Here is a 67,820-nt window from a genome sequence, read left to right on the forward strand (position 1 = left end):
GAATTCGGTCGGCATGTTTTCGTTAAGAGGAGGATTTTTTTTTTGAACTTTAGCCTAGGTTTCCCTTCAATTCGAGTGGATTTAGGATTTGTGATTGAAAATCGGGATGGATCGAATGGGTCGGGAATCTAGCGGAATGCAATATGAAGTTCTTGGCAATAGCGTGGAAATCCTCTGTTTTTCCTTTTCAAGTGGTAACGGAAAGTCAGCATAGCATCAACCGCACGTCCACAGGCGACCGACCCCAGCCACCACGCCGGCACCCACCACCGCCGGCGACCCCACACCTCGATTCTCCTCCAGGCCCCGCAAGGCAAAAAGAGGGCGGGCACGGGCCCCCCCCGGCGCCAACGCCAAGATCCGGTGAACCTTCCGCCTGCGGTCCAGGCGAGAAAAGAGAGGGAGGGGGCACCGCACGAGGCGGCGGCGGCGGCGTCATCGGTCGTCGTCGTCGGTGACGATGTGGCGCCTCGGGATGCCAAGAATTTCCCTCGCCTAGCCCTCTTTTTTCCAGCAGGCCGCAGAGCCAGCCAGCCATCTCTTCCTCGCTCCCCTTGTTTGGCTTTTCCTCTCCCAACTTGTCCCTTTCTTTCTCCCCTCCCTTTTCTCCCGTTGCTTCTCCCTCTCGCGGTCTCGCTCGCCTCCGCAATAAAACCAGCCGCCTGCCGAGCCGGGCACGCACGCTGCCCGCCCCCGCCCGCTCCTTCGCCCAGCTCTTCGGAGGCCCAAAGGCCGTGCGCTTTTGAGCGCGGCGTCTTCCTCAGCGCCCTTTAGGAATTCGCGACCCCTTTTCTCCTCGCCACCCCCTTGCCATTGGAGGCGGGAGCTAGCCTTTCTTGCGCAGGTACAGGTGAGGTGAGCGTGCTATCCTCCCGCCAGCTTTGTTTGTTCTTGAATTGCCTGACCCGATCTTTCGTAAGCTACTGATTTTTGTCGCCGGGGATGATTGGATCTCCTCTTCTTGCCGCGTGGAGCGATCCCTCGCAATCAGAGACATGCTCTGTTTCGTTGCCTTGCTGTTCCTCGGAATTCTTGCTTCTGCTGCTTGTTGATCCTCGAGATTACACTTGCTTTTGGTGCTTCCGCTCTGTGAAATCCAAGGATCTTGATTGGTTTCCGTGCGTTGGTTTCGTTTTTGCAGGCCCAACCAAGGTCGGGATGGCGAACCTGACCAGCGGCTTTGCAAGCCTCCGATGCGCAGGGGCGATGCATGCCGACAAAGGTCACATGCAAGCTTCTGGACTACCATTTCTCTCTTTCAGAAGATGCGCCCAGCTCGATATCTCTAGGTGAAGTTGCTACTGTCAAACGTCCTTCACGCTGACTCTTTCTGTTGAATTGTTTATAGTTTTTAGAGGATCTCAAGTGTTTAGTGTAGTTTAATAGCATTCCTTGATTTGTCGAGTATCATTCTTAATTAAGTAGTTAAGCTCCCGAGCATTTGATTTTCATTGCTTCAGGTTGTTCTCCACAATTTGTTTTTTACTACTTTTAGAAGAAGCAGTATAAAAATTCCAAATTGACAGAAGTAGGATTCAGTTAAAAAAAAACTGTCCAAACATGTTAAGTGTTTCAATTAACTGAGTTTCTTATTGCAGTTTGCAAGCTTTGATCACTTGACACTTCCTATGGTGTCATTGTTGCATTGTTTAATCTGATACGGCGCGCTAATTCTGTTTGCAGACTAGGTAGCATGCCTCGTTTCATGGGTGCAAGATCTGCTACTGTCTCTCAACAGCATGTGAGGCACAGGGTCAGCGCCATCAGAGCCTCTACACTCTCGTGCTTTCAAGACGACACCACAAAATTCTTTGATTTCGTGGTTATTGGCAGTGGTGTTGCTGGCTTAAGGTATGCTTTGGAAGTTTCAAAGCACGGCTCTGTTGCTATTATCACCAAAGCCGAGCCTCATGAGAGCAACACAAACTATGCACAAGGTGGTGTTAGTGCCGTTCTGTGTCCCTCGGATTCTGTAGAAAGTCACATGAAAGACACAATTGTTGCAGGCGCTTATCTGTGCGATGAAGAGACTGTGAGGGTAAGTTTTAGCATCCATCATCTTTACAATTGCTTTTTTATTGCCTCACCATTGTCTCAGAATGCATGTTCCAGTCAATCATTGCTTGTGAACATTTTCCCCCTGCATTTGTACAGTTGTTAGTCGTTATTTGTTTGCTAATACCCTTAATGCTATCTTTCAGATAGTTTGCACAGAAGGCCCAGAGCGCGTCAAGGAACTAATTGCCATGGGTGCCTCATTTGACCATGGTGAAGATGGTAGGCTGCACCTTGCAAGGGAAGGTGGACATTCTCACAACAGAATTGTCCATTCTGCTGATATGACTGGAAGAGAGATTGAAAGAGCACTGCTGCAAGCAGTTGACAACGATGATAACATATCTTTGTTTGGTCACCACTTCGCCATTGATCTATTGACATGTCAGGTTGGATATGTTATTCTTATGCTGATCATTAGTCTCTAGTTATTTGTTGGATAATACTTTCAGTAGACTCTTTAGTTCTGTTTTCTGACATGAAGTAGTTATTTGCGTTCTTGCATGTGGTTTCCTTCTGTTAGTTTTGAAAGCTGTCTGCTATATAGTTGCGTGCATGCTGTTTTCCTCCATAAACATATAAATTGATACATAGCAAATAGCCTTGGACTACACGAAAACCATTGTGTGAACTGTTGATTGGCCAGATTAATTATTTCTTTTTTGTCTTCAGATCATACAAAGAACACAATAGTGGAACTTTTCCAAAATAGAAAAAGTAATGGAACTTGCTTATTATTAGTGCAGAGTATAGAAAAAGGTTTGAGAGCATAGCTGTTGAAGTGCCCACTTTTCAGGAAACAGCGTAGAAAGCGACAATACGAAGATATTGGTTATTAATGGCCTGTTATTGTCGGCTTCCAAATGTTTGTCGACAGCGACCTATTAAATGCAACCTTAAAATGCCATACTTGGCGGCGCTTAACTAGCAAGTTGCCTCCCATTTGACCATTTCCCCACTTATGTTCTCAAATTTGCACTCAAATTTGACACATTATCCTTGTTTTTACCCATTTCGCAACTTTCAGTGTCTTGCTCATTTAAATCTAGTTTGAGTCACTGGACCTTTTTACTTGTATTATTTCTGGAAGCACAACCATTAAAAATTTTACACTTCAGAAGTGGAAACATGTGTTGCGCTATATATGGCATGCCTAATTATCTCCTTCAATTGCAAAAGGTTTGCACTTAAAGTGTAAAACACCCATGACTAATATGAATGGTTCTCTTCTTTCTCAGAAAAATGGTGAAATCCATTGCTATGGAGTGGATTCGATAGACATCGAAACTCAGAAGGTATATTGTCTGGATTTTTTAAATTAAATAGTGTCTACCTCATTTCCTCTAGTGATACTTGTCATTTCAGTTTCAGCCTTTTGGCACGACTCTTGTCAAAAAACGTTCAAGTAAAATAACTTGTTCCTGTGTCATCCAGGTAGTCCGTTTCATCTCGAAAGTAACGTTGCTTGCATCTGGAGGAGCTGGCCATATATATCCCACAACAACCAATCCACCGGTACTTTTCAGCAGACACCACACTCCTTTATATCTTTTTCAATATAGTGATTTTTAAGATGCATCTGTCGTTAACTCGTTATCTTTTTTATATATATTATGCTAAGATGACATGCTTTTTGAATGTTGCACAGTATTAGTAGGTGACCTGATGGATATTATACTACATCATCCATTTGCTTTGATGGAAAATCAAGTTAATATATTACTCACAATATTCCTAAGACTCCTCGAAATTCAATGTTTCAGGTAGCTACTGGGGACGGAATTGCTATGTGTCACCGTGCTCAGGCTGTAATTTCCAATATGGAGTGAGTTTCTCCTCTTGGCCTTAGTTTCAAAAGAAAAGTGTAACCTCTTTTTTTTTGATAGTATTGTACTCATCGCTAGTTAAAAATTAGACACCCCAATTCTATTTGTAGCAGTAGGTACGAATCGGTTTCCCTTCAATTATCCTAATTTTGTCTTGTACTTTGCATTGTCAGGTTTGTTCAGTTCCATCCAACTGCACTTTCAGATGAGGGCCTCCCAATAAAGCCAACCACAAAAAGAGAGAATGCATTCCTCATAACAGAAGCCGTCAGGGGGGATGGAGGAATCCTCTACAACCAGTCCATGGAGAGATTCATGCCGCTGTACGATGATCGCGCGGAGTTAGCACCAAGGGATGTGGTTGCCAGGAGCATAGATGATCAGCTGAAGAAGTGCGGCGAGAACTACGTTCTCCTGGACATCAGCCACAAGCCGAGAGACGAGGTTCTTACCCACTTCCCCAACATCGCCGCCGAGTGCCTGCGCTACGGCCTGGACATCACCCGGCAGCCCATCCCCGTCGTGCCCGCGGCGCACTACATGTGCGGCGGCGTCCGGGCGGGGCTGCAGGGGGAAACGAACGTGAAGGGCCTGTACGTCGCCGGCGAGGTCGCCTGCACGGGGCTGCACGGCGCCAACCGGCTCGCGAGCAACTCGCTGCTGGAGGCCCTGGTCTTCGCCAGGCGGGCGGTGCAGCCGTCCATCGACCACATGGTGGACGCCGACGCCGGCGCGTCCCTCGCCGCGCGGTGGGCGCGCCCGACGCTGCCGTCGCCGTCGGCGCTCGGGGGCGGCGCGCTGTCGGACATCGTGGGGCGGACGCGGCAGACGAGGACGGAGCTGCAGGCCGTGATGTGGGAGTGCGTCGGCATCGTGCGGTCGACGGGGCGGCTGAAGCAGGCCGAGTGGAAGATCGGCGACCTGGAGGCGGAGTGGGAGGGGTTCCTGTTCCGGCGGGGGTGGACGCCGACCATGGTGGGGATCGAGGCCTGCGAGATGCGCAACCTCTTCTGCTGCGCCAAGCTCGTCGTCAAGAGCGCGCTGGCCAGGCGCGAGAGCCGCGGCCTGCACTTCACCGAGGACTTCCCGTACCTGGAGGAGAGCAGGAGGAAGCCCACGGTGATCTTCCCGGCCGCCGTCCAGGAGCTGACATGGAGCTCCAAGCCGCTGCAGAGGCAGCTGCAGTGCAAATAGATGGCATTGCCATGCTGCAGATGCAGTTCATGCATGGAGCTGGGACTTGGGGATTCGTTAGTTTATCAGAACTGGGCTGAAGCAGCCCACTTTGATTCGACAGCAAACTCATATTCATCCAGTGAAACTGGAATTCATCGGGTACACAGTTAGGCTGAAGTAGCCTGTGTACTTGTGCCAATCTTAGCATTCTTGCCGGTTCCAGCTGTTGTAACTTGTAAAAGATATTGTTGGAGCTGCACTCTGGGCTGAACCTTTGATGGGTAGCGTAGGTATATGGGTGATTGTACACCAATTGGTTTACCGTTGAGGCTTCGATGTCCATCTCATGCAGTAAAATTACTTTGATTCAGAGTTACAGGAATTACCTTGATTCAGAGTCCCTGGAACTTCTGGATTTTTTTTTTGAGCAAAGGAACTTCTGGAATTTGTTCAACACATAAGTGAGCTGCCCTTCAATAGGTACATGTATTATTGCTAGAAGTTTAGAGATGCCATCATATATACATTGACAATACAATGAAGTCTGCGGTGAAAACTTTGCTAAGAAATGGAGGGGTAACAAGAAGTTGACAAGAGCAGCTACACGTCTCGGCGAAACAGATTATATGCGGAGATGAGGGAGCAGATGGCAAAAACTATGAAAGCCATGAAAGATATAGCGATGGAGCCGTTCGCCATGCTCGGGAAGGGGTCGCTTCCCCAGTTGTCAATCAGGTCACCTACTCGGGCAGTCGCTGAAGATGATGACGATATCAAAAGGTATGCCAGCACCTGGAATAACAAAGAAGAAATCAGCATTGGCTTCAACTTGCAGAGATTCAATTCAACAGCTCAAAAGCAAGAGCACACAGAGAAAGCAAGCTTATCTTTGAAAGTATATATTTGCGTACTATCCCAGAATTCTCTACCCATATAGTTGAGAAAAGAAAAGGCGAAACGACACCACCAATGCACAGTTTGGTCAATGGTGATTTAAGTACAGTGTCTACCTTGGAACTAAGGTGATTGTGGGATAATTGATTAAGTTGACTGTCTAAATCATGTGCCCGACCATCCACAGAAGTCTATTATGGCACTACCTATTAACAACAACAACAACAACAACATAGCCTTTTTTTTCCCAAGCAAGTTGGGGTAGGCTAGAGATGAAACCCGAAAGAAATAAGTTCAAGGTTCAGGCACATTGATAGCTAGTCTCCAAGCGCTCCTATCCAAAGCTATCTCTTTAGAGATATTCCAATCCTTAAGGTCTCTCTTAACCGACTCATCCCACGTCAGTTTAGGTCTACCTCTACCCCTCTTTACATTATCGACCCGCCCAAGAACCCCATTACGCACCGGCGCCTCAGGAGGCCTTCGTTGGACATGTCCAAACCATCTCAGCCGATGCTGGGTAAGTTTCTCCTCAATTGGTGCCACCCCGACCCTATCCCGAATAACTTCGTTCCGGACTCTATCCCTCCTTGTGTGCCCGCAAAACCACCGCAACATCCGCATCTCTGCTACACTCAGTTGCTGGACATGTCGCCTTTTTGTAGGCCAACATTCAGCACCGTATAACATCGCCGGACGAATTGTGGCACTACCTATTAAGTGCTCAGAAATTTAGGTGTTAAGGAGATTGTTTGAAATATGTGTAGGAAGTATAACTGACAATTGTACAATGACATCACAATGAAGATGCTACACACGAATTTTGTGGTCCCGTAACTCTTCATCAGTTCAGATAACAAATCAGGAAGAAGCCAACGATCCTCCAATTCTAGTGTTTGCACTTCAGCACATAACCATTTATGCTGAAAAGTGAAATAATTTCACTTTACTTGAAGAAAGTAAATAACTATTCCATTGTAGCTCATCAATTGTTGACTCACTGGGAATAAAAGAAACATTTCAACACATACTTGAAGAGGAAATATGTCAAGGCAACAATGATCCACTGAACATCATGCAGCACCCAGTAAGATATTTTATAATTCCACACTGGTGTTGGAGGTAGACTCTCTTCACATAAGTAACAATTAACAGCCATAAGATCCATTGCAATCACAAAACTGGATGATATAAAGTTTCCTACTTTAGAAAAGGATAACACAATTTGAATGCAATGCAGCTGGATGCATCGCAAGATGATGACTTTTTTCCAGAATTCAGGGTAAAACACCAAACAGAAGGCATCTCAAGACAATGACGACTTGACCATCCCATTTACGGTTACGGCCTTATGGCACCAAATGCAGCATAAAAGACTACATCACTGAACACAAGGAAGACATCTTCACGAAGGTTAGAAAGCTTATACTTTGCTTCAACACGATGACTTGATATATATTCCACTTCTTTTGTAACATCACATCAGACGAGGACAAAAGCAGTTGCACAACCCTAAAGAAACCAAGGAAAAGGAGCAGTAAAAGCGTCACGAGGCACAAACCTGATCCATGGTGAAGTCGAAGAGATCACGCTTGCGATGGGGAATCAAATGCTTGTTCTTCCTCATGAGCCCGACCAGCGCAGCAAACTGGAACACCGAGTACACGAAGCCGATCACGTTCACCGCCTCCGAGTACCTGCGCCAAGCAGCAGAATATTGACGCCAAGACAAAATCGCCAATCCTAGCTAGAACCCTAATGGCCATGTATAAACAAGGGGGAATTTTTCCCCCTGCATACCGGAACTGGCTGTAGTTGCTGTAGGAGTCGCGAGCCCAGCCCTTGCCGGTGTCAGCGGCGAGAACCGCGAGCGCGGCCAGGCACAGCCCCGCGGCCGCGCCCCTCGCCACCAGCGCAGTGCGCTGCATCGCCGCGACCGGCCGCTTGCGCGACAGGTTGTTGGGCACCACCCGGTCGGCCGACCTAAACTGAGGCGGGGCGGTGGCGGTGGTGGCCGGGGTTGGGGTTGGGGCTGGGGCTGGGGCCGGGGCCGGGGGCTGGGGTGGAGCCGCAGCGCGGACGGGAGCAGGAGCAGGAACCGGCGGCTGCGGCGGCACTTCCGCGGGGCGCTGGCGCCGCGGCGGCGGCGGATCGGGGCGAGGGCGACGGGGAGGAGGCGCGCTGCGGCGGCCGCTCCATGGGTGCCAGCCCGCGGCGCGGCCGGGGTCCGGGTCGGCGGTGCGGGACTCGGCGCGCGGCGGCACGTACCTGGCGGCCGCCGCGTGGTGCCGCGAGGCGACGACGATGGCGGTGGAGAGATCCGCCGCCGGAGGGGAGCGCGGCGGCGTGGCGGCGGCCGGGGGATCCTCCGGGTCCGGCCACTCGTCCCCCGCCGTCTCCCGCGCCGGCGTCAGCGCCGGAGGATCCGCGGCCCCGTCGTCTTCCCCCGGCGCGCGCGGCGGGGAGCGGCGCGGCGAGGGCGACGGGGACGGGGAGGCCTGCGCCTCGAGCGCCATGGGGGAGGAGTGGAGGGGAGGAGGGAGTTGGGACTTGGGAGTGGGGGTTTTCTTTCTCCAGGGAAGGGGCGGCCCTTTGCTCTGGTAAATCGACGCTGCTCGGTTGGATTGCTGTTGCCGGGGAAGCGAAGCTTTTGATTTTGGTAGAGGCTGCCGCGTGCCGTGATTTTCTGAACCTGTAATAAAACTGTAAAGCACAAGCCCAAACTTTCTGCAGAAACACTTATCTAACCTTTTGGTTTTCACTTCACTAATCTCACAGCAGTGTTTCAAAGGGTTCCTACAGAAATTCGACTGTTCATGCAGTGGACTCCCTTTGACAACTGCTAAGCGAGTATTTTTCCTGCTGCTCTGAAACAGCCACTGAATTGATGAACTAGCCGGCCTTGCTTTCTCAGTTTCTCTCTCTGTGTGTGCTCGGGATTTCATATTGCTTTCTCCGCGTAGGACTGACTCTGCCTGGTCACTTTTTGTGTGTGCCGCGTCGTGGTCGTGCCACCGGTGCAGTGCGGTCCATCATCCATCGTGTTGGTTGGTGTATGTGGATTCCTTTCCCCAGCCGGTGGTGCTTCCCTTCTCAACCGCCTTTGCGTCTCATTCCTTCTCCTGTCTGTCAGAATGCTGGTGTGTTGTGGTGTGAGAGGGAGGGAGGCTTTTGGGTTGGCAAAATTGGCTATGGGACACCATTCAAAGATGGTTTTTGCCATAAGCCACTAAAAAATGATGTCTTTGTTCTAAGACACTATATAAGTGTGGTCATTTGCTGCTGGACATTATAGCTCATATAATAGTATTTTCTACTCAAATAAGTCACCAAACAAATGTAAAGGACAATATACCCCTGCCTGTATACCCGTCGTCTACTCCGTCGCGTCCAGGCGGACCAGCTGCTCCCTCCCACTGCTCGCAGACTCCCTCCTATGCATCCTTGCACAGCAAAGTCGAGCTCCCGCTGGTGCTATTCAGCTGCATGAGTGAGGGTGGCTTGCGACTGTTGGTGGCGTGGAAGCAGGGAAGAAAAGAGTGGCGACTTGCTCAGATTTGGGGGAAGATGCAACCAGTGAGGTGGATTTGGTACTTGACGAGGTGGAATTGCAGGCCACGCGGCTGAGGTTTGGAAGAAAATGAGCAAAATATTGTTTCCTTGGATTTGCTCATGTCACACAAATGTTTGTTTGGATTTGCTCGGTGAAAGGACATGCGGTTGCTGCCATTGATTTCTTGTTGGTTCGGTGGAGAAGAAAAGCAGAGAAGGGAGCAGGGTTCCGACGCAAGAGAGGGTGCGAGCGTGCGGCCGCCTTGAGCGGGCTCCGCCGCCGAGCGTGGGAGCAACGGCCGCATATTGGCGCCGCCGCCGCAGGGAGCGAGCGCCGCCTGAAGCAGCCGGTGTCCGATGGGAGGGGGCGCCGCCAAATCGATAGAACAAAGTAGCGAGGGGGCCGATTCATTTTGGGCTGGTGTCCGATTGCGATTCGTTCGTCAGTAGTAAACTACGGAGTACAGTTGAGCAGGGGTAAAACAGTCAATTCATGTAGCTTTATATTAGATTTAGATATAATAATAGGTATAGTGTCCAACAGCAAATGACCACACTTGTATATTGTTTTGGAGCAAATACATCATTTTTTAGTGGTTTGTGGCAAAAACCATCTTTGAAGGGTGTCCCCTAGCAAATTTTTTGCCTTTTGCGTTTGGGGTCTGATCTGATCTGGCGCCTCTACTTTAGTTTCTCTCAAGCTTAACGTTGTACTCCTAGTTCCACCGCAAAATTCTAAAGCTGAGGCCACTTTGGAACCGGCAACAGTGCTTCCCTCTAATTTCTTTTAGGCAGCTCCATCGTGTTCTCCATTTAATTTTATGAGATATTATCAAGTTCTCCAAGTGAAAACTCGATCCCTTCTCGGATAGACGTTAACGTTGGCGTCGTTCTAGAGGTGTGATCTTGGAGGCTTTGTCTTGCTTTGCCTTCTGCTTCTTCTTCGACTGGCCTTTGCTGTAGTCGACGTCTTTAGTGGGCAGCTTTGGTGTATTTCTATTTGTTAGAGCAGGTTTCTATTTGACTCTAGTCGCTTGATGGGTGGTGCTTTGTGGGTTTCTTGCTTGTTCTTGATGTGTGCGGTCGTGTACCATCTGTAACTCCACACTTTGAGGATTCTTTAGAAGCTGCGTCATTGTAATTTTCTTCCTCTTAATGACATACATGCTCAGGCACGATCTCTGAAAAAAAGTTCTCCAAGTACAAATCTCTCTGCTGCAATTGCTCAGAGAATCATGTTAGTTGCAGAACTGAGTCATATAAACAAAATGGATAGAGAATCATGTTGCAGTCTCAGGTGTTCAAGAGTTATTACTCCATGTATTTTTTGTCAAAAATAATTACTAATGTTAATATCATTGTTCATGCTCATGTAGAGGGGTAAAATGGGTTTTTCACGTGGCTGCTAACACCGTTAACACTCAAAACTAATGGAAGGGCTAGATTAGGGAGAAAATGAAGTTAAGGGGTCATATAGGAAAGTTTTGAAAAAAAAAATTGACCAAGCAAGGAAGAACTAACTTTAAAAGGGCCATATAGATAATTTTCTCCATAATTTTCGTGTCACACAATTTATGCAAATATTTTTGTGCTTTCATGTATAACTTATGAATAGATTGTTTGTACATAAATTATATTTTTATAGTTATTTTTGAATGGTTCATCTTTACATATATTTCGTATATAATCTATGTTGACATAGTTTGGCTTTATATTTTTGTTCATATAAATTTTTTATTTGGAATCATAAAAGAGAATGGGGACCACGATGTGCATGCGGGACGTGAGTGGATAGCGTGGCTTTGGTAGTCGGACACTAATTTTGAATCCATCTAATTTTGAATACATCTAAAGGTCACATTTTTGCACCCTGCGAACTAATAATGATGGGATTTGTCTGATCGATCGTCATGAGCTGTCATGGCATGCGCACGAATTAGAAATCCCCGTCGTGCTCGTGCCACCGGGGCAGCACGGTCCGTGGTGTGTGTGGATTCCTTTCTCCGATCGGTGGTTCTTCCATTGTTCTCATCCAGCTTTACGTTGTTCCTTCTTCTTTGAGACTGCCTGTGTGGTGTGAGGAAGGCTTTCTCCAATCAGACACCTCTGCTTTCTCGCAGCTTACGTTGTACTCCCTCCTTCCCCGTTTATAAGGCACACACGCATATCAAGATTCAAACATTTATATCTTTGACCAATAATTTAACTATTAATTTTAAATTTTTATAATGTAAATTTTATATGATTGGATTCGTCATCAAATATAGTTTACAATGATTATAAATTTATAATCATAAGTGATATAATATATGACAAATAAATGGTCAAAGTATCGTTTGGAAGACCGTGCCATGTTCCACCGTGCCTTATAAACGAGGAAGGAGGGAGTAGACTTGTAGTACTACTGACACAGAACGATAGGATAGGATTCCAGCGCTAAATTCTAAAGTTGAGGCCGCTTTGAAACTTGTACTCCTTTCATCCCCATTTAACTTCATCAAGTTTTTAGGAACCTCTCCGCCACCAATGCTTAGCCATTGGACGAAGATAACGCGCGACGAGTCGCGCGCGACCTGTCGCGGTCGGGAGAGCGGCGGTGTATTGTCCGAAGAAAGCGGGGCTCATGTATTTTTCTAGAAAAAATGATTTATCTCCACCATACGATCTCCATTTTCAAAACCGTTTGCACCATTGCATTCTGTGCGACGAGGAGAACAAAATTAAATCCCACTTGCATATATTTTGATGATGTTTTTCACTCGTGGCAAGTTGCTATATGCTATCACATAAATTGCCAAGGTATCTACACATAAGTTGTCACACTTGTAAAGTAAGAGTTGACACAAAATATAGCATTTTTTTATGTAAGTTGTCAAGAAAAAAAAAAAGAAAATTACCATGAAAACATACCTTGTTATGCACAGGAGTTGTCACAAAGACCAGTAAAAAATTTCATGCACACGAGTTTCCAAACAAAATCTTATACTGAGTTGCCACACTTGTAATATAGAAGTTGCCAGAAAACAGGAGGTGTCTTACACATAAATTACTACATATATAACGCATAGATTACCACAAACACAGAAGGGTGTCGTAAACATAAGTTTCTACACATATAACACATAAGTTGCCACACAACACAGAAGGATGTCGTACACATAAGTTGCCACATGAATTGTTGGTGGACACTCTGTTTTTATGACAAACTCATATAAATGAAATACTATTTTCTATGCCAAATTGTATATTAGAAGTGTGGCAACTTATGTATGCAACCATGTGCAACTTATGTTATAACATATAGCAATTTGATACTGTTGCAAAACATCGTCGAATCATATGCAAGTGGGATCTAGTTTTATTCGGCTCGTTGAGTAGAAAACATTGGTGCAATTGGTTCTCAAAACGGAGCTCGTATGAGGGAGGTAAAACATTTTTTAGAGAGAAAAAGAAGTAGACCCCGTGGGTTGGTTGCCGGGCCGCAGGGGCGCGCGATCGATCGCTGGCGCGACCGATCATCTAATAGACTTTAAGGATGAAGATAACACGCGACGGGTGGCGCTGGATGGAGCGCGCGACCCATCGTGGTCGGGAGAGCAGGCGGCGGTGTGTTGTCCGAAGGAGTGGGGTCCATGTGTTTTTCTAGAAAAAAAAATAATTTATCTTCATCATACGATCTCCGTTTTCAAAACCGTTTGCACCATTGCGTTCTGTGCGACGAGGAGAACAAAACTAGGTCCCACTTATATATATTTTGATAATATTTTTCACTCGTGGCAAGTTATTATATACTATCACATAAGTTGCCAAGGTATATACACATAAGTTGCCACACTTGTAAAGTAAGAGTTGTCACAAAGTATAGTATTTTTTTGTAAGTTTTCAAAAAAAATATTAGGTAACTAGATAATAGACTGTGAACTAGATAATTGTACCAGATGAGTTTCATGGTGATGAAATTCTCCTCACATCCCATGAAACTCCATCCTTCTCTCCTTATCACATCAGCAAAATTGATAATATTTAATGTCATAAAACTCTCCATGAAACTTCTGACTGAGACTGGAAGTGAATCACCTTCCAGTGAGCACACTGAGTTACTGACAGTGATCTTGATGAAACGCAAGTGACTGACAGACTCGCATGTCATGTAAAAAAAATCCTCATTTGTGTGCTTGGAATGATCTGATTAGTAGCGTATTATGATTACTGAACATCCCTTTGTGTGCTTGGAATGATCTGATTCTGAACTGCAAACACCTGCGTTTCCTGCCGGCACATGTGGACCATGAACTCGCCATCCCTTCCCCCGGGGTTGATTGAAGCCAAACGCCCACATCCCCGACCATGGACATGTCTCGATCCACAGCCCCGACCATGGAATGGAAACCTTCGTCTTCGTCGATCCACCGCCCCGGCCGGCAAAGCAGCTCGCGGGCTTCCAATGTGTCAGTGACACCATTCTGATCTGAATTTCTGATTGAACTCGTCAACGGCCGGCCGGTTCAACAGCATCTTTGATTTCAGTTCATGTTTGAGCTAGGAGAAAATCCGAACGATATGATCCCGTTCCGTCCATGCCTCCATCATCGGCGATCGCTCGGCTTGTCTGCCGCCACCTGAACCGCACCACGCGCGCACCAAGTCCACCGCTCTATATATTCGCGCGGTCGCTAGCTGCCACGTCCTCACTCGCTCGCTCGCAGCGCCGCGCGCCCGTCCACCCGCCCTCTCCTTCGCCCTCGCGATCGTTGCGCGATCGATCGAGCTCAGCTCATCGCCGGCCTCCATCCATTCGATCCCAGCCGGCCGGCCGGCCATTGCCGCGCGCCATGATGGCGGCCGCAGCAGCTCGTTCCACTCCGTTGGGTGTCCCGGCGCCGCGAATGGCAACCCCCGTCGTCGTCCTCGTCCTCGTCCTCCTCGTGCTCGTGTGCGCGCCGTGCGGCAGCGCCAGGCCAATGCGCGAGGGCGTGGATACTGGCACTGCTGCTACAGCTACTGCGCGGGCGCGGGCGTCGCCGGCGCTCGACGACGCCGGTCACTGGCCGCGCGGAGGCGCGGCTACGGCGGCGGGGGCGCACCGGGTGACGACGGTCGGCGGCGGCGCTCCCACCCCGCTGTCCGGCCCGTCGCAGAACCACAACTGACCGGTAGTGCTCGCCGTCGGCCCGGAGATCCTCAAGATGTCCGGCTGTCCGCTCCGGAGCATCAACAGATACCTGGTTTATCACCCTTTCATGAAAATGCCGGTGTTTAACTAGTTTCAACGTGTTATTTATTCACTTTGCGATTATATAGGAGTATAGTTTTCTTCAATCTATCGTGCATGTCAGTGTTTCTTTACTCTTTGCAACGCAATTTTAGTAAAATAAACTCAGTTTTTCGTCATATTTTGGTAGTTCTTGATGGAGTGGTTGTTCAGTTGAGATGTGCCATGCTACTATAGACAGCAGCTGACTCTGCCTCAGCTCAGCTCAGTCTCTTTCATGCATCCTGCATGCAGTCATGGTGTGCTAATGTGCTGTAGAGATGAACCCTATCCTGCAAACCGTGTGTGCCGTGTTGCAGTGCCAATGGCCAGGCAGTGTCCGTGACAGATTTCACCTGCTCCCACTCACCAACACCGTGCCTGCATTTGCATTGGATGCGTCATCCGAGACCGAGTCCCAAACTGAAAACTGCAGCTGTCCAAGAAACAGTACATCTAGCAAGCCAAGAAGAGTGTGCACAACAGAGTTGCCAGAATCTAGCAGTTGAATTTTCAAAAGTTAACAGTACACCACATGATTCGATTTCTTCAAACAGGGTGCTTGGGCAATGTCATATGATCTGGGTAGTTTACTGAAACTAGCAGCGTCGATATAGATGGCGCGATTTTATTTTGCTCCCGATCTGGGGGCCTCCTGCGTTGTTTGATACCTGTTACGAATCTTGCATTGCAGTGGCATTGGTATCATGGCTTCTGAGTCTGTCCTAGGAGAGCACCCTGGGTACCTTGTCTAATAGTTCAAAAACCGCCTCCTCTTTCTCATCCTCGGAGATTCCCTTCTCCTTAAGGGGAGGAAAGCGAAGCAGTCAGTATCTTGCCTAAACAGAACTTGTGAGGACAAACAACGGCAATGATATCCTTCTTACAAAACTCGGTTGAAATTTAAATTTCGGTGTAATACTTGGTAGTAGAAAGTACCTTTGGGACTTTATGCCCTTTGATGGCACGTCTGGAAGAACTGATGTTAACAGCACTCTTCAGATAGCTCTTTGCGCAGGAGATGGAATCGCCACTGTGATTGGAAGACTGATGCTTACGCCGCTCTTCTTGTAACCTTGGGGGGCTTATGGTTGTTCGGGCAACATAGGATGCTGCTCTTCCCTCTTCGTTGCCAGAATCCTGATTATGGCCATCTTCTGATGAACAGACTCTCTCCCTGTCACATTAACTGAACAACATAAGCTGGGGAAAAAACAAAGATGATTATACCCTGCAATTATTAGTCATAGATACTAGTCATTTAATTCAACGGTAACGCAGGGGTTGACGTATATGCCTTGGCAAAGATGTAGGCTGCCTTCGCAGTGGAGTAGTTGCTACTCCTCTTCTGTAGTTTTCTTCAAGATGAGCAAACTGTCGCTGGAAGCGATCAACACCACTGCAACAGGGTAGCATTAGCAAAAAGTACCAGTGTGTCAGGTATTAAACAAGATTAACACCTTCCAACGGTTTCAGTTGACACTAAAATGTGAGACGCTTGTGCAGATCATACTGCTTCAGAATTAGGCTGTATGTGTATACCATAACCATTTCCACTACCAGTGTGGTGAGCTGGCACAGGTGGTGGAACAATTAATTGAGCCACCACGCATGCCACCAGCAGAGGCTAAAAGTATCAAGTGAGCAAGATGTTTCTGACCATTTTCAGAAGTACAATAAAATACACACTAGGTTTCATATAATGCTTGCAGATAGCAGACAATGTTAAGAATTGAAAACATACAAAGTAACTCTATGATGTAGTACACAATCAAATCACCAAAGAAATTCGAAGACAGCAAGCAACGAGGTATAAATAGGACAAATGCCTATGGTAGATGTATTCTGCAACTGAACAAAATACGAGAAATCAATAATACAAATCTGCACCTTGGGTATAGGAAGTGAATCTGTTCTTCACCTTCAATGTACTCCTGAAGCATCTGTGGATGGTACTCCAAAATCTGTTTGCTTTCAGAAAATCAGAAGTCCAATCTTGAGTGAGTAATATATGATCCACCCAGAACATAAATGGTTACATACCTCCCGATATATCATTTCTCTCACATCTTCCTTTGTTAGTTTTCTTCCCTCAAATTCAAAATCAAGCTTTGAAATTGGTTGTGCTGAAGGCTCACATTCCAATTTAGCAAGGCATCTAAAATATGGATCAGCTAAAGCCTGGACGAGATTAATCAAGCATAAAGACGAGATTAATCAAACATAAAACTTTATGCATGTGCACTAATCGCTTTTGAAATCAGTTGAACATAAGGAGTAATGCGTTTTGCCCCCAAAAAATATACCTCTTCAGCAGTAGGTCGATCTTTGGGGTCAAATGCAAGTAAACGCTCAAGCAAACGGAGAGCCGAAGGATCAGCGTTATGGAACTTATGAGAAAAGGGAATAGGGGGCTTCCTCGGCGTGCCAATTAAATATTTCCTGGCCTTGTCACTGCAAATCTGGGTGTCCAGAAATTACGAAGGAGATCATTATCTGAATGCCAATGTGCCAATACAAAACGGTTGTACAAATCATAAATCACAAAGACATAATAATACACGAAATAATTTGTTGATCTGTAAGAGATCCACCCAGATCATATTCACATCTTATTCTTTATGTTGCTCCAGTGTTCTTCACCAGAGTTCGATGAACAAGTAATTCTGTAACATATATTTATCCGTCTGTCTGTGGTCACATATATTTATACCACTTCGTTTTAAATAAGTAAATATGTTCTAAAAGAAAAGTATAAAGTAGGTGACTAAAACAGAAAATAGTGAAAGTCATGCATACATGTGTTGGCATACCTGGGATAAGGATTCCATTGATGGTGTTCCAAGGAGGTCTGTTATTAAATCTAGTTGGTGCACAACATTCCTCCCAGGAAATAATGGAGTTCCAGTGAGAACTTCAGCAAATATGCACCCTATACTCCAAATATCAATTGCAGGGGTGTACTGCACATACAAATCCAATAGTGTTGGTTAAGATGATAGAATAGGAAGATGTTCTCAAGAGATTTATGGAAAAATAAATTAACAGCGTCCAGTGCAAGGGAGCTTCAACATTTCTCAGAAATATTTTCAGTTTGGTGGACAGAACAACCATATCATCAAACAGCATCACTGTGCCAGAAAAAGCTCAATTACATGTTTGTCATTCAGCACAAGCTGTTGTGTTTGTAAAATCTACAAAAAGAAAAATACTATATACACATATCAAGCATTGGCATAGCATGCTCCAGGCATTAGAAATTAGACAAGCATGCCACATATTTAGCTGGACATAAGCATCACATTGTTACATACAAGTAAGCTCAGAAGTTAAGGGCCAGCTTACATTGGAGAAAAAGGAGCCACATAATTCAGGAGCTCGGTACCACCTTGTAGCCACATAATCCTTCAAATTGCAAAGCACATTAGGTAATTAAAATAAGGAGAAAAATAATGGATACACAACAAATGACAAGGATCTTACTGTCCAAAATATAGCTGAAGGGGAGTCATTAAATGATGCACGTGCAAGTCCAAAGTCACAAATCTTTAATTTGCTGTCTGAATTGGCCAGTATGTTCCTGGGCTTTAAATCACGATGAAATACATGGGCTGCAATGATATATATCATATACATGAGAAAGATAAGGGCAGTGAGGGTTCAATATGAGTTCAACAAAGAATACACTAGTTAATCACTGTTGATGATGAGTTAAACATGCTAATGGCTTTCTAACAAACCTGCATGGATGTACTTGAGAGCACAAAGGAGTTGGTACAAGAAAAAACGGTGATGCTCTGGAGTCAGGTTATCATTTGCTTTGATCACTTGATGCAGGTCAGACTCCATGAGCTCAAAAACAACATAGATATCTCTGAACTCCCTTCGGGTAGGGGGCAACATAATGTGTTTGATCTGGACTATGTTTGGGTGGCGAAGCAGCCGAAGAAGCTTGATTTCCCGCAAAATGCGAGCAGCATCTGAGACATTCTCAAAAACATCCTTTATCTTTTTTATCGCAACCCGCTCCCCAGTGTGAGTATCAATTGCAGCAGCAACTACCCCATAGCTCCCCTTGCCAATGACCTCTTCAATCTGAAACTGGCTCGCCTCCCCATACTCGGTGAAGAATTCCATGTCCAGTGTTCTATAAAGATCAGAACTTGCGCTAAGTGTTTACATCCAGAAGAAAAGAAGAACGTGCACTAAGTTGAAAACATATGAAAACAATCATGCTAGGCTTATGCAATAATTAAACAGGAAGAAACCAGAATCTATTAGATTGAATGAATGTTTGTGGCACAGAAAGTATATACAACATATGTTAGGAGACTATTCCAGTGTGGTCAGGGAAGCACCAAGATGGGTATTGCAAAGGACCAATGAAACAAACAAGCACAGGAATCTAATAGCATAGAAATAAAAATGTCAGATAACCACATGTAAGGGTTGGTACCTAGAAGGGACTATCAAATAAAGAATCTAATAAAAAACAAATCAACTCAGGGGTAAAAAAGGTAAGGAGTATGGAAGCACTGGTATGTCACGATGAAGCAAAACTACAGTTGAATAGCGTGACACGAAAAGATGAAGAATGATATTCACAGTACTTATTTTAGAAAATTATTGGCAAACACGGATAGCAAGTATTATTTTTAAGAAAAAAGAAATAAGCACATAATCCAAGGTGCAAAACTGGATTGAAAGGCGAAGATGTTATTTAAATGTCAATGCCTAAACCCCAGGCCAGTCAGCAACCTCAGCGCCACACAATTAGATTGAGATGAAGCAGTGTAATTGAGAGTCAGAACCAACTAGATCTATCTATAAAAGTATAGGACATACTAAATTCGAACTATTTACTGAGGATCAACTGAATTACACAATAAGACTACTTCGCATCGTATGGTTGCGCAAAACAAGTTAGGTCGCACCAAGCGGCAACACGATAAGCTGATTGCGATCAAGTGGGAAGTCCGCGCACCGAAGCCAAAAGGGTGTTGCCTCCTGCCAATAGTGAGCAGGAAGATCTGCTGCCGAGGGATGGGGGGGGTGTGAAGAGTATCAACGAACAACAAAGCTATGCTAGGGATTGAGAGTGGGTTGAGGCAAGGGAAAGGGAAAGAGGAAAGGGAAAGGGGGAGAAAAAGGGGAGAGGTTTATTTTTCTGCGATGAAGAGATTAGCTCTAGTGTAGGGTTCCAGCTATCCACACCATACCTCGTGTCGCACCAGTTAAATGTGAGTTTTTCTTCAAAAAAAAAGGTAAAATGTGACTTTATCTTCAATATGGGAAAAAAAGGAAGAGTGTGTACAACAAAGAGAACAGCTATAAGATCCACTAATGCAGAGGAAATGCATAAAATGCCAAATATATTTTTAGATTGGTGGCCAAGATAAATTCCATATTAAAATAAATTCTCAAAGCTTTATTGAAGTGCTCCAGTCTGAGTGTCTGACACCATTCAAAAAGGTATTTTTCTTGTTATAGGATTTCTGAGACTGCATTGTCATGGATTCACATCCGTAATTTCGTTTGTGTAGCACTTATAAACATTAAAAAAATGCTAAAAGTTAATATGTGTGCATTGTGAATGTATAAGATTTGCCTAGGCACCACAAAGACCACTGAAACAATGTCAATACGTGGATTTAGTATGAGAAAACCATCAAAAATCAACGACTAGTTTAAGTGGAGGGACATTGCCTAGGTCAAGAAATGGAGGCACATTACGAACTTAAAAAAGGCTCTTAGGTTAAACCCAGATAACTTTTAAAATCTATGTTCTGAAACATACACGAAGTCCAACGATTTATGTAGTTTCCTCTGTCTAAAACTAATGTATAAAAAATTTCACTATCCAAAATACAGAACTATTTTTATTATTTTTCGAAGTGAGTACAGAAAATTTTAATTTGCCAACAATACAATTAAATTAATTTTTTCTATTTTTCACTTATATACCCAAAAAAAATTTCATGGCTCATTTTAGTCAAGCACAATATTTATTATCTAATTACTTGCACTCAGAAGGCTTTACACAATTACACCACCCTAACATCTTCCTACCAAACACATGCTCAGCCTTTCCATTTATCTTTATTTCCATAACGAGCTAAGCACCATGATTCATTCTTGGTCCACTGCAAAGTGGTCGATGACATGTGTTCCTTTCCCATCTTCTTTCCCAACAAAAAGAAACTATGCAACCAATTAACATCCAACTCTGGGACTGATTGCCATTGGCATCTGTCAGTACCTCCCCTATCTCATTACTCCTCACTTCATCAACACCCTAATCACTTTCACAAGAAGATAGTGCAGAAATGTAGTCTCCAGCCACGGCGATAAGACCAATATAACCCTAAGAATCAACTAAGCAATTGCCACATGTTCAGGTTGCAACACAGATTCATCACCACTGGTCCTTGCTCTCGTGTAGCATATGACCTGTCTGTGCATGGTGAACCAAGATGCCCTCGTGATGATATAATTCAGTTCCCAACTTAATGGGACTTTGAGAGCTGCACTAATTCACAACTTTCCATGAGGTAGAATGCCCTCTCTATTATTCACTTGAGCTTCGATGGATCAGGCATGCTCAATTGTGAAAAGCATGTGCCACCACTCAATATGCACCACAACATGGAACAAAACAGGAGATTTTGAGCATAGGGCCAGTCGATAAGACATTTGAAGAAACAATTCAACAGATGTTAATATAAGCAGAATTTAAGGAAATGGACATACCTGAATCTAAAGAGAAAACAAATAAACGTATAGAACTAGAAGGAAATCAAGAACAAGGAACAAGTACAGAATATTAAACTTACTCAATAACAAAAGAGTCAAATGAAGGGCTAGTAGTGAAAGAAAACATACATATAATAGAGAATTGAGCTGCGCCGATCAAGTAATCATACAGCATGATAAGCAATGCGCCAACAAAACTTCATATGTGACCACAAAAAAGCCAAACGGCTGCAGAAGCTTTTGCAGGAAACTAGCTGAACCATAGCAGTGCCCTCTTAAAAGAAGGGCCTCCTGGATGCTCGGATTCACCAGCAAAATAAACGAGGAAGCCAGCAAAACAACAGAAGGCCAGTAGCTAGTTAGCTACCACGTTTTCCTTATAACATCCTGTCCCATCGTAATAAAAAAATGTAATCTCCTTCGGAAAGTCAAACTTATTAATTTTAAAAATCCATGGTGCAAAGCAAGATATATTATTACCAGTGGAATTAGCCAAGAACATCAGTAAGACAAGGACACCTGCGCTTTCGCAGGACAATCCAAGCAAAAAAAAAGTCAGAAGGAAACTAGTACGGAAGGGAGTTATAATAAAGCATCAAATACGCTTGACTTGTCGATGATAAAGTGTAATACAGAAGAGAAACGGGCACGAGTTCCAGAGAAGGATGGGAGCAAAAAAAATGCACCTTCCTGGAGCAAGCAACGGCCAAGAGCAATCCAGATGAGGTCGCATGGTCAGAAATGAACACTTATCAGAACAGACACTCCAGTGGAATAATTCCCACGGCACACATGACTATAAAAACTGAAAAAAGAATATATTCAAGCAAATGGGCAGGACGAGCGGAGTGTGGCGGGGCAAAAGTCGTATCTTTTCAGAATACCCGCACCAGAAGCCACCTAACGAGTAGCACCACCGCTATAGCCAGATTGGGGAGCCTCAGGAATTCCACTCGTGGTGAATTATGAGAGGAAAAATAAGGGGCAAGAGGACAAGGTGTGCCATCCTAGTGAGAAAGAAAGGAAAGCTCCAATTGGTATCTCTCACTCGTGAAGCGTCAGCCATGGACGGCAGAGCCAAAAGGGCAAATACTTTCGCTTTTAGCATCGTAGAAATTGGTAGCGCGCCGCCTTTTCGGCCTTCGCCAGCAGTACTGCAGTAGGTGCGGAACAAAAAGGCCACCGACGGAAAATCGAGCAGAGCCCAGCGCAGTCAAAAGAAATCGAGAAGGATTGGAAGAAGAAATCAAGCACTGTTAACCCATGAAACACGCGAGCTCATTGGGGCTGAGCTGACCACTGACCCCGTCATGGTGGAACGGACTGAGTACTGACCTTGTTGAGCAGCGCGTCCAGTAGCGGTGGGGGCGTCATCTCGTGCTGGGTTTGGGGGATGCCGGGACCGGGACAGGGGCGAGGCCCGGAGTCCTAGAGCCCTTCGCTTTCGGATCGCGCGGTCGTCAGGGACGATGACGCCGGCGGCTGCGGCGGCGAGCGAACGTCCGCCCCGGAGGCGACGGCGGCGGCGGGGCTGCGGACGCCGTAGACGAGGGCGGCGGCGGAGACCGCGCTCGTCGCCGTCGCTCTAGTCCCATCGGTTGCGCTCGTGAGGGGGTTTCGATTCCTCAACACGGCTCGCAGACAAAAGAACTGGGAGGTCGCTGCGGTCTTTGCCGCGGAATCGAGGAGCGTTAAATAGTTGATGAACTGGGAGTACTCCCTCTGTTCCGTTTTATAAGTCGTTCCGACCAGTTTCGGAGAGATTAAGAAAATCAACAAAAAAATCCATTATACCCCTCATTTTCAAAATCAAAAACCATCCAGCTGTACACGCCCATGTGCCACCCAGCCCTCCCACCCATGATCCACACGCACGCAAGCGAACAATTTAAAATTTGAACCCGTCGGCCACCCTCCGTGATCCACGCACGCAAGCACACTGTGATTCTCCCGCAGATCGCTGCTGCGGCCAGCCGGCGGGCCCTCCCGCCAATCGCTGCGGCCAGCCGGCAGGCCCTCCTGCCGATCGCTACGGCTAGCCCTCGCTGCTGCAGCCAGCCAGCTGGCCCTCCCACAAGCAAGGAGCTCTCCGCCATCTCCGACAAGCAAGTAAGCAGATCCTCTGCATCTCACCGAGCAGTCCTCGTGGCCAGCTACTCTGCCCTCGTCTTCAACATATCTGCAGCAATGAGTTGTTCAATTACATAGGCATACATGGCAACAAGCATTTTGGACCTCAACTCTGCCCCTCCAGAACAATTGGATGGTGAATTAGTACCTGCTGAAGGTGAGAACGCAGCTGGCAAGGAAGGCGATGCTCCCATTCAAGCTGCAGGTACATGCTTCATACTCTATTTGGAGCAGCAATAGAACTGATTAGAGATTTAGAGTACTTAAAAGTGAAGCTAAGACAGAAACATACTAAATTAATGAAGATTTTAACCATGTTGATATATCTGTTCATGTTGATTTGATTAAATCAAATAATTGTCTTGTCTCTGTTTTTGTAGGTGTTCCTCTAGCAACACGTTTTTTTCCTAGACATCAACTCTACTCCAGAATTAGTTGATGAAATCGTACCTGGAGATGAGGCTGTAGGCAACGAGGAAATTGATGCTATGGCTCAAGATGAAGAAGACATTGTCCCTGCTCAAGATGAAGAAGACAATGCTCCCATTGAAGCTACAGGTACAACATACGTATTGAAAAATTGACATGCAAAAGGATTGGTTACCTTGCTAAAAAAATGTGATGATTCCCTTTATGCATACTTATAGCTGACAACAGAATGCCACTAATGATTCATACAGATTTAACCATGTTGAAATGACTAGAGCAGACACTGATATATTTGATTGAATCTAATTGTCTTGTCTCATTATTGTTCTTGTAGCTGTTCATCTGGCAACACCTTTTTTCCTAGACATCAATTGTACTCCTCTAGAAGAATTAGTTGATGAAATCATAACTGGAGGAAGCGAGGCTGGAGAAATCGATGCTATGGCTCAGGATGAAGAAGCCAATGGCCACACTAAAGCTGCAGGTACAACATGAACTTATAAGATTCATGAGATTTTTGAATTACCTTATTGTTACTCATAAATGCAACATATACATTTGTTATATTTTTAATTTGATGTGCATACAGAAACTTGCTGGTTTATAATTGTATTACTCCTCATTGTTTTCCTTTCAGGTGTAGAACAGCCACTAAGGTTAAGGAACTGGCTAACAGATGCCCAGAGATATGCTGCTTACACATCATTGCATGCAAAGAGTACAAGGGAGAAATTACCAAAGACTGCAACTAAGGAAGTTGCCGCATTCTTTCATACACACATTCGAGTTATTCAAAAGATTTGGAAGACTGCAAGAGAGCAGATTGCACTTGGCCTAGAAGTTTATGTGTCCAACAAGAAAACTGGCCGATGTGGTCGCAAGCCAGCCGAAATTGATGTCTCCCGGATTACCGCAATTCCACTAAATAGAAGATCCACCTTAAGGTCACTGGCTAAGTCACTAGATGTCGGTATTTCGACATTGCACAGAAAATTCAAGTTAGGTTTGTTAAGGTGCCACTCCAATACATTGAAGCCACATTTGAAAGAGAGCAACAAGAGAGAAAGGCTCCAATTTTGCATTTCAATGTTAAATCAGACAAGTCTTGGGGATGCGGAACCTAGATTCATTGACATGCAAAATATACTTCACATGGATGAGAAATGGTATTACATGACAAAAAAGGCAAGGAAGTACTACTTGCTACCAGAAGAAGATGACCCTGAACGGACTATTCAGAACAAGAACAACATCGGCAAAGTAATGCTTCTAACAGTTGTTGGGAGGCCTAGACGTAATGCGCAAGGGATTGTGACGTTTTCTGGTAAGATTGGTGTGTGGGCATTTGTAAAAGAGGTGCCTGCAGCCAGAAGGAGCAAGAAGAGAGAAAGAGGGACCCTAGAAACAAAATATGTCATAGTCAACATGGAAGTGATGAGGCAATTTCTGATTGAAAAGGTCATTCCCGCTATCAAGTCTAAGTGGCCGCAAGATGCTGCTCTTGAGACCATTTTCATCCAACAAGACAATGCTAGAACTCATGTTAGTCCAAATGACCCAGCCTTTCTTCAAGTTGTGGCGGCTACAGGGCTAGACATCAGGCTGATGCAACAGCCGCCTAACTCCCCAGACATGAATGTTCTAGACCTTGGGTTTTTTAGATCCATCCAGTCCTTAACTGATTGCAGAAGCCCTACAACTATTGAAGAGTTAATACATGATGTGGAGGAGGAGTTTGAAGCATATGACGAGGAAAAACTGAATAGAGTATTCTTGAGTCTCCAAATGTGTATGAGAGAAGTAATAAAAATAGGAGGAGGAAATAGGTATAGAAACCCACATATGAATAAGAGTAGGCTAGAAAGACAAGGGAGACTACCTCATCGGCTGTCATGTGATAGAGATATCTACAATAGCGCACTAGCCTATCTAGCCCAATATGGTTAAGTTTGGTATTGTAAACAAGTCATGTTATACAAGTCAGACAAGGGAGTAGCCAATATTTCCTCTCGAAAGATTATCCTGGATAGTGGGATGCCCAAAGTTTGCATTGTAAGCGTCATATGAATCTGGATATGTTATATAAGTCAGACAAGAGAGTACTATATGTATTATGTAGTGATAGCTATTTGAACCTTGACTCATGGTTCAAATCAAATTTGCCACATTTCCCTTGACAAGGCATAAGAACATCACTACACCGATATATTGATCTAGCATGTCATTGAGAAAGTAATGAATCTTATTCTATAGCTGAGAACAGAATTTACAGTTACCATCATCTTCAAGCCAGAAAACTCGTCTTGTTCTTAGTCCAAATGCTGTTTTGATGGCTTCCTTAATTGCTTCAGAAGTACCATCAATTCCTATTCTTTTAGTGTAATCACCCCACTTGACTAAAATGACTCTCCCACCAAAAGTGCCCTGATTATCTCCACCTGTATGGGTATATGCAGAATTCCAAAAAAATCAACAAATTAAACATTACAATCATACTGAACTAACCAATTTTACTTATATATTGAATGCTTTGCAAATTGTTGCTGGAATTCAGTTTTAGTAGAATTTAAGTAACACCTAGCAAATTTTAAGCAACCTGAAGGCTAGAGAATCTTAACATACAAATTAGAAAGATGTTTATCTCTCCAGGTGGTTGATTTATTTTACCCGATGTAACAAACTGTAGAATAGCAGTTAGTGAATAGAAAGGTTGAAGTTCCCACCACCAGACCTGCCAAGAACTAGGCAAGGCCAATGTTTATAGCTCAAACAGCAGCAAGATGGTGGCCAATAAAAGCTGTCCTTTGTTACTACTCTGTCTACAATGTTTATAGCTCATGCATTTAGTGCTAAAACTCACCATTTTATCACATTGTGGCACCCTCTAGATTGTAGCCAAAACTACGATTTGAAGAACTAAGATTCGATCAAGTTCAGGATTTTTAAAAACTTCTACTTCCATAAGGTTTCTTAGAACAATAGGAAGTTAAATCAGGTTCAACTTGCACACCAAAAGTAAGATAGAAAAAATTACAAATTATGCAAATTTCTCGGCAGTGAGAAGTTACAGGCCAGTCATTCAACGGTATTCAATTTAACTTGCAAGTGTGCAGAATAGTACCATTAGTTGAGGTGTCTCTCCAATTCCAAGGGTTCACACCGTTGGTTGCAACTGCATCAGCAGCTGTCAGGGGAAGTGAATGCCTGACATCCTCCAAACGGAGTAGCCGGCGCCCCCGGTGACCAGCACGGAGAAGTCCACCATCACGGAGTAGTTCTTTGTAAAGACTACAGCTTATTTTGCAAAGAGTAGTATATTTGGATTATTAATTTGTGCATGTAACAATTGGATGTAATCAGACACTAAATAACCCGATTATTGTTTTAAAAAAACGAGAGAATGGTACTCCATCCAAGAAAGAAGAAACAACCTACAGCAGAAAAGAAAACCAACATCGATTTATCGGCATGTTCCAACATCATTCAAGAACCGCGAACAACATCATCCAAGTAAGCAATCAAGATCGAATGCAGGTGGTAGGCTAAATCAAGAACCAAGAACCGTGGCGCCACCTCCGTCTCGAGCAAGAACTATCCAGGACAGTGGAAAGGGACACCAGGAAGGCAAAGAACAGAAAGAAAAAAACTGACCATCTGTGGCGTGACGAACGAGGCGTCGTCGTCTGCGGCGCGGGGCTCGCGGTCGTCCCCGCCGCCGCCGCGGCTGCTCACGGGGCTGCAGATCGGCCCGGCGGCGCAGCTGCCGTAGGACGAGGCCGAGCGGCGGCCGTAGTACCCGCTGCGCCCGCCCATGGCGTCCATCGCGAGCAGCATCTGCGTGATCCGCCCCACGGAGGCCTCGACCTGGGGCACCGGGTCCGGCTCCGCATCGGCGGCGTAGCAGGGTGCGCATCGCGAGGCCTCGGAGCGGGCCGGGAGGAGCCCGGCGAGACGCGGGCCGCGGCCTCCCCGATGCAGAGGAGCGGGATCGGGATCGGGATCTGGATCTATAGAAAGAAAGATAAGTTCTTTTCTTGCCATGAACAGATCGAGATGCGATGGAGCACCTTGTAGAGCTCAGGGATGCCGCCGTCGTAGATCGCCTCGCCGTATGTGTTGTCGCTGCTGCTACTCTCCATCCCGGCGGTCTTCCTCCTCCCGCCACGCCTCATCCCGCCGCGGACGCTCCCGGCCATCACAGACGGCGACGAGACCGAGGACCTCGCGCTCTTCCGCCGCGTCGTCCTCCTCTTCACCGCGCCCGCGTCCACGGCCTCCGCCGCCCGCCTTGCCAAGAACAGATCGAGAGGAGGAAGAGAGCGCTACGCAGCGGCTGCGGCGATATGAGAGTGGAGACTACCGGGAGGGTATTTTAGGAAAATATGAAAGCCAAATGAATTGGCTCTGCCAGGACAACTTATAAATCGGCAAAAGTTACAGTCACCAAGACGACTTATAAAACGGAACAGAGGGAGTATAATACAGGGAGCAATTCACGAGAACTTTTAGTGAAACTATTTTTTTAAAAAGCAAAGCACTCTGTAAGGTCTGAGAAACAAAATGATATTGAACGTGAGCGTCTCCTAAGAATTTCAGTAAAAACAGTTGAAAACACGGTTTCATATGTGCGACCGAGAAGATCATACTATGAAACACGGTATTCTGACTTACTGACAGACACAAGTGTATTTGGGCACATATTTAATCCGCCAGTCGTCCTAGATTAGACGGCAAAAATAGGATGAGTCAGGTATGCATATAAGAACAGCACATGGTCAATTCTTCCAGCACAAAAGCCAAGCACAGCCATGGCAAAAATAGGATGAGTCAGGTATCTGCAACCAAAGGGTGGTAGCCTTAACAAATGGCGCAGCCATAACTTCCAAGCAGTGCTCAAATTCCAGTCGTTAAGATCGGATCGCCGCTTGGTTTCAAAAGTATCTATACAACATCAGATCGGGGCAGGCATGTTGGCCATCACTGGGAGAAAACCGATTCGAGTTGAATCGTTCAGAGAGTCATCTCATTAGATATACAAAATTTGGGAACAGCTGATGAATGGCAGCTGAGCCCCACTTGCTCTCTTTCTGGTGGGATCTGATGGCACATCGGTGTTTCTACTTCTTCACCACCTTGCGGATCTTCTCAAAAGCGGGGTGTCTCAGGATCTCCTTTGCTGAAGGCCGCCTCACCGGATCAGGATCCATCATGGACTGAAAAATGGGCAGAATAGAATATTTAGGATCATTTTTAGCCGGCCACAGCTTTGAAAAATAAAAGTTTATGCACTACAGTATGCATGCAAAGTTAGGATGCCAGAGTGTGTTTAAGTTATAATTGAGCAGCAAACAAAATTCTCCAAAGTTGTAACTCAGCATACAAAATCCAAGATAATAGCTCCAATATTGTGTACCCAGAGTCCCAGATAAGCATGGTAGAAATGCAATTTTACTATCAACTAGCTGATAGCTGTCTCAGCTATAGAGCAAAGTACTAAAATTTGCTCATAAAAACAAAGCTACTGAAAAGAGATACAGCACTAAATCCCTCAAGATCCAAAGTAAGACTACATATTCTACTACTGTTTCATCAGTTGGGAATTGGAACTTGAAAGTATAAGTGCCATATGCTTGGGAAACATTTGCTTGTTGTCATGAAAAACAGTAGCATTTCAACAAAAGAATCAAAAGTAACAATCCCAACATCAATAATAGAGGACAGGAACATTGTTTGCCTTGTGTGTAAGATAAGGGTTTTGAGTATGAAGTAATGCTTAATTTGTTAGGGATAGAATTTTCCATCCACACAAAATGATCTCATAGAATAGCATCATTTGGTCACCGTTCTGCATACATTTTCCTAAAAGGAAACCAAAACAAATAACTGGAAAGGAGAAGACATGATGTTATACCTTAATTAAACTCTGAAACTGCATTGGGCATCCTGGAAGTAATGCGATCTTGCCCTCTCTAAGACTTGTAAAGTGAGGCCCAGACTCTGGAAGCGGGGTGCCTCTTATAAGCTCATAGACGGTCGCCCCAAGAGAAAAGATGTCAACCTTGTCAAGATGCTCATACTTATCATTCAGCATTTCTGGAGGCATATAACGTGAATCTCCATCTTCAATTGCCAAACTCCGGTTAATTAGTGTAGCACAACCAAAATCTCCAAGCTTATAGATACCATTTCTGAAATATATGTTATCAGGCTTCACGTCAAGGTGTGCTACGCCACGTTCATGAATGAAATCCAAGCCTTCACAGATCTTCAATTTCACAAAGTTTACTATTAATATTTTAGCCAAGATAGTAGACATGAAAAAATAGAAGGAAAATGCTTTCTGGTGAAGTAAAGAAAATATGATTGGAATGTTTTTTTCTTAAGCCTGATTAGAATGGTTAGTACTGAAGAACTTTGCAGAGGTTAAAAAATGGAAACATTACTAATTTATGTCTAACAGAACATGATTAGAAGCGTTAGCTGCATACTGCTGAATGAACTCCAGAGATGTTGAAAAAGGAAAGGTTACTAATTCATGTCTAACAAGACATAGGTTTACACATTCCTCATTGATATAAATAATTTTGAAGTAGATCTCTCCCACTCTAAATCTTGCACAAATAGAACATATTGCGACTTTGTAGCTGTAGATCATACACCACAAAACTGGCTTGCACCCTATATTTCTTGGCAGGTTCACAACTCGCAAGTTCGCATAGATTCAACTTGGTATATGTTCAACAAGCTGGAGTGGTACACTTAACTATAACATCAAACTAGGGAATTTACCAACCCAATGCCTCTTTAATTCAACCTAGGAGCTAGGACAATGAAATGTGATTTTCTCCAATTGTAATTTCAGTGTGACAGTCTTGCAACTAACATGATTAGTTCCAGAAGATGTTCGTTCTCTGAACCAAAATGGACAGATTTAAATGAATAAATGCATATAGAAGCTAACATAAGTGGATTCCAGCTGAGATGGGGAAACATGCTAATAAATAGTTCCATGTTTCTAAAAAGTTGCTCAGGACAGATTACAACAGTATGACCCAGGCTTGTTATTTTAAAAAGACGGGCTAGTTTGCATACAGGCTCAGTGATCAAGAAGGAATATAATCGGTAAACGGCAACTTAGTAATTCAAAGTTTCAAACCTGATACAACAGTTCCAATGCTTCCCCACACTTCAGTGGCTGGTTTCGATTCATAGATAGACAGCGATCACACAGTTCCATCTGAATATAAAGTTGCTCATTCTCAAACCAAGAGGTGAAATATCGAACTATGTTCTCATGAGAACCTGGAAAGACATGCTACAGATGTTAGACCATCCTAGCAAATGCAGCAGAAAACGAAGAAGAACAAAATTTATTAAGTCACCTAAGGCTGCCATAGCTTGGACTTCCTTCACCGCTTGCCTCCTGCATTGAAGATGCCGTTACGCAATATTAGTTGATGGGCAATCCTGGTCCTAGTGGAGCACTAAGACTGCTATGAAATTACCTTTCCATGTCATTATGCAATTGTTTGATGCTCCGCTTCACTGCATACACGCACCCATCTATCCTGTTCAGAACTTTGAACACAACACTGAAGTTTCCATGACCAATTTTCTGGGAATTAAGAATGACACTACATCAGTGAATAAAACCACCCATCAAAGTGGATGAGTGCAGCTTGAACATGAACAGACATGTAATTATATTCAGGGTGTACCTCAATTTCATGAAAATCAGTCCGGTAACGTGAAAGACCATTGCCACCAATTGAAGGAGAAAACCCTTTGTACAATAAACAAAAGAAACTATTTAGATCTGTTTGAGCATTCATTATAGTTATGGAGATATCAATATTTTTTGTTATGTTGAGGCAGAAAAAATATGCAGTAGTTAAATATTAGACATCCAAGGAACCGAAGTAGGCTCATAGAGCGCAGATGCATGGTTAATGTACATACTTTTGAACTGTTTTGATAGCACAAAATGGTACCTGCTGAGTTGCATTGCCTCCCACCATAAACATGATCATCTATACATGGATCTGTATTCAGATACGGATTCTTGACGCATGGTGGAGGCATCACCCGGCAGCGCAGAGCCACTGCCGACTGTGAAACATAACCGCCCCTTGTATGCAATACAGGTTGCATCGGCTTGTCTTCCTCCGAATCATCTCGAATCAAACTATCAAACTGGACTGGAGTAATCTGCTGGTCGAAAGAGAAGTCTGCAGATTCCATGCCTTTGGATGAACAATCTGCAAGTAAGTATTACTGATTATAGTCAGATTAGGTTTCACACTCCAATCAATCAATAATCATTATGAGGGTTGGAAGTCTGACTCACCAGTTCTGTACCTCTTGCTCCGAGGATTCGCTGACTTCTCCGGTGATTTGGGGCAAGGGATATTCTCCTGCACAAAAAACAGTACATCAGTTAGGGGGAAATGGAGCTCAGCACATCACACTGTCACTGCATTGCCATACGCACACTCAAAAAGAGAAAAAACTCATCTTCCCCCACCTTATCATCATCGAATTCATTGGCCACCTGCGGCATCTCCGGTGTGATGTAGTCTGGGGTGCTGCAAAACAGCGAGGAGTGGAATAGGGTTAATCTGAGACTGAGACCACATTGTCAGAGCGGACCAACACAGAGCTCCAATCGGAACCGACCAGAAGAAATCCTGGCTGAGGATGCAGCAGTCTTTCTCCTCCATGGGCTCGTCCGAGTCCATCGGCGAGGCCTGCGGCGGCGGCGGCGGCGGCTGCTGCTGCTGCTGCTGAGGAAGCGAAGGCGGCGGCAGGGACAGGTTACTACGGGAGCCGTCTTCGTCCTCCTCCAGGAGCGCCTCGAAGGGCGTGAGCCCGGAGGCTGGGGCTCCGGGGCAGCGGTCGGAGAGAAACGAGATGAGGGAGACGTGCTCCAGCTGCAGCGAGAGCTCCCCTGACGGCGAGCTCCCCTCGGCCGCCGCCGCCGACGCGCGCTTCGCCTTCACCGCCGAGGCCGCGGGGCCCGCGCGGAGGCGCGCCTTCCCGCCGCGCGGCCGCGGGGTCTTCGTCCTCAGCATCGCACCCCCGGCGGCGGCCCGCGAGCGAGGGAGAGGATCTCCGTCTCTCCGATCCCCAGCCGCGGCTCGCAGCGATCTGCCCCTCGCGGCCGCGCCGCGCTGGGGGCGGGGGATTCGAGGCGACGAGGGCGGAGGGCTCGCTCGCGGGGATGCGGAGATGGGTGGGGGAGTGGGAAAGTGGGAGAGCAGAGGAGGGATAAATAATTGGGGGGAAAATTTGAAATGCGTGGGTGCGAAGCTGTGCTGGTGGAATTGGCGGGAGGAGGCGGGGGGAGAGGAAATGGAAAAGCCATTTATTACTCCATCTCGCCACCTTGGTTCTGCTCCCCGGTCGGAATGCGTGCTGTCGGCCCGGGCGGCCCATTTCTTCCTTGATTTGGAACGTGGGCTGCCCACTGGGCCAGCCCAGCAGTCGGCAGCCTTTTAGTCTACTATATGCACGAATGGATTTTTTTTCTTTTGCCTTCTTATTATTAAAAAAAACTGTCAATGCCCTATCAAAAGAAACCGTCAATGCATGCGCAGTGTAATTTTTCTCGAAATATGGTACTAGCTCCGTTACAAATTGTAGTTTGTTTGACTTTTTGATTCTAAATTTGACCACTCATCTTATTCAAAAAAAATATGCAAACATTGCCAAACTTAAATCATTCTTAAGGTTCTTGTGCTCATAAAGCAACCCACAACAAAAAAAAGTGATATTTTGCACAAATTTAAATAAAACGAGTGGTCAAATTTAAAATAAAAAGATTAAAAGGCCTATAATTTGGAATAGAAGACGGGGCACCGGTAGCGAGGCCGCAGACGGGGCAAGCCGCGGGGGTCGGGCGGCGCCGGAGCGGCCGTGAGACCGCGAGGCGGACTCGGCGGGCACCGACGCCGCACCGGGATTTCTCGCCGGTGGCCGGTAGGAGTACATTTTTATTCCCTCATTTCTCCGGCGCGTCAAACGTGTATCAGGCGTGTAGGCCCGCGCGCATACGGCCAAGCGCGTCTGCTTACGCCGGGGTCGCCGGCGGCACCAACAGCCCGGTGGTCGCTACCAGCCCAGTAGTACGCGGACAGCGCCACCATATTTGGTTGGTAGAGTTGAGTACATGCGCTTACGTGCTTCCAAAACAAACACCACGAAATGTTTGTATTTTTTCAAAAAAAAATTGACAACACGGACACGATCCATTCAACAACCCCAGGAAACAAACCAAGAAAGAAAGAACACGAGAGGCGAGCAAGGGAGAGTCAGCAGGCGAGTAGTGTGCTTTCGCAGCAGCACAATACCATTATACTTTTTTTCAAATGAATAATGGTAATAACATTATTATAATAAAAATAATGCAACTTGCCTCGCCATGTGCATGTATCTCCGTCGTCGTCGTCGTCGTCCAGCGACCGACCGATCGGTGACGGAGAGCGTGACATGCTCCGGTGCCTGGCTGGCAGCTCGGCACATGGCTGCCCAGAGGGGGATCGGATTCGGAGCTGCCGCGCCGTGCGGTGGAGTGCTCGACACGACGGACGGGTACACGGCCGGGGGTGAGGAGAGGCGAGGTCCGTGAAGCGGCCGGTAAGGCTTGCTCCAATCATTCCCCATCCAACTCCCCATATATATATTTTCTACTATATTTTACTACCTCCTTCCAAAAAATTCCTCCCCCTATAACTCTTTATCTACAACCATTCCCCCATATCTATTCCCCCTATATACTATCACTCATTAACTAACTATTTATTTAATATTTTTGAATTTAAAAAAAATCATACAGTATTTATACAGTCATAATACGCATTATCATTATGTTACGGGGCTCAAACAAGATTAATATCGCGAAAAAATGGTGTGATTAGAGATATAGGGGGAGTTGAAACTCACCATACATATATATGAGGGAGATTCATCTATCCCCTTGCGTAGAGGGAGCTCGGGGGACTGTTGGAGCGCTCGCTCCCCCCAGCCCCCACTACGGTGGGGGGCGCTTTACGGTGCCCCGTTGGAGAACGAAATGATGAGTTTACAGTCGACCGTAACATATCTCTCCAGCGGTCGATTTTTTTTTCCATCTATGTGCGCGGGACTCACGGGACTTTTATCCTGACAGCTCTCCCACCATGTACATGGGCCCCACAACTATGTTATCCCGTTCACTCTCATCCACTAATTTTTCTCCTTCCGCATTCTCTTTCCTTCAGAGGTGGGCGCAGGCTCTCCTCCACTCGTTCCTCTTTTCCTCTTTCTCCTGCAGCCCTTTTCTCATTCCTCTGGTGATGGCGTAGAGCGGCAGAAGCAACAGCAGCGCCCGTGGGGAGTGGCGGCGACGGAGCTGCTGAAGCTTGAGGCGCTCCCAGCGGCGGGCGGTGACGGGAGGTGGGTGCGGAGCGCGGCGACCGGCGCTTGGTTGGGACGAGGCGACGGCGAGGGTGAGCAGCTGTGCTCCCTCGCGGCCTGCGACTCCCGCAGCAGCGCACGGGTGGGGGAGAGTGTGACGGCGAGCAGGGCCGCCAGATCTGCGCGGGCGCTGTGGGGCCGGCGGCGCGAGGGGCGGCGCGAGGCGCGGTTGCGCCGGCGGGAGCGGCGGGAGGCGCGGCCGCTCGCCACCAGCGCCGCCCCCCGCCCAGATCCAGTTTTCTTTTTTTTCTTTTGCATACAATTTTTTAAAAAAAAATATTAGCCAAATTTTTTTATTTGGATGTATATTTTTTTGTTTCTTCCATTTGATAATTTTCTCTCAATCAAAATTTTTCTCGTAAAATTTTTTTATCTCACCAATTTGTTTCTTAAATTTTTTCTATCCACCAAATTTTCACTGGAAATTATTTGACTCATAAAAAAAATGTGAAAACGACAAAAATTTTCTAAAAATGGAAAAAAAATTTGTTGTCGGAAAATCGACCGTACGGAGGACTCTCGTACGGTTAACCGTAAATTAGCAATCCCCGTTGGAGAACGCCCAACCAGCGGATCCGTGCCGTGCCGTGCCCGGGGGTTAGATTTTGGAACGAGGCTGCGCGCGCGCGAGCCCGGCCCGGCCGCCACCCGTAGCCTAGCTAGCGTCACATTCTGTACCGGATCGTTGCCGTTGCGTAACGACCGTGCGCCACCTGACGGAACGGCCGGCGTCACGGCAGCTCTTCATCAGCACCGTCCGTCGTGGCCGCTTACAAATTTTTTTAATGAGTTCCTATTGATATAGTAGAAAAAAAATACAAGACTACAGTCCTAGAAGAACATAGGCAAAAAAAAAAAGACACACCCGGTTAGATTGGGACGTCAACACGGGGAACTCCAAACTTCACCCCCCGGTTGGATTGGAGCATCAACATGGGGAACACAACACCTCAACTCTCAACCGGTTGGATTCGGACATCAACACGGGTAAACACTCAAAAACTGTAGAGCCACGGAGGCCGAGTAAGCCAAGTTGCCGCGGACACCAACCTTGTCCTGCCCAGAAAGTCGCCGTCGAGATACGATCTCGCGTCGATAAGAAGTCATGGAAAAACAGACCGCATTACACCGATGAGGCCACTGCCATGCAGGACCTGTTGCCGTAATGCCGCTGCCCCACCCAGCACCATCCAAACAGAGTGAAACCACTGAATCCGGACCTCACGTAGGCTGCCTCGCCGTCTCCACCGCGATGACACAACGTGCGGGGGCCTCGCGCACACCCGCCGTTGGACCTCCTCGTCGCTCTCGTCGCCCCACTGAAGATACCGCACGCGGGGGCCCCGCCACATCCGCCACAGTACTTCGTGTCGCGGATTCGTTCCTTAAATCGCCGTCAGGATGATGAAAAGTATTGCCCCGTGTCCCAAGATCCCCATCAAACAGCCAAAACGCGTCCGCCGAATGACCGCATCGCGTTGCGCCACCCACACAATCGCCACCACCACCATACTAGCAAGCCACGTTGTCACTTGCGCCGTCTTTTCGACGATGTACCACACCGGAGTTGCCGAGCAAAACTGAGCAAACCGCCGCAGTCCGCTGCAAGCCAAGCCGTCCCACGGTGATGGTGCTGCAAGCGTCGTCATCCGACGCAGTCCCACGCCGCATTGACAGTTGCCAAGCAATGTCAACCACCGCAGTCCGCTGCAAGCAACCAGATCCAACATCCATGTGATAGCCCCTGGTCGCCAGCATGATTTTGGCAACCGCCGCATGAGCTCGGCAACCCCCTTCGAGCTCGCCACCGGCACTGAGCCGCCCCACCAAGCCACCAGCAGGCCTTCCACCGCATGGCCGAGAAGTGTCTCCACCAACGACACCTTCAAGAAGGTAGCGACGCCAAAGGCGCCGCCGTCGGCTGCAGACTAAACGCAGCCCCGCGACGAGGACCGTCGCTCCTGCCACCTCCACGACCACAGGTCGAACCCACAGCGCCCGCCGCCGGCCGAAACAGCGCACCGTGCCAATGCCGTCGGGCTCCTCCTCCTCCTGTGCTGCACATTCGTGTGCACGCGGCCGCCGCCGGTCTTAGGGGACCCGCCGCCGCACACGCCGAAGCACATCGGCACCACCGCGCAGAGGGCCAGGGCTGGCAGATCCGGCAACGCGAAGGCCGGATCCGTCTGTGGCTGGGCCGGATCCGCACCGACGAAGCTCCGGCGTGCCGCCCGGCCGAGAGCCCCGAGCGCCGTCCCGCCCCGCCACCCAAGTCCCCCACCGGCTGATTCGCCCAGCCGTGGCCTTCCTCGCCGGCCGCTGGGCTTCCGGAGACTTGCTCGGGCGATGGCGAGGGAGGGAAGGAGGCGGCGGGGGCTAGAGACGGCGGCGCGAGAGAGCCCCCCCGTTGCCTTGCGGGAGCGACAAGGGGGGGGGGGGTGATACCCTAAACATGTCTGCGTGGACTATATTTCACATGTGCACGCACCAGCTTCTCCAGCATGTCGGACTTGAGAAAGCGACCTCGCTCTCCACGCAGGTATCCCGGGGAGCCATGGTTTGCCACCGCCGGCGATGGTTTCGGGAGCGGGAGCTGTGACTGTGAGTTACGTACACGAGAGTCGCGAAACGTGAGATCCGGAAGAGTCAACCTTTAACCCTTATTATAACATATATGCTAATTAGAAATATTAAATATAGATTAATAATAAATAAATTGCATAACTTCTCGACTTAATATATTCATATCTACTAGCTCTAGACTTCTATAATTATTTGTATAATTAGTTTATATTTAATTCTTCTAACCGACATTGAAACATGCGTTGCGGTAGAACTAAATTTTAATCTTTAAGATCCAGCTCTTAATGAAAAACGTGCCCAAGCGTGAAAAAAAACCTTTAAGATCCAAACACTCCTAAAATCTGCGGGTTCTTACGAGTCCTCACGTGACGGAGTCTTCCGCTAAGCTTGGCAGACGAATAAACATCAGCCAGCAGAGGAATAGCGGCTGGGCCACCTCAGCCACAAGCTGCAATTTTGTATAATCTGCTGGATTAACCCCACGCGTAAATGAGCAAGGACACGCCGTAACCCGACGGCGTCAGCGCAGGCAGAAGCGCTTTCTCTCACCGCCTTGCTTACCAGGCTAATCCCCCTCAGTTAGTCAGATCCAAGCTCCACACGGCAGCATCAGCCAGCAGCTTAAGACCAGTCTCCCTCCTCCTCCACGCCTTCAGCTAAGCAAAGCATCTCGAGCCTTCCTTCCTTGTCCTCGTCCCCGTTCCCATTCCCTGCCGGTGCCAGCTCGCCCGCCCACCCTTTCTTCTTCGGCTTCGGAGAGAGAGCAGCAGGTCGGAGGGGGCAGCGAAAGGCGGCCGCTTCGGGCGCGGCGCGCCAGATCTGGGCCGGGTGGGGGCTCCGGCCGGCAGGCGGCGGCTGCGGCGGGAGGAGGAGGACGGCGAGATGAAGCCGTCGCTGCGGAGCCGGCAGGAGCCGCGGCGGGTCAGCAACGGCGTCATCATCGGCGCCATGCTGCTCTCGCTCTGCGTCCTCAGCATCGTCAAGGCCAGATACTGCGCCACCCCCTTCGGTACGCCCTCCCTGTCCTCCAGCATCACATCATCCCGTCCCCTCTCGATCCGGCCGTGTGGTGGGGAAGCGGCTCCCTTTGCTGACGTTTCGCTCTTGTGGCCGTGCGCGCAGGCAAGGCGGAGGACCAGCTCCAGGAGCAGATGAACGCCAGCATCCGGATGGAGACGGAGGAGTCGCCGGCCAGGACGCCCGGAGGTGAGTCGCGACCTCTCCTGATTTCAAAAAAATCCCACAACGGATTTGTTCAATTTGTTCTGAAAATCGCTGCTGCTTCTTGGGTCTTCATCAGAGGGGGAGGAGGAGGAAGAGGATGTGTCCAGCACGGCGCCCGCGGTGGCCACGCCGGCCGCCGTGGCCACCACCACCTCCGGCGGCGGGAAAGGCAGAGGCAAGAAGGGGTCCAAGGCGAAGCCGACGTGCTACATGACGAGCAAGCGGTCGGAGCGGTGCGACGCGTCGGGCGACATCCGGGTGGACGGGAACCGCTCCACCATCTACGTCAGCGGGATAGACCGGGAGTGGCGGACCAAGCCGTACGCGCGCTACCACGACCCCGTCGCCATGGCCCACGTCCGCGAGTACACCCTCAAGCCGCTCCCCGTCGGCGACGCCGCGCCGGCGTGCACAAAGAACCACTCGGTCCCGGGGTTCCTCTTCTCCAACGGCGGCTTCTCCGGCAACCTCTACCACGACTACACCGACGTGCTGGTGCCGCTCTTCATCAGCACCCACCAGTTCAAGGGCCGCGTGCAGTTCCTGCTCTCCGGGATGAAGCCCTGGTGGGTGGGCAAGTTCACCCCCTTCTTCCGGCAGCTCACCCGGCACGACGTCATCGACGTCGACAACGACCAGGAGGTCCACTGCTTCCCCCGGATCGTGGTCGGCGCCACCTTCCACAAGGACATGGGCGTGGACCCGCGGCGGTCGCCGGGGCACGTCTCGGTGGTGGACTTCAAGCGCGCGCTCCGCCGCGCCTTCGGGCTGGGGCGCGAGGCGGCGTCCCGCGGCGGCGCCACGGGCGCCGGCATGCCGCGCCTGCTCATCATCTCCCGGCGCGGGTCGCGGCGGTTCCTGAACGAGCGGGAGATGGCGCGCGCGGCGGCGGCGGCCGGGTTCGAGGTGCGCATGGCGGAGCCCGACCAGCACACGGACATGGCGACGTTCGCGCGGCTGGTGAACTCGGCGGACGTGATGGTGGGCGTGCACGGCGCCGGGCTGACCAACATGGTGTTCCTGCCCCGCGGCGCCGTGCTGATCCAGGTGGTGCCCTTCGGCGGGCTGGAGTGGCTCACCGGCGTGACGTTCAAGGACCCGGCGGCGGACATGGAGGTGAGCTACATGGACTACAACGTGAGGCTGGAGGAGAGCTCGCTGATCGACCAGTACCCGAGGAACCACCAGGTGCTCACCGACCCCTACGCCGTGCACAAGCAGGGCTGGGACGCGCTCAAGACGGCCTACCTGGACAAGCAGAACATCCGGATGGACCTCGACAGGTTCAAGGCCACGCTGCAGGAGGCCATGAGCCGGCTGCCATGACCACTAGATAGGTTGGTGTATCTATCGGACGGACACATCTGCGCCTGCCTTGTGGTCGCTCGCTCAACTTCGACTTTTTTTTTCGAGCTTCGATCGATCCTTTTTAGCAAGATTCATTGGATCCATTGTTTTGTTACATAAAGGAGGATGGGAAAATGGTGGAAGGCAAAAGCAAGAACATGTTGACATGTTTATATACTACTACTGTACTGTAGAGGCCAGCTCAATCCAGCCCAGATGATGATTTGTTAATTGCTTAATTTATAGAAACCCTTTCTTTTGTGATTATTATTGGCTACTCATGTCTATGAATGTCAAGGATCATGGAGCTCAAGTCATGTGGGTCATCTCTGAGACTCTTCTGACCTCTGCATCCTGCTCTCAAAATGAAATTTGAGAGCCTCTTCAACTTGTGCCGAGCTGGACGGAGTTCGTCGCGGCAGGGCACGAAGCAGCCGAGCAGAGCCTAGTTCTTGTTGGCCAGCCAATGGATGGGGAAGTGGAACTGTGGAAGGGAGCACCACGCGCCCACGGCAGCTTGACCGCACCCACCGCGACGGCGACGCGCGGCGTCGGCGTCAGCAGACGGCGCCCGGAGATGGGGGACGGATGAGGCGGAGCACGATGGAACAACGGGGGCCGCGACCTTGCCGTGCGGCGCGGGGGCTTTTCTCCCTCTTGTCACGTCGCGGTTCGGCAGGGAGACGGCGGCGGAGGATGCCGCCGCCGTCCCGCGAGGAGCGGCGGAGCGGGCGGGGTCACGGTGCGATCCGCGCGCGCCGGCCGCGGGCTCGCTCCCAGAGGAAAAAGGAGACGGGTTGGGAGGAGGAAGCGAGTTTGGCTGTCGCGCCCGTCAACGCTCGCGACGCGCCCCCATCGTGGAAGTGCGACGGCGGCTGCCAACCCGCCACCTGCCCCCCAACGTTGTCGTCACCTCACATGTGCGCCGGAAGCTTCCATCCAATCCCCGGGGGAGAAAGGGTCCACCCCTGATCTCGGCCGTCCGTTCGGTCCTCGCGCAAGAACAAGGACGGGGCAGCGACGGTGGATCGAACCCCCGGACTGATTCGCGGACGATTCCGAGCTCCGGGATGGACGAACGAAACATCCAGAGAGATGGACGAATGGAGGTCGTTGCGATCTCGGAGAAGCTTTTCATGTCGTCCGACGACGGGGACGCCGCAACCGGAGCGCACCGGCGGCGCCGTACGAGAGCACGATCCCCGTTTGAACGGGCCCCAATCCTAGCTTCCAAACCGACGCATCCGCGAATGGTTTTTATTTCCGTTTGATGGGACGATGCTCATCGGAGGGCGATCCGAGCAAGCAACGCGCCGTCGCTGGCGTCCCTGTAAAACCGACGGGGACGGCGCACCACGAGCACAGCGACTGGAGTGGAGCACTGATGCTACAGTTGCAAGCTGAACCGTTCGTTGACCTAGCTACAGAGTGGTGGTCTTGCAGCTGACGCCATCACGCCATGGCCGCCCGAGGCCATATATGGTCACACATGCAGGGGGGGTTAAGGCATGATTACTGCTGATGGAATCCACCTCTGATCTGATGAATCATTACTCACGAACGACCTCTGCTCTCTCGCCGCCGCTGCCGTGCGCGTCCTGTCCCGCTGGTCATGTCGGTGCCCAGGGGCAGATACAGGAGGGGGGCTAGGGGGCTCAAGCCCCCCTAAGCTTCCCTAATTACACGTAAAATAACTTCCAAATCACCATTAAATCTTCACATAAATCAACATTTCTATTGTTTCAGCCCCCTTGCCTCCAATCCTGCATCCGCCACTGTCGGTGCCGGGCCCTGCCGTCTCGGGCGGGCTGCCCGCCGGCCGGCCGGGCTTCCGCGCATGCACGGCGGATGCGCTACCAACCTCGGCGGTGCACGGCGGGGCAGGCGCACGGAATTGAAGCAACACCGTACCAAAGCTTGTATTAGCAAGACGACGCTCCGATCCGTAGATTCCATGCATTCCTAAAGCTCAAAAAAGCAACGCGGCATGTGCGCTGCGAGAGCGCTCGATGCTCGTGGATTAGTGGGCCTAACCGCCGAATTAAACAAACGCAGACCGGCCCACCGCGTGCTGACAGTGATGCCGTCGTCGTCAGTCCGTCCCCGTTATCCCCGGCGATGATCACCCATGTCCGGGTTGGTATCAAGCTGCCATGTCTGCTCCATTTTGTTTTTGCATGAGTTAAAAATTCGTCTTTTCTGGTGAGCTGTCCGGAGCACGATTCCGTCACTGTATCTTCTTAACGAACCGGCGCGAGGTAGCGGAAACCTTTCATCAGGTACGTTGTGGTACTCCCCTTGTCTCGAATTACTAGGACAAGGTTGAACGAACAGTATACTATATCATTTTGTATGAATATGAAAGTATAACTTTAACCAAGTGTTTTCAATGCTAATATAAAGATTATCAATCGCGAGAGCTACATACTCTTGGTTAAAAAGCTTGCCTCTGAAATAAATAGAAATAAAGGGAGTGGTATTGACAATGGTTGGGCACCCTTTTGTGCTGATCTAGTGTTTTTTTTTCCAAAGCACAGTGCACACAAAAACAGCGCTGGTTGCTTCGTAGAATAAATTTATGGAATGCAAATACCGGTATCAAGTTGGGGACTCGAATTTGACCTTACCTGCTGAACTGCACCCAGTTCCGGTTTAGTACCTGAATTGTTTATGAAATAGTACTTCATTCCTTAAATCCTTTGTAATTTCATTTTAAGAACATAGTACTAGGAAAATAATCGCGCTAGTTTTTTTTTTTTTGAAGAACTATTAAAAGCGCACTAGCTTACACGAACAGACCGCCCAGCCATCATGCGGGAAGCGATCAAGCTAGGAGTACCTAGGAGCGGGTTACGGGCCAGTACAACGCAGCGGCCGCGTCCGACTGGTTTCCACATTATTGGGGACGGACAGCGACCGAGGAACCACCCCGGGCCCGACTGCCATGCGCTCCAGGAGAGCTACGAACCCGACCCTTCTTTTGAGTTCTTCTCCCTCTCCTAGTCTCGTGTCCTCTAGCGAAGCGCTAAAAAGGAGATCGGAATTTTAAAATGTAGCTCACAACTCACTTTTTCTTTGCGAACTCACTTATGGGTCGTGTCAATGTGAACTTTTCGTTAACAAGATCCTGTTTAAAATGATCGATGAAAACAACAGTTTAATTAATCTACTGTCTTTGTGTGTGTGTGTGTGTGTGTGTGTGCAGGCAGATGAGGTGAGACGTCATGCAGGCTGCTTTTCTTGGGGCTTGGTTCCATCTATGGTTATGGTTCGTTTAATACCACCAGTGGCAGAGCTCGCAACAAACCTATTGCGATGTGCAAACGACTCGTGTGTATGCCACGCCACATTCGCCTCTGCCTTTTGGGGCTTCGGTTTGTACTAGGGGGCGATGGTGTCAGGTGCGGAATCGTGAAAACCACCGTGTAGAGCAGAAGGTATGCATATGCATGGTATGCGAGGAATCGAGGACAAGAGTACAAGACGCGTCCCGTTTCGTTCGTTCCCTATGTACCACCAAAGTGACTGACATCAGAATCACGTGACCATCATTAAGGCTAAATTTTAGATCTGTCACGTCAAACGACAATCTTATCATTTATAAGTAGAGAAAAGTCTGGTTTACACCCTCCAACTATCGTAAAAGTCCGATTTTCAATCTTCAACTATAAAACCGGACAATATAGTGCCATCCAACTGTCAAAACCGGATAAATTTGTCCCCTGGGGTGGTTTTGAAGGTGGTTTTTCATTTTGTAAGAATTAAAAATATTCAATTTTATATTAAAAAAATTATATGTAATTCATTTTAAGTCAAAAAATTATGAAATTGGTATCAAAAGTTTTCTAAAAATGTAACCTGTCTATTGTCACATGACTTGTGAGTTATTCAGATCTAATTTTTTTATATTTATAATATTTGGTTGCTTGCATTTATGCCTATTATTTTTTAATAACTAGTATTCAAATGGAGCAATAATATATAGGTTACATTTTTAGAAAAAAATTTGTACTAGTTTCATATTTTTTTATGATTTAAAGTGAATTAGTTTTGATTTTTTTAGATTTATTTATTTTTTAAAAAAAATGCAAAACCACCTTCAAAACCACCCCGAGGTCCAAATTTATCCGGTTTTGACAGTTGGATGGCATGTGTTGTCCGGTTTTATAGTTGAAGGTTGAAAATCAAGACTTTTGCGATAGTTCGAGAGTAAAAATTGGACTTTTCCCTTATAAGTATTAAATAAAAATCTAATTATAAAATTATTTGCACAGAGTGATGCAAAGACGAATCTAATGATCCTAATTAGTCCTTAATTTGCTATAGTAAACATTCAATGATCAGAGATTAATTACTCCTATTACATTCATCCTCACGAATTAGAGGTTCTACAATTAGTTTTGTTATCAAATTTTATTTAATAAATACTTATGAATAATAAGATTTTGTTTGATGTAACAGGACTAAAGTTTAGCTCCCAAGCCAATCCATGGTTCACTATCTACCACCAAAACAGTTCAGACTTTTTTCCTTAAAAAAAAGTTCAGACTTCAGAATCAGGTGGCCGTCATCAGACAGCGGAGATTTGGGCAACGGATTCAGAAGCAGCGCATCACTCACAATATCTGAGAAGAACATTTCTGCGAGCAATGAAACCGGTCCTCTGCCACCGACACTTCGTGATTACAATCACGTTTACTTGTGCTCAGACACGGCCAAACCCACCTCCCTCCAGCTGTACCTGTGGAAAACGCGACCGTACCTAACAGCGTGGTGACCGGTGCCAGGAGAGACTCCGTCGCCGCCACGTACGGAGCAAGCTAGCCAACAACGTGCAGGGGGAAACGTTCATGGCAGCCTCAAAGGCATTCACGTCGCAGATGCTGTGGCCTGGCCTGGCCGTCAGGAATCATTGCAGATGGCCGGCCCCAGTGAAGATTCTCCGTGGATGTTCTGATCGGACGGGTACTCGAAATAGCATGCCGGCGAGCCATGCATGGGGATTATTAAGGCACGATCGCCGCTGATGGGCTCCGGTGCGTGAATCACTCATGGATGATGTGCGCCGTGCGCGTGCCCACCGATCAACTCCGCCGCTCTCAGTCTCTGGCGGCGGCGGGCGCGTCCTGTCTCGCCGTCGGCGGCCATGTCGGTGCAGGCCGGGCACGCACGCACGCACACTGGTCCCTCCGTACCCACCGTCCGCCGCCGCCGCCGCTTCCGCGCGTGTGCGGCGGCTGTGCCACTGCCACCAACCTCGGTGTATGGCATGGCCTAGTTCTCCAAGCTGGGATGCAAGACTGCGCTCGAAAGCTCATCAGCATGTGCTGCTGCCGCCCTTGGATTAGTGGGCCTAACTGCCGAAATTAACAGCGGCAGATTGGCCCACCAACGGATCTTCAGACCATCGCATGTAAACCGCCCTATCTATTTTGTACGGATTACGATCGTATGCATAAGTTTCATCTCTATAAAACTCAGCCGGTATAATTATCTAGTTCTCAATTTGAGTAACGTGCTGTGAAACTGTAAACTGAAACTGACCTTTCCTTTTCGGGTGAATCTTCTCGTGCGAAAATCTGTCATGGCCAAATGCCAATTAATTACCAACAATCCAGTACTCCTATGGGAGTAAGAACGAAGCAACCACGAGCCATCTGAATAGTACCACTGCACTGTAGCAGCATACTACACTGTAGCAGCAGCATCTCATCTGGCGCCCCTTCTGCTAATCTTATTTGTGACCCAAATTCTCAGCGACTAGATTCCATCAAAGACCCATTTCAAGAACATAGTACCGAAACTTAATGCGCATTAACACTGAGCCAGGGCAGCTTGCTACGGACGAGCCAGCACAACGCAGTGGCCGTCGAACTGGTTCCCACATCAGGCAGACTAGACCGGACTGGACTGGACCGGGTCGCAGGGGGGACAGCGACGGCTGAACCGCCGGCCCATGCGTCGTTTCCCCGTGTCCTCTCTCAAACTGAAAAAAAAAGGAGATTAAATATTCTTCAAAAGAAAAAGGAGATTAAAGCATAATAAAATATAGTTCGAAACTTACTTACAAGCCGTGTCGATGTGACTGGCAGGCGACTTGGAAATAAGGAGACGGAGATTCCGTTTCAGTAATCAGTCAATCAACAGTTTTTTTTTGGGCAGATCATGATCTCGTGGCCGGTGACGAGGTGACACCACCCATTCCTGCAATGAGGCATGCGAGCTACTACTACTTTTTTTTTGTGTGTGTCTGGCTCGATGGAGGTTGTGTTTAGTTTTGTGAAAAGTTCTCAAAAAATTTCACTGACGCACATCGAATCTTACGATATATGTATGAAGTATTAAACGTAGTTAAAAAATATAGCTAATTGCATAGTTTGGTTGTAAATGACGAGACGAATTCTTTGAGACTAATTACTCCATGGTTGAACAATAGTTGTCAAATAAAGCCGAAACATGCTACAACAATTTTTTCACGAACTTTTCGCGAACTAAACACACCCGAGTTAGTTATGGCTTGACAGCACCAGTAGTCGGTAGAGTACTGTCACTGCACGGCTAGTTGCCTCGCGTGGACCACGCTTTTTTTTCAGTTCCTGCTATGGATTCTGATTTTTGGAGAGCATCGCAGGTTCGCGAGTCGTAGATTATTGCGACGTCCAAACGACTTGGGTACACCACCGCCTTCGTTTGATGGAAGATGGCGTGTAAGAATTGCAGGTTTTCAGCACCTTAAAAAGCTCCATATGAATTCATGTGCAAATCTGACTGGTAAAAATTATTTTTTTGTTCATATATATATATATATTCAGTCTTCAGAATGACTGCAGCGATTAATACGAACCTGGTCTGAAACTTCGGAAGAGCAGAGAAAAATTGTCAGGGCTGGGGAACATTGCGCTCTGAACTGACGGCCACGATGCATCGCTTCTGTTAAGCCGTCGCCCGTCGGGGGAGAGTTGTCCAAGCCATCCACTTGGCGGAATCATGGTACAATTATGTAGGCATGAGGACAAATGCATCCTGTTCGTTTCTCCATCTAACTACCAAAGCAACAGTTCAGACTTCAGGATCAGAGTATCAGACGGCGATCGCTAGGCAGCGCATGTTTGGTCTATCCGTTTATGAACAGGCACGATGAGGTCAGCGATATCACTGCAGATATTGCAGAAAGAGCATTTCTGCAAGCAAAACCGGCAAAAATCACTGGTCTGAATGTGCAAACAAACTGCCGGTTGGTGACCCATCCACCAGCACTCAGACTTGCTATGTTCGTCTGTTGGGTCCAACCTGTCATTTCCTAATTTATAGATGCTGCTGCAGACACACTATTAGCAGTAACACCATCACCAAGTTTAAGGTAGTCCATGCAATAATGCTACAAGTAGGACATTGAGCTCACAGAAGAAACAGCCACCATGTTAGAAAAGTATAGGTTACATTACATAAGCAGCGAATCATTGGACAAAAATCGGGAACTCTGCCATAAGAAAGCCTGGTATCATTTTGCTACAAATTTTCATTGACTGTTTAGTAACAACCCCCCAACACTTTATCGGATTAGCATCTGTGCAGAGTGCCCTTCATATCATATCTAAGTTCACATGTCTGCTTTAATTATTCCATTGTTTCCCTTTGAAAACAAAAACTCATCCAGGGTTTCTGTTATTTATCCATCTCCATGTCAATGGCGGATATCCTTATGCCCCATATTTAGGTGCCTTCCAGAGCTTAAATGCCACCTCAGGTAGAAAGCGCTCAGCAAGCATGGCAAGGTTCCCACCACGCTGTTGATTACAAGACTAAAATTAGTTATTGTCATCCACGGAAACGAGATGAAGGAACGGAAAAGTTCAAACACAAAGTTATCATAACTCAAAAAAAAAAAACTTACCATAACATCTACTGCAAGCATAGAATGTCCACACAAATGGGAAGGCAAGAGAGGATGCATGACAACAGTTCATGAATATTTGGCACAAGCGCACAACTTGAAGTTAAGCTAATCAACATTATGTGTTTAACAAGGCATATCCCAAAATATGAATCACGGAGACAAGCACTGATAAAAAAACATGTTATGAACAAAAATAAAAATCAAGTACAAAGCAGAACAGAAGTGTGAAGCACACATGTGAATCAATCTAACAAAGTTTTTCATGCTACATTCAAAATATAATCTATGGCTGTCTTTCAGTTTTGACTGTTCCATTTCCATGTCTGAAATCTGCAAAAACTGTTGCTATAAATTATGAACTTCTCATGGTGTCATTTCCATTATGTGCCCTTACGTGTTCCTGTGGAGATAACTTACAAGGAGAAAAAGGTATCCATTCTGGTTTACTGTCTGCTGCACAAGTCAAGATACGCCACCAGATTTTCAATTTCAAATGCAGTAATTAGCAATATGTGAAACCTCACTATATTTGCAGTTTTTTTTTGGTATAGCACTGCAGTATTGTGTGATATGGGAAATGTCAAGGAAAGCTAAGTAATTAACCATCCGAGAATGCTACAAGTCAAGCTTAGATGAACCTTTAAACATGAAAATCTCAATTCAACAGCTCTTATAATTCCTGTGTAAAAGCTTGAGCTAGTAGCACAGGCAAGAGACAACTCAATTTGAAAGGGAGAACTTATCATAGAATAGTTAACACCCCAAGCCTTCAATATAACCCCGTCATACCATGTTTCTTAATCAGGATTCATGACACATAGTGGTGCACAGCTGAGTATTATGAGGGAGACATGAATATTCCACAAGAAAACAGAGTGCACATGGCCTGATCTGAGTATAACAATCAGTGTAAACCAGTCTGAGAATATGATGGCATCCTACACCAGTAAGCACCACATTCTTTCTAATGCTGACCAGTACTGATATAAGAAAAAAGAACTTCAATGTTTAAGTTGAACAGTCAAAAAACTATAATACATCACAAGAACAATGGAAATGGTAGCATCTGTAAAATGGGTACAGTATACACTGCAACAAGTAGAATTGACTGAGCGCACCTTCATAAATTCTTCAAAAGAGAACTCTTTTACCAAATCAACACGCGTTACACCTTCCTGCCACTGTGCCAGCAGAATTGGATGACGAACTCTGCAAAACAAGCAGTACACAAATCTATAAAAGGATAAAGAATATTATAACTAGAAGATCTCTATATGTACTTCTATTACTGTTAATAAGTAATAACTACATTGGTTTTCAGGGTTGAGTGATATAAAATCTGATAACCTTACCTACACTTTTATAAAATCGAAAGGACTGTACGATGATTGCGCACACATTTCACAAAGGGAAGATATGAACAGTACATCGATTTATTTATACCTAAAAGAACATGCTATGTTTTACTTACACATACTGCAAACAAAATCTAGAAAAACTTTACGATGCCTTACAAGAGAGCATAATATACTGCAACCAAAGTATACTTCCAAAGTCTACCTGACATCCTCTAATGCATGTCCTGCTTTCATGGTATAGCTCTGGCGTGGGCGCAGTAGATTCAAGTCGGAGTCTGTTTCGGTTGAAGAGGTTAATATGGAAAACTCATCCTTATTTCCAGAAGCAGATCCATAGCTCAACATCAGAGATACATGAATACGAGAAGCAATCGCTGAACCAATGGGTGCAGCTTCCATGATTGTGCCCACTAATTTCTCAAGCCGATTCAGATCGGCCTTCATTCCTAATTTCCCCAACTTGCTGTTCGTATTCTCCATGGCAACATGCATAAATACTAGATCGAATTCAGATGCTTCCTGCACATTCCCATCCGAGAATCCTAGCAGACCAAACGCTCGATTGATTACTCCAACCTCCTTAGTAACACTGGACGAGCCAGACTGTGCAGCAAAATCATTGGTTTGGAAAACATGGAAACCAAGATTCGCTGCAAAGGAGCTGATGCGGGGGCAATTGGTGACCATGGCAGCTCTCAGCCCCATAAACCTGAAATTTCATTAGCACTACAACTAATTAGTACTCCCACCGGGCCAACTAACATACAGAAAACACAAACCACACACATCCAAGTACCCACCTCTCAGACAGCTTGGGAACTACTAGCTCCTGTGGATCCACTTGGGCAACTTCCAGACCAGTTTCCGCATTCTAACATTTAACAAGTTCAAGTAGCATTACGCACTCACATTCTCGCACAAACATCGCATCTCAACATAAAATTGGAAAGCAGGATCTCACCTTTCCTGGACACAGATGATCGTACACGTCGAGCAGCTGTGCCAGTTCCAGAATCGTGCTGCTACTCTCCTCGGCACCTAGGTGCAGCAAAGGACCGAACTATCAATCGGGGGAAGAAACGAGCAGTGAAAGCAGTGACGCGGGAGCGGGAGGCGCGCTGGATCAGTACCGGTCGTGGGAGGGGAAGCCGGCGGGGAGCGGAGGGTGAGGAAGCCGCAGGAGGCGCGGGAGGCGAACGCGTCGAGGTGGCTCCCCGCGGCAGCGGAGCCCGTCGGAGGCGTGAGCAGCGCGGCGTGGCCGGCGGCGTAGAGAACCAGCGCGCGGCTCGGCTTGTCCGCCATGGCCGCGCTCGCCTGGGCCGCCTCCTTTCCTCTCCCCTCCGCCGCGGCGCCGCGCTTTGTTCCGCAGGCCCACACGTCGGCCTCTCGCCCGCCTTCCTCAACACGCGTCGCGGGAGAGGGCCCACGTGTCTGCCGCGCGGCCGATATTCTGGCTGGGCTTGATCATGGGCCTCGAGATTGGGCTGGGCCCACTTGCAAAATTCTAACCGCTCCAACGTCTGCCAGATAAATAAAAAAATTATTTTAAGCGGACAAAAAAAAGGAGAAAGAAAAACCCTAACCCTAGGCAAGCGCCTCCAATCGCCCACTGCTGTCTCGTCACGGCATAAACCCCAGCCGTCGCCTCCGCCGCTCCGCCCTCCTCCTCCGCCACCTCGACGCCGTGCTCAGAATCGCGGCGAGCGAGCTCGGATGGCCGGTAAAAAGAGGGCCCAGACTGACCTCGCGGTGCCCGAGGCTGTTCCAGCCTCGGACGCCTCCCGGGATGATGCCGCCGCCGCGGAGGCCCCGGCGAAGAAGAAGAAGCTGGCCATGGAGCGGAAGAAGCAGAGGAAGGAGCTCGACAAGGAGCGCCACCGCCAGTCGGCCGAATCCGAGGCCGCCAAGCCGCAGCCGCCAGCCGCGGAGGCCGCAGCGCCAGTGAATCCTCCGCCCGCTCCGTCGGCGGCGGGCCCGGGGCTGCACATGAATGTGTTCAGGGACCTTGCATCGCCGGAGGCGTCGGTGAGGGAGGCTGCGGCGGAGGCGCTGGTGGCCGAGCTTCGGGAAGTGCAGAAGGCGTTCGAGAAGGGTGTGCGGAAAGGGGAAGCCGCCGATAGGGACGGGTCTTCACAGATGGAGGCTGAGAAGGACGATGGACTGGAAAACTGCGCCCCGTCAGTGCGGTACGCCATCCGGCGGCTTATTCGTGGTATCTCTTCTTCTAGAGAGGTAGAAATGCTTTCCTCGAGTCTGGACGAGCTTAGTTTCAGTTCGATGATGTTATGGTCTGCTTGGTTGATCTTTGACTAACTTTTGGAATATCTTTGCAGTATGCAAGGCAAGGATTTGCATTGGGTCTTGCTGTTGTGCTCGAATCAATTCGGTCAATCAGGATTGGAGCACTTATGAAGCTGATCCCTAATTTATTGGAATATTCATCTTCGATGAAGGGACCGGTAAATTGAAAAACTACTGTCATTATGGCTGCCTGCAACTTCTTACCTATTTTGATGTCAGCCTAATTTTTTTTTCTGTTTTAGGAAGCTAAGGACAATCTTTTGGGGCGCCTATTTGGATTTGGAGCAATTGCGAGGTCTGGACGAGTTTCACGACAGTGGACACGTGACAAAAGCTCGCCCATTGTCAAGGATTTTGTGAGTGAGGTTGTTGATCTCAGTAGCAAGAAACGATATTTAACGGAGCCTGCAGTTGCAGTGATTTTGGATTTAGTCAGTAAGGTATGTCCCTCAAGCACGTGCCAAAACCGCAGTGATATGCTTTTATCACAGCATGATGCATCATAATTGCATATAATGTTAGTTTTTTCACAAGTTTAGTAGAAACTGCAGCATGCTGATAGTCCGTGCTCATTTGACCTTTACCATTGAAAGCATACTCGTCCTGTTGCTGTCAATTAAATGGAAACAGTCCAGGTATACAATCTCTTGTTTGCGTGACTTGATGTTATCTTAGTGCAACAAGCCCATTGTTCATTGCATAAAAAAAGTCCATTCTGTTCATTCGATCACTGTCAGGCTCGATCGCATAACAAATCCTTGATTCAGATCATCTTGATCGATTTACAGTGGTTACTGAATCGTGCTTGGTTAATGAGCAAATAAAGTTGATGGTTGGTTGAAGAATGAAATATGTTCAATGAGTGATTTCAGAAATTTGGTTTGTTTGGTTGCCAGTGATACAAAAAAACAGTTTTTTATATACTGATGCTTATAAATCTCAAATTTTGCAACTAGTTAGCAATTTAATTGCAAGCTTGAAGCAAACAATTTTGGTGAGCCATATGCTTGCATGCACATTACATTACCGAATAACACGATAGCCCTGCTAATTGCTGAATAAGAGGCTGCGATGTGGTTTTACTCTATCCTTCTGATATGAGTGCTAATTTTGCATTTGAACATAGACATTTCATTTTGTAGTATTACAGTCAGTGGCATTCATATATATAATATAGCAAAAACAAGAATGACGAGGAAAATAAAATTGAAGATAAATAAAAGGCCTCATGCACAAAAGCAATGAAGATAAATAAAATTCTACCACTATACTACCTCTGTTCTTTTGCACCTGTGTTGACATCGACACGGTCTCAAATATCCTTGATTATTACGTTTCTCGAAGCCTTACTGTTCAGAATATATTCATTTGCAAGTATTTTTCATGAAAAGTCTACTAATACCTTTTTCATGTGACACATTTGTGGAAGTTGTCTTGCCCTCTTGTTACTAACACTAACAATTTGTCCTTATTACAAGTTATCTTCGTTTTGGCTTCTCCTATTGGTTGTCATGGATTGTTTTGCCTCCTAGATCAGCATATTGTAACTATGGCATAGTGATGTTTGTGCCGTATTCTTTATGTAGAAGTTGCATCTTTAATATTTCATCATGGAAAAAATAGGGTTTAGGAACTAAGTGTATGGTACCTTTGTCAGTCGCACACTTGCACTAGTATTTTCCCACCTGATTTGTTGGATATATCTGCTGACCTTTCTCTGTGTTGCAGCTGCCTGATGAAGCTATATTATCTGAGGTTCTTGAAGCTCCTAGTGTACAAGATTGGTTCAACAGAGCTGCTGATGCTGGTGATCCAGATGCACTCTTTCTAGCTTTGAAGTTGCAGGAGAGGACTAGTGTTCAGAAGGAGATATTTGGAAAGATTCTCCCATATCCATTCAGCCCTGACAACTTTTTTGCGGAACATCATCTGAAATCTATTGCTGCTTGTTTCAAGGTATTATTTTTAGTATATAAATGATCACGAGGAATTTCACATAAAGAATATCACATTTTGCTACTATCCAAACTCATGAAGGTCTATTTTGTAATCTGCGTTTCTTATGTTTGTTAAAGTTTTGGTTTGCTGATAAAGGTTTTGATTTAACTTGTGCAGGAATCTGCCTTTTGTCTTCCTCGTATTCATAGTGTGTGGCTTGTCATCACCGAGATGCTTGTTCGTGAGGCAGCATCTCAGAATGATATTAACACCAGTTGTAGCAAGAAGCACAAAAAGAATAAGAAAGCGAGTTCCTCTGAGGATACCGTACAGAATCTGCGTAATTTCTGTGAGGTTGTAATTCAAGGATCTTTGCTGCTCTCATCTCATGACAGGAAGCATTTGGCATTTAATATACTTCTTAGCATCCTCCCAAAATTGTCCCCTTCAGCTATTCAAGTAGTTCTGTCCAGCAAAGTTGTTCATGGTTTGATTGATATTTTATCAAATGAATCATCTTGGTTGTACAACGCCGGCAAACATTTTCTGCATGAGTTAGCAAGTGTAGTAGGCCATGACAATGATCGGCGTGCTGCTGTCATTATTAACTTGCAGAAGTATAGTGGTGGAAGATTTGACTCCATGACAAAAACTAAAACTGTTAAAGAGTTGATTGGCAAATTTCAAAGTGTTGAGGATTGTTTGTGTCTTGTGCAAAATTTGATGGCGCTCTTCGTTGATGAAGAGGCTGTTTCAGATGAACCATCTGATCAAAGTCAGACAACTGATGAGAATTCAGAAATTGGCCCAACTGAAGAGCAGGATCCTTTTGGGCATGGGAATGTTGATGTTCTGAAGAGTTGGGTGGTGAATACAATTTCATGTGTTCTAAAAAATCTAAAGCTTACATCAAAAGGGAATTCGGATTCTGAAATGGTTAAGTGTATTGAAGAAAAATTCCAAGTGCAGACTGAAATATTGAAATTCCTTGCAGTCCAAGGTCTTTTCTCAGCATCTTTAGGAACTGAAGTTACATCATTTGAGTTGCAAGAGAAGTTCAAATGGCCAAAGAATCCTATATCCACATCACTACGTAATGAATGCATAGAGCAGCTTCAATTCTTGCTGGAAGATGCACAAAAGGATGAAGCTTTACATGTTGCTAGTGAGGTCAAGTCCAACGACTTAGGCTACTACTTTATGCGTTTCATTAACACCGTATGCAATATCCCCTCAGTTTCCCTCTTCAGGACCTTGAGTGGCAATGATGATAATGCATTCAAGAAATTGCTGGCTATAGAATCACTGCTTTTCCAGGAGGTTTGCAATTGCTTGTCACTCTGCTTAGCTCATTAATAAGTTATATGTTCTATGTTTTTCTTTTTGATTAGTAGTTGGCTATGGGATGACCTTGCCAACACAAATGTTCTGCCTGATTTTTATGCACTTCCATTTTGAAATAGCCAATCTGCTATCTGGTTTGGAATGAATGATTGACTATAGAATCTAGGATTTGTACAGTGGTATCAATGATTATGCCTTTTGAGACAGTTTTACTGGTGTCATGATGGAATAATCTACATATGCATATTTAGGACTTTGTCTGCTGTGCAAACTGGAACATATACTAAAACAAGAACATGTGCAATGAAGCTCCTGCATATTTGAACTGCTGTGGACTGTGCTACTCCACATGTGTCTTTACAACCGATGTGCATCTAACTTTCTGAAACAATCTAATGATAAACATGAAACAGCCTTTTCCAATGCAGTAAGATTGTAAGAACTGAATGCAGCCTTACCAAGTTTGAGCAGTAATTGAATGGTTTGTTTGTTATTTTCCCAACCAGCAGGACAGCTGCACGTCATTATTAACAAGGAGAAGTGTGTAATTAAATAGACTTTCATACAACTTTGATTGTTTCATCTTTGGAAACTGTATTTTCCTTTTTCTTAATTTTTTTTGTTGGAACTAATGTTTCCTCATGCTTGCGCCATATATGCTCCAGTTGCCATCTAATTTCTAATGGTTTCTTTCTGTGTGAATAGGAAAGAAAGGCTGGCCCTGGATTGGACTCTACTAAGATGCATGTGATGCGTTATCTACTTATTCAGTTGCTCTTACAAGTTCTTCTCCATCCAGATGAGTATTGGGAGGCCGCAGTTGATGTGACTATATGTTGCAAGAAATCCTTTCCTGCTATTGCTCAGGGTGACAGCTCCAGCGGGCAGGAATCTGGTGAACGTGGTCCACAGGAACCCGATGAGGATGGGTCAGAGGGATCTGATGAAGATGGTTCAGAGGATTCCAATGAGGAAGCGTCACTTGAGTTTATGGATGTTCTTGTTCAGACTTTCCTCTCTATATTGCCTCATGCATCTGGACCCGTTTGTTTTACTATTGAACAGGCAAGTATACTTAGCTGTAGTTATAAACTTTGCATATTCGAGGAATCAATGTTTATAATACTTGGAATAATGAGGCAGATGCAATGCCTTACTTTTTATTGTTTAGCCTTATATGTTCTCATGTAAAAATGGAAACATATTAAAAACAGTGGTTTACTGTGTGGTAATCATGCCTTTTATTTGAAACGACAGGTTTTCCGTGTGTTCTGTGATGATATTACAGAAACCGGTCTCCTTGATATGTTGAGAGTTGTGAAGATAGATTTGAAAGGTCGTCAAACTGATAGTGATGACGAAGATGATGGTCGTGTTGATATTGAAGATGATGATGAAACTGTCATGGAAGATGCAGAGGTTGGGGAAATTGATGATGTTGCAGATGATTTGGATGAGGATATGGAAGATGATTCAACTGATGAAGGTGATGCGGATCAAGATGATCTGAAAGATGGAGAGAAAGCAGAAGCTAACAAAGATGGGGATGATTCAGATGATTCAGATGGCATGGATGATGATGCTATGTTCCGTATCGATCCTTACATTGCAAGGATATTCAAAGAGCGCAATCTTCCTGGTAGCGAGACTAAGCAATCACAACTTATGCGATTCAAGCTTCGCGTGCTTACGTTACTTGATATATACCTTCAGAGGAATCCAGGTATATTCCAATTAGTCATTCCTACTACTTTTTTCAGTCTAGCTGTTGCTAGTGATGTTTTTGCTATTCTGGGATATTTTCTAAAGGACTCCTGACTTTTGTTGTGCTTTCAAACAGTTCAGTCAAGATTTAGCTTGTGTCAGATTATCTTAGTTAAAAGAGCTATCTGAAGGACTATGAATGTAATTTATTTGAATAAACTAGGGATATTAGAAAAACTGTATATGCAGTTGTCAATTACATCTCTCAGCTTCTGTTGTATTGTTTCTTACAACTTTTATGTTCACCTCTACAGGGAAAACCTTGGTGCTGGAGGTGTATTCTTTCTTGATGCAAGCTTTTGTTAAATCACATGGCGCTGATGGTGGTGAACAGTTCAGGCAACGGATTGCTGGTATATTGCAGAGAAGGATTTTCAAAGGAAGGGAGTATCCAGAAGGCAATGGCATTGAATTCAGTAAACTCGAAAGGTTGTTGGAGAAAGCTCTAAGATTGGCATCCCGCTCAAGATACAGCACAGTTGCTTCTGTAGCCCAGAATGCAGCATTTTGGATTCTGAAGATAATCATTTCGATGAATCGTTCTGAAGAGGAACTGGCAAGTGTGGTTGATAAGTTCCGATCTATCTTGAATGATTATGACAGGAAGAAATCACGGCTGAAGCTTGGTTTTGTGAAGGAGGTTGTTCGGAGGAATCCCTGGATAGGTCAGGAGCTTTTTGGTTTGGTAGTACAGAAGGTAGAGGTCCTGAGAGCTGAATACCGGAGAAATCAAATTCTGGAGTTGGTGGACTGCATACTGAAATCATGGGTTGGTGATGCATCAGAGGTGTGGACAAACCATTTGGCTCAGCTGTGCGAGTTGATGCAAGAAGTTCTTTCAAAGGTCCCCGAGAACAAGTCGCGCCGCAAGGAAGTACGGAACTTTTGCACTAGGATCTTGCAAACAGTGCTGAAGCTTAATCTCAAAGAACAATTGCAGAATGCGTTGAGTACTGAAACTTATTCCCTCTGTCAGGCGCAACTAGGAACTGCATTTGCCCCCTTCAAAAAAGATTCAAAGTAGAACCTGTTTTTCCCACGGGTCAAGGGGCGCTAGAAGTTTTGTGATGAATTTAATTTTGCTTGTAATTTTTTTCTGGGTCGAGTGTAGGCTCAATTAAATCAGTATTCTTAGACTATCAGCATCAAGGAAGTTACAGTTAGCAACCAGTACCAGTTCTGTATGTGCACTGCATGCGCAAGGATTGCGTGAATGGATAATGTATGGAAACACCATGACCAAATTTGCCAGTTTTCAGTAATGTTGATAAGTCATTTCGTAATCCTGACCAATCGTATGGGTTGTTGGCGCAATGCGTTCTTCAATTCTTTAAAATGCCCGGCCGTTTCCCTCCAAAACCCTGGTCGGGCTCACCTACGATTCCCTCCACCTTGCCCGGGCCCACCGACTCTCGTGGTTACGTGTACGAAGGACTGACAGTTTTGCCCTTCTGCTTTGCTGCGCCACGTGAGGAGAATTCACAATTTAAATAAGAAAATTCTTTCCTCTTCATGAGAGGAATGGAGCAGAGGAGAAAAAAGAAGAAGAAATGAACCAAACAAGATCCACAGCTCAAATGAGAAAATTCTTTGCTCTGAGAGGAAAACAAAGAATTGGACAAGGGAAAAAAAAATACATCTCACTGGTTCCTCACAGCAATCGACGGCACATTGCTCATCTTCACAAGCAAAATAAACAGAAAAAAAATATAGCTATGATCCATGAACCGGAGCAGGGGCGGTCGGGGGTCGACGTCACGGCGTACCTCGGCGCCGTGCGGCCGTTGGAGGACTAGGTGCACCTACTACGAGGGCCGCGGCCGCCAGGATGGTGAGCAATGAGCTCGCCGAGTGCCTTGTCCAGCGCAGCCTCCTGCGCGCCGGCCTGTAGCCCATGCCGCCTCCCCCAGCTCGTCCCCGTGGCGAGCGTGCCCCTTGCGGCGAGGACCCCTCGGCGGTGCGGCCAACCCCCGTGCCCAGCGCCGCTGCACCCATGCCGAGCGCCCCTTGCAGCGCGGCCTGCCCTGTGCTGAGGGCCCCCTGCGGCGCGACCCTCTATAGCCGGGGATGGGTCGCCGGAGCAGGAAAGGGGCGGCCGCCGGGGCTCGCCGGAGCCAGGAGAGGAGGCTACGGATGAATTTGCCAATCACCCTGTTCGGCTGGTGGATTGAGCCTCCAGCCCTACAGTAACAGTGTTTTTCTCTCACACTACTCCAGCCTCCAGCTCCAGCCTGCCGAACATGGTGAATTTGGGATGGAGGCTGCGGCCTGCGGAGCACACTAGGCCCGTAGGGAGATGTTCTCAAGGGCTGAATAGACACTTCCGTGGGTGGGTCCCACCCGTCAGGGCTGAGAAACGTTAATTTGTAACAGGAAGTGGACGGAATGGCACACACGTCAAAAAAAATCATGCCATGGCACATAATAGGTGTCTCCGAACTTTTTAATGCCATACACGTAACCACAAACTTTTGTAATGGCATAAACGTAAAAGACTCTTTGCTTTTGCACGACAGCGTCCTCACCTCGTCAGCCATCTCCTTCTCCACCGCACTGCTGCCGTGCCGACCAGGCATCGAGGGTTTTGCGCTGCCCTTCTTGTAGGCCCTCTCCTCCATTTCACGCCGCCCTCCCAGTTGCGTGGCCATCTGCTCCATCTGCTCCATTTCGCGCCGCCCTCCCCGTCGCGGTGCTCTCTGGTCTCCTCCATTTGGTGGCACCCTCCGTGTTGTGTGACCGACCTCGTTGCTCACCCATCTCCACACACATCTCGTCGTATCGTGCTGCCCCTCTCCCTCACCCCCTCCGCATCCCAACGCCATTCCAGGTATAACCGGTTGCTCGTAGGTCGCTCGTGTTCTGGTGTGATTTTTTGGGTGGTCGATCGGCTTGTGGCATCGCTTGAGAGCTCGTTGGTTAGCTAGCATTCACATGCAATTCGGGTGTGTGATTGATCAAGATCGGCTTATGGCATCGCTTGAGAGCTCGTTGGTTAGCTAGCATTCACATGCAATTCGGGTGTGTGATTGATCAAGATGCTGGACAAATTTTAATTTGGAACTACTTTGTAAGGATTTGAATTTTAGTCTCACAAAATTGAGAGCTCTGTTTCTGTAACTATGAGTAGTAGCATGCTTCCAGCAGCTGACCTGGGATCGTTTATTAGATATCGTTTGCGTGTGTTCAGGTGTGATTTGGGATTTCATAACGAATTTTGAAACTGATTGGCCTGGAAATTAAACATGGAAATGTAGCTTAAGCACTCTACACATGCATTGCCACTATTGTGATTTAGTTATCTTTCATGTGGTTTAACATCGTGATTTGCGAAACGGATGCTAGCTTGATCTTGAGTTCAGAATTTGCTCATACAATATTTGTATAGGAGGATTTGATCGATGCACGATCTGCACGAATGCATATAATTCACCAATACATTAAAATCAGTGGTGCGACTCATGCCTCTTTTTTCCCAGCCCGCTTAGAGTAGAGCAAAAGGTCTTATTAACAAAGACACACTCAAAGCCTTACAAGGATTTCCAAAATCATATTTTTAGACTTCTCTCTTGATTTTAAGACCTAGTTCATTGGGATCATCACCATTTTGTTGCTCAACTCTTTACAAGGAAAAAAAATTATCTCCACTTTACATCACCCCTTTTTGCAAAAAAATATTGCCAAAAAAATTATAAAACAAACCTAAAAAACGAGAAGTTTAAAACAAATCTTCTATTCAAATTAGCATAGGGAGCACCTCTATTTGTAGGTTCTCATGGGTATTGTAGTGTTGCCATGTAGCAAATTTCACATTCTTCTTTACAAAATATCTAACTCTGACCATTCAAAAAATATATCTAACTTTAAATATTTTGCTTAGTTTGATAAGGATGAGGAAAATTCTAGAGTTAGATATTTTTTTGAATGGTCAGAGTTAGATATTTTATAAAGAAGAGTGTGGAAGTTGCTACTTGGCAACACCACAACACTCATGAGCATATATGCAAAGTATTGTTGAACAACCCATAATCTTCAAATATCTTGAACATTCGATGATATAACAAATCTTGTAATCCGTCATTCAAGAATAGAAATATGATGATGGGCTCTCCCACAATGCATATCTCAAAAGCTAATTCCAATTAATAGTATCATGAATTCATGCATATCAATTAGGTGCCACATAGGATTCTTTTCTGTTGATCTAGCAAATAATTAAGAGATATAAGGCAGATGTATATTGCACAAGACATAGGTTTGTCATGAGATCTATGCCTGGCATAAAATCTAATATTATGTATACACTTTTATAAACACAACATCACACATCAGTTACTTGTTATATGAACGCTTCTAAGAAACAACAACAAGATACTATGCACTAAAGATATTATCTCCAAACACAATGACATTATTGTACACAACATAATGAATTCATGATACACTGCATTAGATTAATCTAATAACCAATTCACATGTGAAGTGGACCAATATATTTTTATTTTGTAGGCATATAAAGCTTCACTAGCTAAGTAATAGTCTTATTAAGACATCTCGAATAATGAATGCTAGCAAGCTATAAGGTGAGCTTGTGGTTTCTCTCATCTCCAACTCCATTTTCTACCTTACTTAGTCGGTTAACAAGATCCCCCACCCGTATGATCCATTATTCATATGTATTTGACAAAATATTAGATTGATTGGTTGCAACATACAGTCCATTGTCCATTACATGTTTCTGATGGTATAACGATCCTATTCTGACTCACTTCGTTCACTCATTACATTTGTGTTCCAGTTTGTTCAAGTATGGTGTCAATTTCGGAGTACAATGAGGCCCGAGAAAGATGGAAGTGGAGGAGGCAAGTTATGCATGATGATACGATAAAGATTTTGTCAGAACTACGACTTCAACATAATGATAGGTGTTACAGAATATCTAATAGTGTGGTGGGGATTCTAGGGGTACCCACAGCCGGGTGGCGGAACGCACCCGCCTATTCCCAGTGAGGGAGTACTCGGGGAAGAACTAGGCGATGAGGCTGAATCTACGCTGGGATAAGGGCTCAAGAACACACGATTTAGAGTGGTTCGGGCCGCCGGAGCGTAATACCCTACGTCCACTGTGAGATGTATTGTTCTTGGTTGTGTATGAACCTATCCTCTGCTGGCCTTGGCTTTTGCCCAGCCTGAGGTTTCCTAGCGGCGCCCCCTCCTTTTATAGATCAAGGGGGAGCGGATACATAGGACGTTGGTGCCCCGACAGGTGGGCCCAACGTGACTGTGGCTACAGTGGTAGCGAATCTTTCCTCCGATATGCGTACTGCTGCTCCTCTGACTCAGGGGGGTCTTTTCTTGTCCCGTCAGCTAGGCGCCCGTTGGAGTAGCGTAGCTTGCGGCGTGGCCTGCTGAGGCTATTATGTAGCGTCATAATGGGCGACGCCGAGCCGTCGTATCCATCTGTTACGGCAGACTGGCAGACGCGGCGTGGGCGGCGCCAATGCCCCCACTACCTTGGTAATACGCGATCAATAGTATCCCCTGGTCAATGAAACGCCTCAGCTTCTGCTATATCAATGCGGACGTCCACCTACCGCAATAAATGCAGTGGTGGGTGAGGCTTTGTATGGGGACCAAGCGCCCTTGTATACGTGTCCGCGCCGGACCACCCAGAGGTAGGGCGTCGACTTCTTCCCTTAGCGAGGGGTCCGGTTACCATACAAGAGGTCCGGGACCCTATGAGGGGTCCGGGACTTCCGCGGGGGTCCGGATCCTTCGGGAGGTCCGGAGCCCCGGCTGTTCGGGCTGCCCGCCTCTTCCGGGACACGCGTCGTTCCCGGATCTTCCCCAGTCGTGAGGCAGGTCCGGGACCGTTTGCCGAGAGAACAGAATTCCGGACCACAGGGGTCCGGCTGGACCACAGGGGTCCGGCTGTTTGGACGTAGTCAAGGATAACTACAAGGCCCTTGCCTAGACACAGCAAGAGGGGGTACCCCAGTCCTGGGGTACCGACAGTGGCCCCCAAATGTCGTGGTGCTGCAAACCACAGCCGGGTGGCGGAAGGCACCCGCCCTAGCCCAGAGGGTGTGTACTCGGGGGTTAGCTAGTCTTAGATCAATCTTCCTCAAGAACTCGATGAACACAACCGGATTTAGAGTGGTTCGGGCCGCCGGAGCGTAATACCCTACGTCCACTGTGTGTTGTGTTCTAGCGGGCGTGCTCTCCCTTTTATATGTCCAAGGGGAGCACGTACACTGAGCGGGGCCCCGACATGTGGACCCGGCGATGTATTATAAACTACACTTTGGCCTTCAATGGCTCAGATCCGGAGATCTTGTCATCGACTTCTGTGCGTAGCTTCTGACCAGGGATGGTCTTGAGTTGTCCTGTCAGAGTAGAGTCTAGCCTTTGCAGTCGCGCGTCGAGGTCACGATGAAGCGCCGAACTACTGACTCAGTCCACTGTAGCAGCGTGCACTGTTGCTTCAGTCAGTAGCTGGTCATCATGACTCGTCGCTCATGCGCGCAGCGCTGAGTCTTTAATGCTTGTCTCGGTATCTGGCGATCCACAGTGTGGACTGACAAAAGCTGCCCCGTGCCCAGAGGCAGCAGATCCCGCCTCAACCACTCGCACTTAATGCGGGTGGGTGAGGGAGCTTCCAGCGGAAGGCTGGCGCCCGTGCCCGCGTCTGCGTGACACGTGGCGGCTCCGGACCCCACCCGAGCAGCTTGCTGAGCCGAGAGCTCACGGGGGTCCGGATAGGCACGTGGAGGTCCCGGACCCGCCTGCGGGAGTCCGGATGGCACGTGGAGGTCCCGGACCCGCCTGCGGGGGTCCGGGTCCGCGGCCACAGGTTCTGAGCATTTCCACCTCTGGGACACGTGGTGACACCGGACCCGTCCCCAAACGGGAAGCGGGTCCGGGACCGTTGGTCCGGTGAGATGGAGTCGAAACCCAGGAGTCCGGCTGCTCAGCTCCTTAGGGCGTAGTTACGGATAACTACGCGAGTCTTGGCACAGTAGGAGTGGGTACCCCAACTGTAGGGTACCGACAGTGGCCCCCGGGCCCGCCTCGGGAGAGGCAACGAACCCGCAGGTGGGGCCACTACTGTGAGCAACTTGGCTGCTTCTGGCACCCAGCGGTGCGCGCCGCAAGGGTCTTGCCCTGCATCGTCCATCCTTTGGGTCACCTGCTGCATCATCACGTTTGGACCTGCACATGACTCAAGGTAGATGCTTAGTAGCGTGCCCACGGGTCCCAAATCCTGTTGGCTGTAATCCTTTGAGATGGATAGCTAGGTTCAGTGAACGAAGCTCAAGGGGCCGGCCTTTAGGTTAAGAGAAAGTCCGGACCTCCAGGTTCCCAGTCCTAGGTACTACGGCACTCATTCACAGGAGGTGGTGCGTGCAGGCTTAGGGTACGGAACCAGGCTAAGCGGCTACACGGCTCCGGACCTCCCCGGAGAATGAGTGCGCTTCCCTGAACCTGCAGGTTCCCAGGGGTCCGAACCCCTCTCTTCCATGAGGGGTCTCGAGCTAATTCACTAACTAGCCAACTCAATTCGGACCACAATCACCGCACAAGAGTAAGAAGCCACGTGGGGGTTAGCGCAAACAGAATGCGTAGATTGAAATTGGAATGTAACATCCTTAGAGGCGAACTAAGAATAAACTTTTCCTTTATAACTAGATGTACATGAGATGTGCGATGTAAGCCAGAACACGGGTTTATGAGGCCGGAGCTGTCCGGACCACCGGGCCCCCAGTCTTAGGTACTACGGTACTCGTCCTAGGGAGGTAGAGCATGCAGGCTTAGGGTACGGAACCAGGCTAAGCGGCTACATGGCTCCGGACCTCCCCGGAGGGTGAGTACGCTTCCCTGAACCTGGTTCGCAGAGGTCCGGACCCCTCCACGGGGGAGGCTCACCGGACTGGACCACACGGAAGTACTACCTAGTTACAAAGGAAAATGTTTTATTCCCTGCTGGGCCTCTAAGTGGAGGACTTACAGAGATGTAGAGTCGGGGGTGCGACCGGAGTCGGCTTTCCGCCGGAGAGAGCCACCAGAGTCGGCTTTCCGCCGGAGCGGGCTTGGTGCGACCGGAGTCGGCTTTCCGCCGGAGCGGGCTTGGTGCGACCGGAGTCGGCAGTCCGCCGGAGTCCGCCGGAGCGGGCTTGGTGCGACCGGAGTCGGCTTTCCGCCAGAGCGGCTTCCTCTCATGAGTGAGGTATGCTGTGAGCTGGGATTTATCGCTCCGCCGCTCGCAGCTTGTGAGGGGGCCCTTGACGGGTGCCCTGACTCTTGCCGGCGGGCGGCGCGCGCCGCCGCCAACGGTGGCTGCTCCACAGGCACAGTTGCCCCTGGAGCAGGAACGCGAGAGGCATGTGGCGTGGAGGACGCCACCCCCTCCGTCATCTCCACGTCGTCCACGCGAACCATGGGGACGAAGAAGATGATGAAATGCGACCAGCTAGCCCCCCTACCTGGCGCGCCAAATGTCGTGGTGCTGCAAACCACAGCCGGGTGGCGGAAGGCACCCGCCCTAGCCCAGAGGGTGTTTACTCGGGGGTTAGCTAGTCTTAGATCAATCTTCCTCAAGAACTCGATGAACACAACCGGATTTAGAGTGGTTCGGGCCGCCGGAGCGTAATACCCTACGTCCACTGTGTGTTGTATTGCCTTCCCACGAGAGTGAGAAGGTGCGAGAGCTTGAGTCTGGATTGTGGAGATGATGTGTGAACCTGTGTTCTAGCGGGCGTGCTCTCCCTTTTATATGTCCAAGGGGAGCACGTACACTGAGCGGGGCCCCGACATGTGGACCCGGCGATGTATTATAAACTACACTTTGGCCTTCAATGGCTCAGATCCGGAGATCTTGTCATCGGCTTCTGTGCGTAGCTTCTGACCAGGGATGGTCTTGAGTTGTCCTGTCAGAGTAGAGTCTAGCCTTTGCAGTCGCGCGTCGAGGTCACGATGAAGCGCCGAACTACTGACTCAGTCCACTGTAGCAGCGTGCACTGTTGCTTCAGTCAGTAGCTGGTCATCATGACTCGTCGCTCATGCGCGCAGCGCTGAGTCTTTAATGCTTGTCTCGGTATCTGGCGATCCACAGTGTGGACTGACAAAAGCTGCCCCGTGCCCAGAGGCAGCAGATCCCGCCTCAACCACTCGCACTTAATGCGGGTGGGTGAGGGAGCTTCCAGCGGAAGGCTGGCGCCCGCGCCCGCGTCTGCGTGACACGTGGCGGCTCCGGACCCCACCCGAGCAGCTTGCTGAGCCGAGAGCTCACGGGGGTCCGGATAGGCACGTGGAGGTCCCGGACCCGCCTGCGGGAGTCCAGATGGCACGTGGAGGTCCCGGACCCGCCTGCGGGGGTCCGGGTCCGCGGCCACAGGTTCTGAGCATTTCCACCTCTGGGACACGTGGTGACACCGGACCCGTCCCCAAACGGGAAGCGGGTCCGGGACCGTTGGTCCGGTGAGATGGAGTCGAAACCCAGGAGTCCGGCTGCTCAGCTCCTTAGGGCGTAGTTACGGATAACTACGCGAGTCTTGGCACAGTAGGAGTGGGTACCCCAACTGTAGGGTACCGACAGTGGCCCCCGGGCCCGCCTCGGGAGAGGCAACGAACCCGCAGGTGGGGCCACTACTGTGAGCAACTTGGCTGCTTCTGGCACCCAGCGGTGCGCGCCGCAAGGGTCTTGCCCTGCATCGTCCATCCTTTGGGTCACCTGCTGCATCATCACGTTTGGACCTGCACATGACTCAAGGTAGATGCTTAGTAGCGTGCCCACGGGTCCCAAATCCTGTTGGCTGTAATCCTTTGAGATGGATAGCTAGGTTCAGTGAACGAAGCTCAAGGGGCCGGCCTTTAGGTTAAGAGAAAGTCCGGACCTCCAGGTTCCCAGTCCTAGGTACTACGGCACTCATTCACAGGAGGTGGTGCGTGCAGGCTTAGGGTACGGAACCAGGCTAAGCGGCTACACGGCTCCGGACCTCCCCGGAGAATGAGTGCGCTTCCCTGAACCTGCAGGTTCCCAGGGGTCCGAACCCCTCTCTTCCATGAGGGGTCTCGAGCTAAGTCACTAACTAGCCAACTCAATTCGGACCACAATCACCGCACAAGAGTAAGAAGCCACGTGGGGGTTAGCGCAAACAGAATGCGTAGATTGAAATTGGAATGTAACATCCTTAGAGGCGAACTAAGAATAAACTTTTCCTTTATAACTAGATGTACATGAGATGTGCGATGTAAGCCAGAACACGGGTTTATGAGGCCGGAGCTGTCCGGACCACCGGGCCCCCAGTCTTAGGTACTACGGTACTCGTCCTAGGGAGGTAGAGCATGCAGGCTTAGGGTACGGAACCAGGCTAAGCGGCTACATGGCTCCGGACCTCCCCGGAGGGTGAGTACGCTTCCCTGAACCTGGTTCGCAGAGGTCCGGACCCCTCCACGGGGGAGGCTCACCGGACTGGACCACACGGAAGTACTACCTAGTTACAAAGGAAAATGTTTTATTCCCTGCTGGGCCTCTAAGTGGAGGACTT

The 67,820-nt window shown here is 47.6% G+C and overlaps 7 protein-coding genes and 2 long non-coding RNA genes across 17 annotated transcripts; 4 read left to right on the forward strand and 5 right to left on the reverse strand.

The window, feature by feature from the left end:
* Positions 1-359: 359 nt before the first annotated feature.
* On the forward strand, positions 360-5,451 carry LOC120640934 (L-aspartate oxidase, chloroplastic-like). Of its 2 annotated transcripts, none has more exons than XM_039916966.1 (8): positions 360-850; positions 1,142-1,289; positions 1,684-2,038; positions 2,202-2,444; positions 3,294-3,350; positions 3,490-3,570; positions 3,819-3,880; positions 4,055-5,433. In XM_039916966.1, exons 2-8 carry the CDS (start codon positions 1,159-1,161, stop codon positions 5,073-5,075), a joined length of 1,950 nt encoding a protein of 649 aa, XP_039772900.1. In that variant the 5' UTR covers positions 360-850; positions 1,142-1,158; the 3' UTR covers positions 5,076-5,433. The 2 variants fall into 2 exon arrangements, with proteins under 2 accessions (XP_039772900.1, XP_039772841.1); XM_039916907.1 differs by having other exon boundaries at positions 361-855; positions 4,055-5,451.
* A 68-nt stretch (positions 5,452-5,519) lies between these two features.
* LOC120641071 (CASP-like protein 4A2) lies at positions 5,520-9,144 on the reverse strand. Its single transcript, XM_039917067.1, has 3 exons — positions 7,752-9,144; positions 7,513-7,648; positions 5,520-5,849 (listed from the first exon to the last, which is right to left on the reverse strand). Exons 1-3 carry the CDS (start codon positions 8,894-8,896, stop codon positions 5,658-5,660), a joined length of 1,473 nt encoding a protein of 490 aa, XP_039773001.1. The 5' UTR covers positions 8,897-9,144; the 3' UTR covers positions 5,520-5,657.
* A 6,047-nt stretch (positions 9,145-15,191) lies between these two features.
* Positions 15,192-23,204, reverse strand: LOC120641148 (mitogen-activated protein kinase 13-like). 7 transcript variants are annotated; one of them, XM_039917391.1, is made up of 12 exons: positions 21,988-22,167; positions 21,637-21,894; positions 18,495-18,901; positions 18,238-18,365; positions 18,100-18,159; positions 17,568-17,717; positions 17,061-17,216; positions 16,798-16,935; positions 16,645-16,718; positions 16,052-16,153; positions 15,694-15,931; positions 15,192-15,557 (listed from the first exon to the last, which is right to left on the reverse strand). In XM_039917391.1, the coding sequence occupies exons 3-12, from the start codon at positions 18,889-18,891 to the stop codon at positions 15,480-15,482; spliced, it is 1,521 nt and encodes a 506-aa protein (XP_039773325.1). In that variant the 5' UTR covers positions 18,892-18,901; positions 21,637-21,894; positions 21,988-22,167; the 3' UTR covers positions 15,192-15,479. The 7 variants fall into 7 exon arrangements, with proteins under 7 accessions (XP_039773325.1, XP_039773396.1, XP_039773109.1 ...); XM_039917462.1 differs by lacking the exons at positions 21,637-21,894; positions 21,988-22,167 and adding an exon at positions 22,843-23,204; XM_039917175.1 differs by lacking the exons at positions 21,637-21,894; positions 21,988-22,167 and adding an exon at positions 22,194-22,395.
* Positions 23,205-23,361: 157 nt separating this feature from the next.
* Positions 23,362-27,453, reverse strand: LOC120641525. The gene is made up of 6 exons (XR_005662308.1): positions 27,188-27,453; positions 26,343-26,504; positions 24,242-24,544; positions 24,088-24,153; positions 23,786-23,858; positions 23,362-23,686 (listed from the first exon to the last, which is right to left on the reverse strand). It is a non-coding gene; the product is annotated as an uncharacterized LOC120641525 (long non-coding RNA).
* On the forward strand, positions 23,576-24,189 carry LOC120641585. Its single transcript, XR_005662315.1, has 3 exons — positions 23,576-23,616; positions 23,716-23,842; positions 24,018-24,189. It is a non-coding gene; the product is annotated as an uncharacterized LOC120641585 (long non-coding RNA).
* Positions 27,454-28,819: 1,366 nt separating the features above from the next.
* On the reverse strand, positions 28,820-33,302 carry LOC120641637 (wee1-like protein kinase). Its single transcript, XM_039917857.1, has 10 exons — positions 32,743-33,302; positions 32,591-32,651; positions 32,414-32,480; positions 32,058-32,324; positions 31,785-31,849; positions 31,572-31,681; positions 31,449-31,489; positions 31,223-31,368; positions 29,978-30,331; positions 28,820-29,279 (listed from the first exon to the last, which is right to left on the reverse strand). Exons 1-10 carry the CDS (start codon positions 33,135-33,137, stop codon positions 29,184-29,186), a joined length of 1,602 nt encoding a protein of 533 aa, XP_039773791.1. The 5' UTR covers positions 33,138-33,302; the 3' UTR covers positions 28,820-29,183.
* A 5,375-nt stretch (positions 33,303-38,677) lies between these two features.
* LOC120641716 (alpha-1,3-arabinosyltransferase XAT3-like) lies at positions 38,678-40,941 on the forward strand. The gene is made up of 3 exons (XM_039917972.1): positions 38,678-39,112; positions 39,226-39,309; positions 39,404-40,941. The coding sequence occupies exons 1-3, from the start codon at positions 38,986-38,988 to the stop codon at positions 40,651-40,653; spliced, it is 1,461 nt and encodes a 486-aa protein (XP_039773906.1). The 5' UTR covers positions 38,678-38,985; the 3' UTR covers positions 40,654-40,941.
* Positions 40,942-48,042: 7,101 nt separating this feature from the next.
* On the reverse strand, positions 48,043-51,300 carry LOC120641796. The gene is made up of 6 exons (XM_039918077.1): positions 51,060-51,300; positions 50,891-50,967; positions 50,730-50,800; positions 50,132-50,638; positions 49,690-49,780; positions 48,043-48,461 (listed from the first exon to the last, which is right to left on the reverse strand). The coding sequence occupies exons 1-6, from the start codon at positions 51,229-51,231 to the stop codon at positions 48,375-48,377; spliced, it is 1,005 nt and encodes a 334-aa protein (XP_039774011.1). The 5' UTR covers positions 51,232-51,300; the 3' UTR covers positions 48,043-48,374.
* A 195-nt stretch (positions 51,301-51,495) lies between these two features.
* On the forward strand, positions 51,496-58,559 carry LOC120641853 (myb-binding protein 1A-like protein). Of its 2 annotated transcripts, none has more exons than XM_039918192.1 (8): positions 51,496-52,161; positions 52,263-52,388; positions 52,473-52,670; positions 53,959-54,186; positions 54,346-55,488; positions 56,218-56,577; positions 56,770-57,235; positions 57,531-58,559. In XM_039918192.1, exons 1-8 carry the CDS (start codon positions 51,643-51,645, stop codon positions 58,298-58,300), a joined length of 3,810 nt encoding a protein of 1,269 aa, XP_039774126.1. In that variant the 5' UTR covers positions 51,496-51,642; the 3' UTR covers positions 58,301-58,559. The 2 variants fall into 2 exon arrangements, with proteins under 2 accessions (XP_039774126.1, XP_039774195.1); XM_039918261.1 differs by having other exon boundaries at positions 51,520-52,115.
* The last annotated feature ends 9,261 nt before the right edge of the window (positions 58,560-67,820 follow it).

This window comes from Panicum virgatum, chromosome 1K (genome assembly GCF_016808335.1).
Source record: "Panicum virgatum strain AP13 chromosome 1K, P.virgatum_v5, whole genome shotgun sequence".
Lineage (NCBI taxonomy): Eukaryota > Viridiplantae > Streptophyta > Magnoliopsida > Poales > Poaceae > Panicum > Panicum virgatum.

Coding starts and splice junctions, on each gene's coding strand:
- LOC120641637 (XM_039917857.1), bottom strand. CDS start 33,137: ATGCTGAGGACGAAGACCCCGCGGCCGCGCGGCGGGAAGGCGCGCCTC. Junction 32,481..32,590: donor ATGAATTCGATGATGATAAG/GTGGGGGAAGAT, acceptor TTTTTTGTGCAG/GAGAATATCCCTTGCCCCAA. Junction 30,332..31,222: donor CATTGGAACTGTTGTATCAG/GTTTGAAACTTT, acceptor GTGAAATTGAAG/ATCTGTGAAGGCTTGGATTT.
- LOC120641853 (XM_039918192.1), top strand. CDS start 51,643: ATGGCCGGTAAAAAGAGGGCCCAGACTGACCTCGCGGTGCCCGAGGCT. Junction 52,162..52,262: donor GTATCTCTTCTTCTAGAGAG/GTAGAAATGCTT, acceptor ATATCTTTGCAG/TATGCAAGGCAAGGATTTGC. Junction 54,187..54,345: donor CTATTGCTGCTTGTTTCAAG/GTATTATTTTTA, acceptor TAACTTGTGCAG/GAATCTGCCTTTTGTCTTCC.
- LOC120641148 (XM_039917175.1), bottom strand. CDS start 22,240: ATGCGACCTCATCTGGATTGCTCTTGGCCGTTGCTTGCTCCAGGAAG. Junction 18,366..18,494: donor TCTCAAGTACATCCATGCAG/GTTTGTTAGAAA, acceptor ATATCATTGCAG/CCCATGTATTTCATCGTGAT. Junction 16,719..16,797: donor GAGAAATGATATATCGGGAG/GTATGTAACCAT, acceptor GAAAGCAAACAG/ATTTTGGAGTACCATCCACA.
- LOC120641796 (XM_039918077.1), bottom strand. CDS start 51,231: ATGGCGGACAAGCCGAGCCGCGCGCTGGTTCTCTACGCCGCCGGCCAC. Junction 50,968..51,059: donor GGCTTCCCCTCCCACGACCG/GTACTGATCCAG, acceptor TGCTGCACCTAG/GTGCCGAGGAGAGTAGCAGC. Junction 50,801..50,890: donor ATCATCTGTGTCCAGGAAAG/GTGAGATCCTGC, acceptor GTTAAATGTTAG/AATGCGGAAACTGGTCTGGA.
- LOC120641071 (XM_039917067.1), bottom strand. CDS start 8,896: ATGAAATCCCGAGCACACACAGAGAGAGAAACTGAGAAAGCAAGGCCG. Junction 7,649..7,751: donor AGCAACTACAGCCAGTTCCG/GTATGCAGGGGG, acceptor TGCTTGGCGCAG/GTACTCGGAGGCGGTGAACG. Junction 5,850..7,512: donor TCGACTTCACCATGGATCAG/GTTTGTGCCTCG, acceptor TTGTTATTCCAG/GTGCTGGCATACCTTTTGAT.
- LOC120640934 (XM_039916966.1), top strand. CDS start 1,159: ATGGCGAACCTGACCAGCGGCTTTGCAAGCCTCCGATGCGCAGGGGCG. Junction 3,351..3,489: donor TAGACATCGAAACTCAGAAG/GTATATTGTCTG, acceptor TGTGTCATCCAG/GTAGTCCGTTTCATCTCGAA. Junction 3,881..4,054: donor GCTGTAATTTCCAATATGGA/GTGAGTTTCTCC, acceptor TTGCATTGTCAG/GTTTGTTCAGTTCCATCCAA.
- LOC120641716 (XM_039917972.1), top strand. CDS start 38,986: ATGAAGCCGTCGCTGCGGAGCCGGCAGGAGCCGCGGCGGGTCAGCAAC. Junction 39,113..39,225: donor ATACTGCGCCACCCCCTTCG/GTACGCCCTCCC, acceptor CCGTGCGCGCAG/GCAAGGCGGAGGACCAGCTC. Junction 39,310..39,403: donor GCCGGCCAGGACGCCCGGAG/GTGAGTCGCGAC, acceptor GGTCTTCATCAG/AGGGGGAGGAGGAGGAAGAG.